Source organism: Agelaius tricolor, unplaced genomic scaffold (assembly GCF_023055355.1).
Source record: "Agelaius tricolor isolate 1412-34295 unplaced genomic scaffold, bAgeTri1.0.p SCAF_7, whole genome shotgun sequence".
Classification (NCBI taxonomy): Eukaryota; Metazoa; Chordata; class Aves; order Passeriformes; family Icteridae; genus Agelaius; species Agelaius tricolor.
The window spans coordinates 1,459,896-1,529,985 of NW_027269267.1; the positions used below are offsets into that span (position 1 = coordinate 1,459,896).

The 70,090-nt window shown below is 47.1% G+C and overlaps 3 protein-coding genes across 14 annotated transcripts; 2 read left to right on the top strand and 1 right to left on the bottom strand.

The window, feature by feature from the left end:
- The first annotated feature begins 7,666 nt into the window (after positions 1-7,666).
- On the top strand, positions 7,667-11,189 carry ATP5PO (ATP synthase peripheral stalk subunit OSCP). Its single transcript, XM_071430100.1, has 7 exons — positions 7,667-7,772; positions 7,927-7,977; positions 8,407-8,517; positions 9,020-9,149; positions 9,264-9,376; positions 10,607-10,693; positions 11,008-11,189. Exons 1-7 carry the CDS (start codon positions 7,743-7,745, stop codon positions 11,119-11,121), a joined length of 636 nt encoding a protein of 211 aa, XP_071286201.1. The 5' UTR covers positions 7,667-7,742; the 3' UTR covers positions 11,122-11,189.
- A 2,670-nt stretch (positions 11,190-13,859) lies between these two features.
- CBR1 (carbonyl reductase 1) lies at positions 13,860-20,712 on the bottom strand. The gene is made up of 4 exons (XM_071430112.1): positions 20,554-20,712; positions 18,601-18,920; positions 16,001-16,108; positions 13,860-14,824 (listed from the first exon to the last, which is right to left on the bottom strand). Exons 2-4 carry the CDS (start codon positions 18,884-18,886, stop codon positions 14,388-14,390), a joined length of 831 nt encoding a protein of 276 aa, XP_071286213.1. The 5' UTR covers positions 18,887-18,920; positions 20,554-20,712; the 3' UTR covers positions 13,860-14,387.
- SETD4 (SET domain containing 4) lies at positions 20,707-34,420 on the top strand. Of its 12 annotated transcripts, none has more exons than XM_071430101.1 (11): positions 20,707-20,768; positions 21,711-21,813; positions 22,312-22,407; positions 23,180-23,217; positions 23,438-23,526; positions 25,202-25,631; positions 26,476-26,650; positions 27,114-27,195; positions 27,496-27,576; positions 29,157-29,280; positions 29,540-30,511. In XM_071430101.1, the coding sequence occupies exons 2-11, from the start codon at positions 21,744-21,746 to the stop codon at positions 29,672-29,674; spliced, it is 1,320 nt and encodes a 439-aa protein (XP_071286202.1). In that variant the 5' UTR covers positions 20,707-20,768; positions 21,711-21,743; the 3' UTR covers positions 29,675-30,511. The 12 variants fall into 12 exon arrangements, 10 of the variants coding, with proteins under 10 accessions (XP_071286202.1, XP_071286204.1, XP_071286209.1 ...); XM_071430105.1 differs by having other exon boundaries at positions 20,728-20,768; positions 21,711-21,864; positions 23,089-23,217; XM_071430104.1 differs by having other exon boundaries at positions 20,728-20,768; positions 21,711-21,864.
- Positions 34,421-70,090: the final 35,670 nt, after the last annotated feature.

Consider the following 70,090-nt stretch of genomic DNA (forward strand, 5'->3'; position numbering starts at 1 on the left):
GAGCTGGAGCCCGGTCAGGCCTGTACAATTCCACTGGTGTCAGAGGCATTGCAGCAGGGACAAAACCCAGGCATTATTTTTAACCTGGCCATTTCCTGCCATGCCCTTCATTCAGGAGATCCCTATGCCAGGGCATGGCTGGAGTCATGTGAATCTGCCCAGTGTGACTGCTCACGTCCTCAGAGTTAAACACATCCAGGGGATTGGGGCCTGAAACAGCATCCCAGGGGAAGGGGAAGGGATGGGAGGGTGGGAATTCCTGAGCAGTGTGGGAGGGGGCAGCTGCCCACCTGGGCATGGGGAATATTTCTGCCTGTTTCCCTTTTTTAGCCTGACAGTTCCTCTGAGGAACTGAGGAGGAATTCCTCCTCAATTCAGAATCTTTAGGGCAGCAGTTTGAGTTCTGCCTGCTGTGAAGGGGAGGAGAAACAAAACATCCAAAATGTTCCTAAAGGATATTAAAAAAGAATTAACAAAGCAGCTTGTTATGCAAATGTCCTTTGGGGACTGCAATCCCTGTCTGTGACTTCCCCAACCTTGCCCTGATTCCCTCTCTGCCCTTGCAGGGAACATCCTCGGGGTCCTCACAGGAAACCTCACCCGAGGTGATGTTCTGCACTGCTTGGGCTTCCCTTTTCTGCCATTCCTCAAAAATCCTGACTTCCAAACACCAGGAATTATGATCTCTGAGCACTGCCAGCAGTCCCAGGATCACCAGGGTGGGAAGGGACCTGCAGGATCACCCAGTGCCACCCCAGCCCCACCAGCATCACCCCAATCCCTGTCCCCAAGGCCACATCCAGACTGCTCTGGGACAATTCCAGGGACTCCAAACCTCCCTGGGCAGCTCAGCCCAAGGCCTGACCACTCTGCCAGGGAAATTTTCTGTCCCCATCTCCAACCTGAGCCTGCCCTGGTGCCATTTGAGGCCATTTCCTCTCCTCCTTTCCCTGCCCCTCCTGTCAGGAGCTGTGCAGAGCACTGAGGTCCCCCCTGAGCCTCCTTTGCTCCAGGCTGAGCATCAGAGAGCTGTGACTGATCCAACCTGCCCTGAAGGTTGGATCTTCTCAGAATCCCAGGATCAAGGCTGGGAAAACCCTCCAGGATCACCCAGTGCCACCCCAGCCCCACCAGCATCACCCCAATCCCTGTCCCCAAGGCCACATCCAGACTGCTCTGGGACAATTCCAGGGACTCCAAACCTCCCTGGGCAGCTCAGCCCAAGGCCTGACCACTCTGAGAGGGACAAAAATGTCCCAGAGCTCTACAGAAACCTGAGCAGAGACTCTCAAATGTTCCCATCTCACAGAGATCCAGGGGACAGCCAGGAAAAGATCCACCAAAGGAATTTGGGAGATGGTTTTTTGTTCAGTTCCACAGGAAGTGTTTTAAAAACCTCTCCTTGCCCAAGCCCTGCTTTCAGCCCTTCCCAAAAGCCCGAGGTGGAGATGTGACAACAAATCCTGACCCACCAGGGTTATGCCACCAACGTGTGACCCCAGCCAGGGTGACTCTCACAGGTTCCTCCCTGCCCCAGAAATCCCCCAAATCTGCAGATCCCGTGGTCTCAGCAGGCAGTGAGAGCAGCTTTGCTGTAATGAATCCACAGAGAAGATGCTCACACACGTTGTGAACAAGAGTCAGAAGACCTCCTGAATTAATTTGTCACTGCTGTGGTGTAAAAACTCCTAAAAATACCTCTGCCTGTGATTAGTCTTTAGTTTCTCATGCTCACCCACAGAAGGGGAAACACCACCTTTGTTTTTTCAAGTCCCACATCCACCAAACTTCCCCTTACTTGTACGAGGCCTTTTTAAAAATTCACTCCAAGAGCAGCCGGCTCCGTTTCGTTCCCAACTTTCTGTTTCAGGTTTATGGCTTTGCCATTCAAACAGGCAAATCCATGAAATTCATTTCACAGGACATTGACCAAAGGGAATGTGGAATAATGTTCTATGGCTTTTGACATATGATCAAGTGCAAGTTTGCCACGAGGAAAGAGGACAAACAACAGCCTTGACATGGGTAAACCCCTCCACAATAAGCACGGTTAATGCACAAATAAAGTTATTTTATTAGTGTTGGCTTCCCTCTTGTGGCAATGAACAAACTGGAGCCCTAATATCTAACCAGGCCTGGTGCTCCTCCTCTGCTTTATTTCCTCCAGAGCCACTTGCACATTTCCATCATTTGAGTGACATTTGTGAATTTACAACGATTTTTTTTTTCCCCTCAGCAGCGTGTGTGAGAAGGTACCACTGCTATTAATAAACTGTGTTTCATCAACAGAATTGAGAGCTATTTATAAAGGATGCTGGTATCTTGCTTTTTTTTTGCAGATGGGGGAACTGAGGTGTGGAATAATTAGAAGCCAATCAGCAGGTCCAAAGCAGAGCTGAAAATAGATCCCAAATCTCCTGAGCCTCAGGGCCACGTTCTGCCTGCTCCCCTGCCAGGGTGGGAGATGGTGACACTCAGCTCCTGGCACCACCTACCCCGTGTCTGTTATCCTCAGAGCTTCCCAAAACAGTTCTTTTTACCTTTGACATTTCACGGCCAACCTCATAAAACAAATTAACAAATCAAATCATCTCTAAGAAAATCCAGGTGGACCCACATCACCTTTCCTAGTTAAAGATTTGCAGTCAGTGTTTATTCCCTCAGCCAGCTCACCCTTAAATTATTTTTTTTTTCAGGTGTCCTGCAGCATCTTAAAAGAATTTAGATTAGTGTTTAAAGTCCACAGGCACCTGGTTATGGCTTTCTCCCCCTCTTACAACGTTTGCATGGAAAATAACTGCAGCCACCACGAGCTCCCCCGGAAGCGTCGCGTGCACAACAAAATAATAATGATGAATCTTTTTCCTGTTGAAAGACACTAAGCTGACATCCCCCTGGGAGGGCAGGAAGATGTGGTTTGAGGTGCTCGATTTTGCAGCTTTTAGAGGAGAGTTGTGCTGCTGAGGGCAGAGAGTTCAGTCACCCACCCTGAGTGACATTGGCCCTGCCATTGGAATTCCCCTGACCATTTTTGTGCATTTTTAATCATTCTTTCCGGTTTGGAGGGGAGGAAAAAAAAATTTTAAAGGTTTTCTGTCCCTGCCAGTGAGCAAAAAAACTCTTTCTTAATGGGGAAATGAGTCAGGTTGTGCCTGGGCAGGGGATTTTGGAGGGTGGGCACAGGCTCCATCCCCTGGGAGCTCTTGATTTACCTGCCCAAGGGGAGCTGCTCGTGGAGCAGAGCTGTGGAAAACACCCAGCTGGGCTGGATCCAGCACAGCTGTGCCCCTGGAGCCCTTGGGAAAGAGGGACAAAGCCCAACAAAGGCCCTGCAAGCCCTCCTGCAGCTGCAGGAATGAGCCCATGGCTGTGGTGGGGGCGAGTTCAGTCCTGACCTTTTGGGGCCAGGTTCTCTGGGGTGAACTGGAGCACCAGGAGAGGAAAACTCCCCCACTGCTGGTAAACACCAAAGGTTTTTTCCTCCAGGTCAGGAGGAGGAGGTTTCCAGCTCCAGCCTGGCTCCTCTGGGACTCCCAGGTGCAATTACTGAATAACAGGTGGGGACCAGCAGAGCTCAGGTTTCAGGTGAGGCAGGGAGGGAAGCACTCGGCGTTCCCAGCGCTGCTCCAAACCTGGGCTCAGCAGCTCAATCATTACAGGGGATTTTGGGTTTCTTCCCAAAGGCCTGGTGCAGGTCTGGTGGCACTGTGAGGACCTCAGGTGGGCTGTTAAGAACCTCCTCCTTCCACCTCTCTGTGCCATCAGTTGGTGGTGGAGCTGGACAAGCCTTGCTGCTGTTTTTTGGATGCCTCCTGAAGCAGAGCCCTGAGGGAAGCTCCTCCCCAGCACCACCATGGCCTGAGAACTGTCCCCTTCCTTCTGGAGGGTTCTCAGTGAAAGGAAGATAACACACACACTTTGCATGGTTTCAGTGGTGCTCTGACTCAGCAGGAGACAAAAAAAGATGTTTTTTTTCTATTCCCTACATGACTAAAAGGAGCACTTCAAGGTCACAACCCCACAAGCACTAAAGGGACAGACCCACAAGGGAAGGTTCTTCCAGGTGTTTCTCCTGAGCTTGAAGATGTTCAAGTGCTCATTAAGTGACCAGACTGATACCAGGGACACAGGCAAATGGCAAAGGGGCAATATTTATTTAGAATATAATATTTAATTGCTTTGCAGGAGGAAAAACTCCTAAACCCTCCCATCTATGAAAATGGAGGAGTCCATTATTGTGACAGATGTCCAAATACAAGGACAGGTTTTAACTGGGCTTAAATTTTCCTTCCAGTGGAAGGCATCAAGGTACAAACTTTTTATCATCTGGGGGATGTTATTTGTCCAAAATTAACCTGTGAAAGGTGCTCTGATTTTAATTCTTGAAAGCATTATCAGGCTTTGACCCAATCCCCAGCTCAGTAAAGTGCCCTCAGCACTCAGTGACTTCCCTGGCCTCAAAAAACCAGATTTTCTGTCTATTAAAATGCTGCAAGATCACAGAATGTTCCAGAATAACAATAAAATTATTTGGGATATGAAACCATGCTTGAAATAAGTGCAATTGAAAACTTCAGTGCAGGCATACTATAAAAAAATAAATAAAATTATTAAAGAAAAGCAAGTATTTTTCTATATTTTAGACATAGTAGTGTATTTTAGACTCAGTAGTGTAGTTCTTCGAGTTGTTGAAAGCACAGTGATAGAATCACAGAATGGTTTGGGTTGGGAGGGACCCTAAATCCCACCCAGTGCCATCCCTGCCATGGCAGGGACACCTCCCACTGTCCCCAGTGTCCAGCCTGGCCTTGGGCACTGCCAGGGATGCAGGGATGGAATTCCATGCCAGCCCCTGCCCACCCTGCCAGGGAACAATTCCTCATTGCCAAGATCCCACCCAGCCCTACCCTCTGGCACTGGCAGCCATTCCCTGGGTGCTGTCCCTGCAGGCCTTGTCCCCAGTCCCTCTGCAGCTCTCCTGGAGCCCCTGCAGGCCCTGCCAGGGGCTCTGAGCTCTCCCTGGAGCTTCTCCTGTCCAGGTGAGCACCCCCAGCTCTCCCAGCCTGGCTCCAGCTGTGCCTCAGGCTCAAACCTGTCCTTGTGCCTTGCAGTGTCACCCCGGGACGCAGCCAGGGACAGAGGAGGGAATTAAACCCTGACAGCCAAAATAATTCGCGTTGGAGCCACTGCCTGGTTCCCGCTGGGACGCTGAGCCGCGTTTTCTAAAGAGCCTCGGTGGAACTGTCCTGGAACGATCCCAGCGCTCGGGACGCGCAGCGAGAGCGGCACCTAGTGCTGGGATCCTGCAGAGTTCCTGCAGCCATCCAGCCACACATCCATTTATATATCCGTCCATCCATCCATCCATCCATCCATCCATCCATCCATCCATCCATCCATCATCCATCCATCCATCCATCATCCATCCATCCATCCATCATCCATCCCTCCATCCATCCATCATCCATCCATCATCCATCCATCCATCCATCATCCATCCATCCATCATCCATCCCTGTCCATCCATCCCTCCATCCATCCATCATCCATCCATCCATCCATCCATCATCCATCCATCCATCCATCATCCATCCATCCATCCATCATCCATCCCTCCATCCATCCATCATCCATCCATCCATCCATCATCCATCCATCCATCCATCCATCCCTCCATCCCTCCATCATCCATCCATCATCCATCCATCCATCCCTCCATCCATCATCCATCCATCCCTCCATCCATCCATCCATCCATCCATCCATCATCCATCCATCATCCATCCATCATCCATCCATCCATCCATCCATCCATCCATCATCCATCCATCCATCCATCCATCATCCATCCATCATCCATCCATCCATCCATCCATCCATCCATCCATCCCTCCATCCATCCATCCATCCATCCATCATCCATCCATCCATCATCCATCCATCCATCCATCCATCCATCCATCATCCATCCATCCATCATCCATCCATCCATCCATCATCCGTCCATCCATCCATCCATCCATCCATCATCCATCCATCCATCCATCCATCTTCCGTCCATCCATCCATCCATCCATCCATCCATCATCCATCCATCCATCCATCCATCATCCATCCATCATCCATCCATCATCCATCCATCCATCATCCATCCATCATCCATCCATCCATCCATTTTCTGCGGGGGAAAAATAAAAAAAAAGATGGAAGAATTAGGGATAGGATGAGTGGAACCATCCCAGATAATTCAGGGATCTGAGCGAGCTGCTCAAGGTCACCAGAGAGAGGGACGGAGCTGCCTGTCCCACCTGGAAGATCCTTTGAATTGGGAGGTCTTGGGATGGAGTTCATCCATGGGGAGGAAATAAATCCCAGGTTTTGGAGGTGTCTGTGAGGGAAGCAGAGCTGGTGCTGAGTCTGGAAGAACTCGTGGGATGCTCCTCATGAATGGAGGGACAGGTGGGGCTGAGGCAGGGCTGCCTGGAGATCCATGGAGGAGCTGAGATCCACCTGCAGCCCCTGGAGATCCATGGAGCAGCTGAGATCCACCTGCAGCCCCTGGAGATCCATGGAGCAGCTGAGATCCACCTGCAGCCCCTGGAGATCCATGGAGGAGCTGAGATCCACCTGCAGCCCCTGGAGATCCATGGAGGAGCTGAGATCCACCTGCAGCCCCTGGAGGAGCCCACACCAGAGCAGGGGATGCACAAAAGGTGTGATCCCATGGGAATTCCACCCTGGAGCAGCTCTGGCAGGGATCTGAGCCCCTGTGGAGAGAGGAGCCCCCCTGGAGCAGCTTTGGTGGGAGGGCTTGGGATCCCATGGGAAAAGGGACCCACCCTGGGGCAGGTCCTGCAGGAATGACCCCATGGATAAATGACCCACCCTGGGGCAGGTCCTGCAGGACTCACCCCATGGGAAAAGGGACCCACACTGGGGCAGGTCCTGCAGGAATGACCCCATGGATAAAAGGGACCCACACTGGGGCAGGTCCTGCAGGAATGACCCCATGGATAAAGGACCCACCCTGGGGCAGGCTGATCCTGAAGAACCGATCCTGTGGGAAGTACCCGTGCTGGAGAAGTCCATGGAGGACACCAGTGCTCAGGGACACTGAGGGCACGGGGCCACCATGGGGACAGGAACACTAGGGGGATAGGGACACTGACAGTAACACTGAGGGCACAAGGACAGTGGGGGCAAAGGGACACCATGGGCACAGGGACAATGACAGTGACATTGTGGGCACAGGGATGCTGTGGGCACAGGGACACCGGGTACACAGGGACACCACAAGGACACTTGTGGCACAGGGACACCAGAGGGACAGTGGTGGCACAGAGACACCACAAGGGCACCACAGGGACACTGGGGACAGAGGAACACCACAGGGACACTGCAGGGACACCACAGGGACACCGGTGGCACAGGACACCACAGGGACACCAGAGGCACAGGGACACCGCAGGGACCCCACAGGGACAGTGGTGGCACAGGGGCCCCACAAGGACAGTGGTGGCACAGGGACAGTGGTGACCCAGGGACCCCACAGGGACCCCGTCTCGGCGCGGGGGCTGCGCTTCCCCAATATCCCGGCAGGAGGCACGCGGCCGGAAGGCGCCGCCCCGCGGAACTACAGCTCCCAGCGTACCCCGCGGCAGGAGCGGCCCTATCGGCGCTGGGTGGGCGGGGCCCCGGCGCGCCTGCGCAGTGCGCCGTGACCCTGGGGGCAGCCGGGAAAGATGGCGGCGGCAGCGGGGCTCGTCTTGAAGGTGAAACTGGGGGGCGGCGGGGCCTGGGCGGCTCTGGGGGGGAGCAGCGGCGTCTGCCGCCCTCCAGCCCTGCGCGGGGTCTCGGACCTTCCCCTCCCTCCCGATCCTCGAGGGCCGCGCCGACCCCGCCATTCTCCCCCTTATTCCCCCCCAGGTGCGGCAGCTGAGTACGACGGCGGCGAGACCGGTGACCAAGCTGGTCAAGGTGAGGGGGCAGGGGCGATGTCAGAGGGAAAGGGTGGGGAGGACTCCACGTTGGTGAAGATGAGGGGGCAGGAGTGTCCTGGAGGAGCCAGGAGGGGTCTCCAAGTTGGTGAAGATGAAGGGGCAGGGGTGTTCTGAAGGGGCTCAGAGGGGTCTCCAAGCTGGTGAAGATGAGGGGGCAGGGGTGTCCTGAAGGGGCCGGAAGGGGTCTCCAAGCTGGTCGATGTGAGGAGGTGGAGGTCATGAGGAGATCTAGGGTATCCCCAGGCTGGTCAAGGGGGGTGTCCAGGTGGGTCGTGAGGGGCTCAAGGCGCAGGGCCGAGATGGTCACGGTGAGGGGAGGGTGCAGGGGAGGCTCCCGGCTGGCCAAGGCCAGGGGCGGGGGTCTCTGCCCGGGTTCCCCGCTCAGCGCCTGCCCGTGCTCCCGCAGCCGCCCATCCAGGTGTACGGGCTGGAGGGGCGCTATGCCACCGCCCTCTACTCGGCAGCCAGCAAGCAGAAGAAGCTGGAGCAGGTGGAGAAGGAGCTGACCCGGGTTTGGGTAAGGTGTTCCCAGCCAGGGCTCCCAGGGGTGGAAGTGGGGAGGGTTCCTTGCTGTTCCTCAGTAGGGAGGGGGCTGAGCTCCTGTGACCTGTGAGACTCCCATCCTGCTGGCACCTGCACTGCCTGCTTGTGGCCCTGGTGTTTAAATGGGATATTGGGAAGGAATTGTTCCCTGGGAGGGTGGGTAGGCCCTGGGACAAGGTGCCCAGAGCAGCTGTGGCTGCTCCACCCCTGGAAGTGTCCAAGGACAGGTTGGATGGGGCTTGGAGCAGTCCGGGGTAGTGAAAGGTGTCCCTGTCCATCCAATCTTTAAGGTCCCTTCCAACCCAAACCATTCCCTGATTCTCTAGCTGGAGCTGCCATTTCATTTCCAATCAGCTCCAGAGCCCCTTTGTTCTCATTCCAGGAGTGCCCCTGTTGCCTGCCTTGGCTGCTCCAGGTGGGCCTTGTGACACCAGGAAAACCCCTGGCATTTGTCACATCTTTGTGTATCCCCTCAGAGCCTCCTGAAGGACCCCAAGCTGTCCAGTGTGGTGATGAACCCTCACACCAAGAGCTCCGTGAAACAAAAAGCCGTGAACGACGCCATGGCAAGAGAGAAGATGTCCCCAATCACCGTCAACCTGATGAGTGAGTGACCTCTGGGCTTCAGGAGAACATCCCAGCAGTGCCATCCATTGGAATGGATGCTGGGATGTGCCCCTGGTAGTGCTTGAAGCCCTCGGTTGTGTGGATGTTTTGCAGATCTGCTGGCTGAGAACGGCCGCCTGCGTTACACCCCGGGCATCGTCTCTGCCTTCGGGAAGATCATGAGCGCCGTCCGAGGGGAGGTGGTGTGCACGGTCACCACGGCCCAGGTGCGCTGGGAGCGGGGCAGCAGGGACTGGGAGCGGGGCAGCAGGGACTGGGAGCAAGGCCAGGGAGTGGGAGCGGGGCCAGGGACTGGGAGCAGGGCCAGGGAGTGGCAGTGTGGGGGTCCCAGTCATCGGTTTCTCTGGGTCTGCATTGAAGGTACTCCAGACAGTGTTTCATGTTCAGACTCAGGTGTTTATTATTTCATATCAGTAAAACAGTCTCACTATTGTGAGTTCTGCAGCTTTGCATTAGAAGGCACAAAATGGTCGACAATCTCTTGTTCCAAGGGCTTTTAAGACTGAACTATCCAATTAAGAACTGACACCTGGATTATTTTCCCTTTTACCCAATAACTGATCCCAAAGAGCTGCAATGGGGACTTTTCTGCCCAATTACAAAATGCCACCCAAACCCATGGAGAAGGAGGAAGAAGCATGAACAACAAACCCAGGATGACACCCTGTGCCCTCCATCTTGCTTCCATCCACAGCATACTAAAAACCCCAAAACCTCAATTTCTCACCCAGTGATACACCAACACTGCTCTCTATAAAAATCTATTTCACACTTTTGTGGATTCCAGTCTATGTTGAAGTCTGGGAAACTTTCTCCATGGATGAGGGTCAGAGTCAGTGCTGCCCTGGGGGTCAGGGCACCCCAGAGCAGACACAGAAATATTCCTGGTGCTCTGGGTTTCCACAGGGAGGAAAGACAGGGAGTGGGAGGAAAGACAAACCTCTGCCAGTTAAGGCTGCTCTCTGTGATTGAAGTGCTTGCTGTGAGAGCAGCGAGGACATGTCTCACCTCTGCCAAGCTGAACAAATTGCTGCAAAGAGAGGGCTGATACCCAGCAGTTCCTGGTGCACAATGAACACTCTTCATCTCATTACAGCTAAACAGCTCATGGTTTTCCTTCCTCTGTTGAGCCCAGGGGCTGACAAAAGTCAGGCTGGTCTGCACGTAGAGCTGCCCTGTTCTTTTTCCAAACAGGAAAATCTTTCATGAAATCAGGAGGGCACAAAGTGGTTGTTGTTCCTGTGCTGTCCTTGGGTTATCCCTGTTCCACAATGCTGCATTCCTGGTGGAAGTGTGTCATCAAAGGGACCTGAGAAGAAAATTTATATAATTTATACCATTTGAGTATATATTATTATTATATAATTTATTATCATTATATCATTTGAGTATTTTTAAGTCCTTCATTTTCCTGCTCTTCTGTTCTTTTTTTTCAGCCCTTGGATGAGGCTAACCTCACTGAACTGAAAAGTGCTCTGAATGGGTTCTTGGCCAAAGGAGAGGTGTTGAAACTGGAGACTAAGGTCTGGATTCTTGACTTGCAAATAAGTGTCACTAAGTTCATGCTAAAGGCTTCTGTGTCTGATTTTTATGAAAACAAAAATATTTTGTTGAATTCAGTTGCTTTGTTGCGTAGTTCTGTGCTTTTATAGACATTATGATGTTTTAATTTCTAAAATCTTCACTTTAGAACGCAATGACAGCAAAATCATCTCAAAAAAGGCTCTTTTGAAAAGCTTTTTTTCTTTCTTTCTTTCTTTCTTTACTACTGTAAAACTTGTGTCCTATGGTAACAAACTACTGCTAATCAACTTTCTGTTTAATGTTCCTTCCTTAGACTGACCCAGCGATCCTTGGTGGCATGATTGTCAATATTGGGGAGAAGTACGTGGACATGTCAACAAGGTCCAAGATCCAGAAACTCACCAAAATCATGAGAGAGACTGTCTAGAGAACTGTCTTCATGGTTCCCAGGGAAACCTGTCACATGGAAACAATAAATTTCTTCCTTCTCGTGGAGATGGTGCGAGTGTTTTGGCTGGGGAGGCACAGCCCTGAGGGAGGAAGATGCTGAAGCTGCCCTGAGTTTCTGTAGCTGTGGCTGAACATTTGTGGCACGGCTTGAAATAGGGGCTCACCCTGGGGAAGGTTGTTGGGAAGGACATGGGAAGAGCACTGGGGGAGCTGCTGAATGGGGTCAGTGCTGTGGAGAGTCTGCCAGGCTCCCCAGAAAACTCTGGGAGATAGTCTGGACTGCCCAGACAGAGGGCAGGGATGACAGGCGGGAGCCGCTCTCCCCTCAGAGCCCCTGAGGGCGGCAGCAATGGCGGCGCCGCTCCCTCAGCGCCCGGGCCCGGCCCCGGCGGGCGGAGAGCCCTCGGCAGCGCCCTGCGGGCAGCAGGGAGCGAGCGCCGGCCCGGCCTCTGTGCCCGTGGCGCCGCAGAGGCCAGGGCAGAGCTGCCGGAGTCGGGGCCTCAGGCACCGGCCCGAGGCAGCTGCAGCAGCCGGGCCCCGGCCTTGTGGCAGCGCAGGAGGCTCTCGTGGTGCTGCTTCTGCAGCCCGGCCGGGTGCCTGTGCATGGCCCCGGCCTTGCGCGCTGCCCCTGCCCCGCTCGGCTTCCCGTGCCCGGCAAAGGCGCCGAGGCCGCGCTCGGTGCCCCCGGCTGTCGCTGCTGAAGGCAGGGCCGAGCCCCGGTGCCCGGCAGAGCCCTGAGGGACACCCCTGCTCCCCGGGCTCCCGCCACTCCTGGAGCCGCTGCCCACGAGTGCCCGGCCCGTCCGTGCGGCCAATTCCTGGTGCCCTGGGCAGCGCAGCCGGCAAAGCCAGGGCTCTGCACTGTGGGGCTGGGGCTGTCCTGTGGCAGCGTGGCCAAAGCCTCTCAGGGCTCTGGGCACAGCAGGGGCCCAAGGCCACAAGTGCGGGGCTGCTCCCAGCCAGTTCCTGGCTGCTCCACTGATGTTGGGCTGCCGGGGGTGGCCCTTTGTGACACGGGCACACGGTGTCGGGGCCCTTTGTGATGTGGGACGTGCTGGTGGCCAGAGAGCCTTGTGACATCAGGGAGCCCGGCCCTGGCTGAGGGTGTCTAAGGGGCGCAGAGCCCTGCGGTGCCCAGTCACAGGAGAGCCGCTCTCTGTGCAGGAAGCAGCTCCCTGTGTCTGTCTGCGCTGGACGCCCATAGTGACAGAGGCCGACAGTGACAGACAAGGACAGCAACAAGGACAAAGGCAACTCCAACTCCCGGTCGCCAGCCCCTTGCCCAGCTGGCTGGAGGCCCCCAGCGGGCAGTGGTCGGGGGCAGTGGGCAGGTCAGTCCTGCCACTGTCACAGACTGAGGAGGAGGAGAGGCCCTTTGCCAACGAGGACCGCGAGCTTTCCCAGTGGGAAGCTTTGCAAGAGACGTACACAAGAGAAGTGCTGAGAGTCCAAGAAATGTCCCAGCAGAGATCCAGGAGCAGCCAAGAGCTGTACCAATGCCAGGTACGTGTGAGTGTTGGGGAAGTTTCCCTGTGCAGAGGTGGGACACACCAAGAGCTCTATGAACAAACTGTCACAGTCCGGGAGCTGTAGCAGTGGGGAGAGTCCTCAGTGAGATGTAGCAAGAGGTGTGCGAGTGGGAAGAATGTGTCACAAGCCAAGAGATATCCCAGTGGGGAATAGACATGAGAGGGCAGCAGGAGCTGGGATGGGGAGAAGACAAAAGATCCCATGAGCTGTCCCTGCAGAGAGATGTGAGTGTCTCTCTCCAAGGTCTTTTAAGGCTAAACTGTCCAATTAAGAAATGACACCTCAATTATTTTCACTTTTAACCCAATAACTGATCACTTGAATTCCACAATGGGGACTTTTTTATCCAATTACACAAAACCACCCAAACCCATGGAGAAGAAGGTGAAGAAGGAGCAGCCTCTGCCTAAAACCTCCAACTTGCTCTCTCTATATTTTTATTTCTAAACCCTTAAACTCTTGAGTTTCCCACCCTGTGATCTCACACACTTCTATTCAAACTCCACCCCCACAATCCCAGTTCTGCCATTCCATTCTGGAAGCTTCTCCATGGCCTCAGGTCAATGCAGTGTTCTCTGGGGGTCAGTGCCTGGCAGCACAGAAAGTTTAAAATTCTCAGGAGCCAGGGTTCCAACACTTTTGTAATTTTCCCCCTAAACCTAAGGCTTCCCACAGAAAAAATTTCCCTGAGAACTTTTGGCCTTCCCTTCCAGGAGCTCTGGGGCATGACTGATGAGGTAATTGCTCATAAAAACAATGCTCCTGTATGCTTAAAAAACCAATTTGTAACCAGCCCTTTGTTCTGTGCTGATAAGCAATTAATAATCCCCCCAAACATTGATTCCCAATTCCTCCCTCTCCAAGGCTTCCCAGCCCAAGCTGTTCTGGGGGAGGCCAATGTCAAAGCCACCAGCATCGCCTCCCTGACTCCTGATTAACAATTAACAAGCCCATTATTGATTTGTCACTCCTAACAACAGCTTTATGGGCAATTGTTTCCAGCTCCTTCAGCCTCAGAAGGGGCAATTTTTCAACTCTGAGACTTTGGAAGGCAATAAGCAATAATTCAACAAATGTAGAGCTCTCCATACCACTTACAGTTCTTGTTGCTGCTATGTGGAGAGCAGTTAATTCAGATTTTATTAAGGAAACTTCTGGCTGTGCAATAAAGGAACAGAGGAACACTTTGCTGTGCCAGGTCTGTAGTTTATTTTCTATTTCCAATGCACACATCACAAATTCCAGCCACCAACTCTGCTGTAGAGAATGAAAATATATTTTCTGACTTTTTAAGTTTTTAGTACCACAATAATTAAGTATCAGAATATAAATCAGTAATTATTTATTGATATATTAATAACACCAACTGATTATGTTTGGCTATAAATGATAGCTCAGTGCTATTTTTATTTTCACCTAATTCCATTTAGTTCTGATAGTAAGGAATGTCTGTCCAACAGTGATTCTAGTCTTGAGTCTCCCCCAGACAGATCACAGCAGCTCTAGAACAGCCCCATCATCTTTAGAAAACCCTGTGCAGCCTCCAGAACAGCTCTGGATCCTGGAAAATTCTACTGTGATGAGAGATAAGGCACCTGCTTCCTCATCCCAGCTCCACGAGACCCACCCAGGGCAGAGGGAAAAGGGAATGATGGAGTTAGGAATGAAATCAAGAAAATGAGCTCAGCCCTTTCCATCTCCACCTCCCTGAGCTCACCAGGGTTTGACAGTTTTGTCACTGACAAACTGGCCATGAGGAGCATCAGCGCTGGAAGGCAAAAGGGCCAAATAAACGGGGGTCTCAGCCCCCTCCTCGGGGGACTTGGTGGCCCTGGGACCTGCCATGTCCGTCCTCACCCAGCCAGGGCAGCAGGCATTGAGGAGGATGTGCTCGCCTTTCCTCTGCTCGGTCAGCAGCCGCGCGTGGATCCTGGACAGGACGGTGACCCCGATTTTGGACACCCCATAGGCGGTGTTTGGCCAGCCCTCCTCCTCGTGGACACCTCTCTTGGTGTCTTCCACAAACTTGGCCATGAGCTGCACCAGCTCCTCCTCGGTGATGGCGTCACTGCGGAATTTCTGCTGCAGCTCCTGGCTGCAGCCTCGCAGGGCTGAGCTGCTCACCATGCTGGACACATTCACCACCCGGCCTGAAAAGAGAATGAAAAGGGATTTCCTTCACACATTTTCTGTCACGGACATATTTAGTGAAAAATCCTTTGCTAGGAATTTTATTTTATCCTGAGAAGCTGAGAAGCCTCAGAGGAGAAGAAAAACAATGGTTATCTGCTGCTGTGGAATGCAACAGGTACATCTTTGATTGGTCTCATGTGGTTGTTTTTAATTAATGGCCAATCACAGTCCAGCTGGCTCAGACTCTCTGGTCAGTCACAATCCTTTGTTATCATTCCATTCCATTCCTTGCCAGCCTTCTGATGAAATCCTTTCTTATATTCTTTTAGTAGATAATTTTCTTTCAATATAATATATATCATAAAATAATAAATCAGCCTTCTGGAACATGGAGTCAAGATTCTCATCTCTTCCCTCATCCTGGGACCCCTGTGAACACCTCCACATTTTCAGCTCCCATTGAAGTGGGGCTGCTCTCCAGTTCTGCATTCACTCCTCAGGTGAATATCTGTAAAATATTTTAGGTGGGTTGTTTTGCAGAGCTCCTGGAAAATCAGATAACTCAATGCTCTGATTTCTAGTAAATGCCATGAGAGGTAATTTAAGGTGTGAATCTGCAAAGTTTCAGATAAACCTCCAGGAAACAACTTCACAATCAGCAGGTACACTCTTACTACAGCAGAAATATCACCTGGAGATTTACAAATTCCAGGATTTATCTCCCAGCACTTCAGTAAGAGGAACAAATCAGCTGAATCAGTAAATCACTCATCTCCAAAATTATATTTCACTGTTTCCCCTCTTACCTGCTACTTCACAGCCATTTTGGTGGTGAATTTGGGGATTTAATCTTAAAAGCCATGGAAATTAATGCTGTTAATGACTTTATTAACAGCCATCCTTCAATGTAGTACAAGAGCACTAGGCTGCAACCCTGGCACTGTTTCCTCAAAATTCACTCAACTCTGTTTATTCCTTCTCCCTCAGGAAATAAAAACCTGTTCTTCATCTGTTTGACTTCTTTTTTCCTTGAAAACCTTGATGCATTTAAATATTAGAAGAGACCACATTTCACTTACAGCAGCAAACACATCTGAAACACTGGTGCAATGCCTGAGACTGGAGAAGATTTCCCATTGAAAGGGGCCAAAATTCAAACAAAACTCTTTTTGCACTTGTTATGTTTCACTTACCATAAGGTTTCACAAGAGGCAGCAATTCTGTGCAAACATTCCTGGTTCCAAAAAAGTTTGTCTTCAGTGTAACCTCAGCCTGGACTGCAAATGGAGTGGTGTCATTAACTGGTCATAAGAAGTAGGAAGGGGAAAAAAAAAACACCAACAAAAATTAGAATTGTAACACTGTTTGAATAGAAGTTATCAAACCCCAAGAGTTTCTCTTAGCTGCTGTTTTTAATAATTAGAAAACTGGTATATGATCATAGACTGGGCAGGTGTTCATTGTCTCCAAATCCACGATAATTCAAAAGAGAAATTGTAACAGGTCATTATTTGATGTGGTTTTAATTGTCAAACATGTTTAATGACCCGCACTCATTTGCAAATCACTCACTTGCATTTAAATCTCACACATGAAGCCAGATTGTGACCCATGGCCAGAGTTATGGCAGGGGGAGAACTGAAATCCTACAGAACCCCAAATCCTGCTCCATGTCCTGCCTTCCTTGTGAGAGAGAACTTCCTGACACCCCAAATCCCACTCATGTGTCTCACAGGGTACATGGTAACACTCTGAAACTCCATGATTTAAGAAGCTTTATCAGAAAACTCTTCCCAGAGAGGCTCATCCAAAAGACAACCACAGCTCCAGCACCATTTGATACAGGAAGTTTTTGCTGGATTAAGGACTTTGCTGGACAAATGCAGCACAAAACCAAAATAACAAAACTTGATGGCAAATCTTTGACAGGCTGCAATAGCACATAATGCTACAACTAAGAAAGGAAAGCATAAATTCCGGGATGGCAGCAAAAACTTGGTGAAGCAAGAAGCAAATTGGGTAGAAATATCAATCTGGGAAGCAAAAATTGTAACCATGGGAGGAGCAGCACAGCAAGTTCTTACACAGATGTTACACCCTCTGTGCTTGATACTCACAGCAGCAGTTTCCTTTATCAGTTAAACAGTTTAACTGATAGTTAAACAGTTTTTAACAGTTTAACAGTTAAACTTCAGCAGTTCCTAAATTGTGACTTACTGCTGACTCAGCTGTCAGCTCGAGGAGAGTCAAGGCTGAACATCTGGAAGTTATATTTTAACTGCTGCTGGAATCTTTGCTGAGCACACCCTGAAGCTCAGACAATTCTATTAACAGCTGCCTCCCAAGAAGCTGATCTTAAGCAATTTTCCTATGAAGTAACAAGCAAAAGAGTCAGAAGATCATCACTGCACTCCCACTCCATAAGAAGTTCCCTACTCTCTTTCAGTGTGAAGCTGTTCCCCCTTGGAATGCCCCAGTTAGGCCAGCCCAAAGCTTCTCCTGTGCAGGTGAACAATCCCAGCTGTGCCAGCCTTTCCTCCCAGCAGAGCTGCTCCATCCCTCTGCCCATCCTGGAGCCTCCTCTGGGCTCTCTGCAGCAGCTCCAGCTCCTCCCTGGGCTGGGGCAGCTCTGCAGGTGGAGTCTCACCTGAGGGGGGAACAGGGCTACAATCCCCACCATAAAACCATCAGCCAGACTTCTGATTTGCTCTGTCTGGAGCAAATTCTGATTCTGGATTTCATACACACGACAAAAATTTGTCCTTCCACCTTGAAACTGCTGAGTCTCACTTTCCCTGCCTTTCTGCCCACTGGGAGGTGAAAGGGTTAAACTCTTGCCCAGCACAGCAGGATTTGAGTGGTTTAGAGGTGACTGAATGGCCTGAGAAAGTTCCAGACAGCAAAGCCCACAAAGGGACAATGAAGGTGCTTTTTCATCAGCTGGAATCCCTGAGCAGAGAGTGCACAGAACAGAGCAGGGGGTGGAAAAGAGAGAAGCACAGCAGCTCCCTGAGGCACAGGGAGACATTCCCAATGGAGATAGATGGGCACTGAGGCAATGAACCCAGCCCAGCTCACTGCCCTGTGTGCCTCAACACTTCCATGTGGTGCAAACACACCCCTCCAGGGATGCATGTTTACAGAAACATGGAATTGTTACAGCTGCAAAAGCCTTCCCAGCCCATGCAGTGCCTGCCCCATGGGCACCTTGTCCCCAGCCCAGAGCACTCAGTGCCACCTGCAGGGGACACCTGCAGGGCTGGGCACTGCAAAGCTCCCTGGGCAGCCCCTGCCAAGGCCTGAGCACCCTTTCCATGGAGAAATTCCTCCTGGTGTCCAAGCTGAGCCTGCCCTGGCACACTGTTCTCACATAATCCTTAGGATGAGAAATTTGCCCAAGCAAAAATGCAGCATGGCACTGACACAGAAGTGCTGGATGCACCCACTGCCCTCTCCACAGAACACAGAACTACCCCAGCAGAGCTCTTCCTCCTTTGAAAGCGATGCCAGCCTTGCTCACCAGCACGCTGAGCCCTCCATACTTCTCCCTGAGGAAGTCCAGGCCTTCCTTGGGCATCTCCAGGGATGGATGGGCACTCCAAACCTCCCTGGGCCACCCCTTCCAAGGCCCGAGCACCCTTTCCATGGAGAAATTCCTCCTGATGTTCAACCTGACCCTCCCTTGGCACATTATTCTCACATCATCCTTTAAGATGGGAAGTTTGCCCAAGCAGAAAGTGCTGGATGCACCCCCTGCCCTCTCCACAAAGTACCCCAAGAGAGCATTTCCCACCTTTGAAGGCAATACCAGCGTTGTTCACCAGCACGTCCAGCCCTCCATACTTGTCCTTGAGGAAGTCGCGCAGCGCTTGGATGCTCTGCAGGTCATCGATGTCCAGCTGGTGGAAGAGGGGGTGCAGCCCCTCCTGCTGGAGCTGTGCCACGGCGGCCTGGCCACGGCCGGCATCCCGCGACGTCAGGTACACATCCCCCGGGAACTGCCGGCACAGCGCCCGCACGATGGCCAGGCCAATGCCCTTGTTGGAGCCCGTCACCACAGCCACCTGCACGCTGGACATTGTCCCCTGGGAACGTGAGCCAAGGTCACAGGAACTGCCAACAGCAAAGAAAAGGCCAGTCAGACACGCAAAATGGCTGCTGGGAAAGGAATCAGAATCCTGGGATGGTTTGGGATGGAAGGGACTGTGGAAGCTCAGGGCACCGGGAATATTTCTGTGTCTGCTCTGGGGTGCACTGACTCTGACCCTCATCCATGGAGAAAGTTTCCCAGACTTCAACATAAACTAGAACCCACAAAAGTGTGAAATAGATTATAGAGAGTAGTGTAAGTGTATCATTGGGTGAGAAATTGAGGATTTTGGATTTTTAGCACGTTGTGGATGGAAGCAAGATGGAGGGCACAGGGTGTTGTACTGGGTTTGTTCTTCATGCTTCTTCCTCCTTCTTCCCCATGGGTTTGGGTGGCATTTTGTAACTGGGCGGAAAAGTCCCCATTGCAGCCCTTTAGGATCAGTTATTGGGGTAAAAGGGAAAATAATCTGGGTGTCAGTTCTTCATTGGATAGTTTAGGCTTTTGCGCCTTCTAATGAAAAGCTGCAGAACTCACAGTAGTGAGACTGTTTTACTGATAAGAAATAATAAACTCTTAAATCCAAAAATGAACTACTGTCTCAAGTGCCTTCAATTCAAACCCAGAGAAACCAACAACTAAAAGCCCCACAACCTTAAAGATTGTCTCGTTGTCATGGTCACCTTCCACTATCCCAGGTCACTCCCATCCAACCTGGCCTTGAACATTTCCAGCAGTGTGGAGCCTTCCTAGGTAAGTGTTTTCTCTTTAAAATATTATTTAAAATTCCAGCTCGGATTATGTGAAACTACATTCCTGTGCAAGCCGTGTAAATTCCTAAGGCAACAGGAGGTATTCACAGAGATATCTGGTGTTCAGTGTTCTGAAGAAAAGCCAAGCAGTGATGGGTAAAAAGAAGCAATGTCTCGACTAAAAATTACCAGTGACTAATCTTTCATACTAAATGAACTTTTTGTAGGAGTAAGCTCTTCTGCACTTGCACCTCACAGAAAGACTTTCCACCTTTTGGGAATATTCAATTGGGTCAGCTCAAGTTTTGCTGAAAACTTCAGGCTCAAAAACTGAGCAACCTGGTTTAGTGCAAGGTATCCCTGTCCATGGCAAGGGCTGGAACTGGATGATCTTTAAGTTCCCAAAGAATATTAAAAAAAGGATGGTGTATCTTTATCTTCCAGTACCAGGCAGGAGGAGCACTTACAGCCTTTTCCGGGAAAAACAGCAGAGCACAGGCTGACTACAATGGCTGGTTATGTAACACAGCATCCGAAACCTGCCTGCTGCTTTTCTAATCGATACAGTGCATTTAAAGAAGCTGCATTTCCCCCACAAAAACAAGTTTAAACGCTGGCTTTGCCCCCTTTTGACATCATTACCATCTCTTTCTTTGTAATTTACTGGTAACCCTAAGCAGGCATCCAGCGAGTATAAAACACTCCAGGAATCTCCAGAGTGACGGCCCAGCGTTAGGAACGCCATTCTCCCCTCACCACGAGCCTCCCTCTGGCCCCCCTTGTCTCGTCCCCCTCAGGGGAGGGAACCCGCGGGCCGCCATCAACCCCGACGCCCTCAGGGGGGACACGGGGGTGAAGGGTCCGGTGGAGGGGGGGACGGGACACCCAGCACCCCATCACCCACCTCCAGCACAGCAGGGACCCCTCCCTCGTCCCTCGGCTTCACACAGCGAAGACAGAGCACGTTATATCCAAAGCACAGACACCCGCAAACCGCGGGGAAGGGAGATGGGGACGCCCCTAAGATGGCGGAGCAGCCCCGCCTCAGGGGCGGGAGAGCGGGCGGGACTCGCGGAGAGGGACGGCGAGGGAATATCGGTGCTGGTGTCCCCTTTGCAGGTGGGTTTGGGGACACCGGGGAGCAATTCTAGCCCCAGGAGAGACTCGGGAATCACAGTCTGGGCTGGCAGGGGAGGACGCGCTTGGGGCTCCCAGGGGGCGTGCGCGGAGCATGGGCGGTCCCTCAGGAAGTTCCGCTCCCGCAGCGCTGCCGGGGCCGTTTCTCTCCCTCTCGTCCCAGGGGTTTGTGCCGAGCGGGGAATGGAGGTTGGTTAGCACAGGATTCCCAGTTCTGGGGTGGGATGGGATGATAGGGGATGGGGTTTGGACTCCATGATCTCTGAGGTCTTTTCAACCCAAAGGAACGGGCTGGGATGGAGGGCCGGCCTCTGAGGAGCCCGAGCGCCTGTGGGTGATCCCGGCTCCCTGCAGCCCTCCGTCCTGGCAGGGAAAAGCTGCGCTTCGAGCTTCAGTTCAGGGCAATTTTAGCAAAAGGAAAGAGATCAGGGCAAGGTTCTTGCCCAGAGGGTGCTGGCACTGCCCAGGCTGCCCAGGGAATGGGCACGGCCCCGAGGCTGCCACAGCTCCAGGAGCCTTTGGCCAGCGCTGCCAGGGATGCCCAGGCTGGGCTTGCTGGGCTCTGGGCAGGGCTGGGGTGGCACTGGATCATCCTTGTGGATCTTACCCACCTCAGGATATTCCATAAGTCCATGAAATCCCATCCCATCCCATCCCATCCCATCCCATCCCATCCCATCCCATCCCATCCCATCCCATCCCATCCCATCCCATCCCATGGCAGGGACACCTCCCACTGTCCCAGGCTGCTCCCAGCCCCAGTGTCCAGCCTGGCCTTGGGCACTGCCAGGGATCCAGGGGCAGCCCCAGCTGCTCTGGGCACCCTGTGCCAGGGCCTGCCCACCCTCACAGTAATAAATTAGAAAGTGGCTTTAAATGTTTCTAAATCAGTTCTTTTTAATTTATATATTTTTTTAAATTCAGGTTGTCTAAAAAAGGCAAAATCTGTTGCTTAATATGAAGAAAAGCAGAGGTCGGACAGGTCGAAAGAGAAGAAGAAAGCACTTGAAGGGTTTTATGGATGGAGGTATCATCATACCTGGAAGTTAAATAAGAAAATAACCAGTTGTTCCTCGAGGTGTCACTTTATTATTTATATTTTCAAAAGCCTTTGTGCTTGGAAAATTACATTCATAAATGTTACCTTTTTTTTATATGCAAATATCTGAGTATTAGTTTACAGTCCCAAGCAGAGCATGGTGAATTTTCTGAGCTCACTTTTCTGTCTAATGGCAAATATCACATTATTCTAAAATTCCTTGAACATGCTGAATAACTCACACATTTCTGAGACCTCCCAGTGCCCAGAGACTCCGAATTAGTTTATTATTTAGTTTACAAATAACTAAATAATAAGTTTAAACAAATTAGTTTATTTATTTAGTTCAATTCTTTCTTGCCATTCTGTTATGCTTTAAAATGTCCAAAATACAGTTTCTCTGACTGTGCAGTAAAATTTTTTATATTTCCTTTATTGTCCAACAGAATGCCCTTTAATAACATTAATTTGTTTTTCTGTTTTTAGTCAACTGCAGTCACAAGCTGGAATACATTAAACTTAAGAAGTGGCTAAAAGAGAGAGGATTTGAAGACAGTAATTTAAGGCCAGCAGAGTTCTGGGGTAATGCTTTAATTATTTCTTGATGGTACAAATTTCTGAATCTTCTAAGAATTTTAGATGCCAGCTTTCATTTTGAATTATGCCCCTGTCTGGCATCAGGAAAAAAACCAGTTACTGATACTCTTCCAAGGATCCTTGTAATGTCAATTTAACATGAAAAAATAGACATGGAGGCCTGAAAAAGCCAAAATTTGAAGTGTTAACAAAGCAGTTTTTGGAATTCAACCTTGTTATAATTTGTTTATCTTTTTATCCCCAAGCAAGTTCAGCAGAAAGCTGAGGTTCACTTAGTAATCTTTACTGTAAAGATTTATACTTATATTTTTTCCTCTCTCTGTAGGTTTTATTTTAAATATTTTGTAATATTATAGACAGAGCAGAAAGAACAGAATGGATCAGAGAAAAATATTGTGACTAGAAATGCTAAAGTTTAGTTAAAACTCTGAAACCAAGAGCTGCAGATGGTGATGAAAAATGTGTTTGAGGAAAAAATGGAGAAAAAGAAGGTGAATAATTGCTATAAGTGGGAGAAAAAAAAAAGCTGAACAATTGCTAGAATTAGACAGCAAATGCTGCAGAATATGCAGGGAAAAGATCCTGAAAAATAAAGAAAATTGGAGCAAAATAAATGAGGTCTATCTGGAGCAGTCCATAATTGAATTTATGTTTTGTTCCACATAGTGCCTGTTCTGTTAGAGCTTTTCCTTGCTGACCTGATCCCTGATTTTCCATCTCTCCATTTATTTACTCCTGCTCTCTGTTCCTTCTTCAGAGACAGGCAGAGGATTGATGACAACAAAAGCTCTCCAGGTGAGTGATGCTGTTTCTGATGCAGGAGCCTTTCAGCATTTTTTGACATTTAATGATTTTTGCAACAAGCAAAGCTCAGAAATCCATTTTGAATGTAATTTCTGCCTTTTGGACTGGTGCAGCCATGAAGTGAAACCAGCAGTCCCCACAGTAATTAAATGAGTCTCTACACTTGATTTTGCCTGGTTTTTGTGTGTATTTTTTCCCTCCTCCCTCCAAGGCAGGAGATGTGATAATTTCATTGCCTGAGAAGTGTTTGCTCACCACGAGCACCGTCCTCAGCAGCTGCCTGGGAGGACACATTGAGAAGTAAGTGACAAGTGACACTTGGTGGCCTTCAGTGGGGTTTTCCAGCAATAATGAATCCTCTGAAGGGGTGGTGGAGCTTTAAACTGAGTACCCTGAGTGGTGCCAGCATTTTGGGGATGTGGAATGCTCAGCTGAAGAACATTTTTGATACATACTGAACATCTGATGAATACTGAACATTTGCTAAATACTGAGCACCCCCTTTTAGCTTGGCACAGCTGGAGAGAGGGCACAGCTGCAGCTGGAGCTGCCTCAGAGCTTGCTTGGCCCTAAATGCCAATTAGGAATGGTTTTTTGGGAATTTGGGAGCCAGCTTCAATAGCAGAAGGAAGATAAAACTGGGCTGCAAAGCCAGGGCCCTTTAGAAAATTAGGAACAAATTGGAAATTTGGGAAATTTGGAACAAAGTCCCATGCTGGGCATTGAGTACTTGTGTATCCTGAAAAAAGCCAGCTCAAGGGGTGAGCCTGAAATTGGTATTAAATCCAGCTTTTATTGCCCCTTGGAAATCAGCCCCAGGACTTGGAGGTGAAATGCAAAGAAGTTTTAAAACTTCAAGAGAGCTCTGAGAGAGGTAAAACTCTGCTGTGTCCATTTCCCATCTCACCTCTGTGGGTCTGCTGCATTGGTATTTTTATTATTATTTTATTTCTATTTCTATTTTTATTTTATTTTATTTTATTTTTATTTTATTTTTTTATTTTATTTATATTTTATTTTTCGTTTTATTTTTTACTTTTTATTTTTATTTTATTTATTTGTATTTTGCTTTTTACTTTTATTTATTTTTCTTTCGATCTTATTTTTCTTTCTTTTTTATTTTTATTTTTATTCCTATTTTATTTTGACTTCTATTTATTTTCATTGGATTTAATTTTATTTTAACTTTTTATTTTTATCTATTTTTATTTTTACTTTATTTAAAATATTTATAAATAAATATTTATTTATATACATTACATATCACATATATTATATATATAATATATATAATATATTATATATATATTATATATATTTATATATAATAATCCTTATATATAATATTTATTTTATTTAAATTTATTTTAATTTTCCCTCCTATTTTGTTTTTATATTTTTATTTTTATTTTATTTCTATTCCTATTTCTATTTTATTTTTATTTTACCTTTAATTTTTTTCTTACTTTTTCTATTTTTATTTTTATTCCTATTTTATTTTTGCTTCTATTTATTTGCATTTGATTTAATTTTATTTTTATTCTACTTTTTCTTTTTATTTATTTTTATTTTTTACTTTATTTTATTTAAAATATTTATAAATAAATACTTATTTATATATATTATATAATATATAATACATATAAATATAACATATATAATATATATAATATATATAGAATATATAATATATATAGATACATATAATATATGTTATATATATTTATATATATTTATATATAATAATCCTTATATATAATATTTATTTTATTTTAATTTATTTTAATTTTCCCTCCCATTTTGTTTTTATTTTTTAATTTTTATTTTTATTTCTATTTTTATTTTTATTTCTATTTTATTTTTATTTTACCTTTAATTTTTTTTTACTTTTTTATTTTTATTTTTTATTTCTATTTTTTATTTAATTTCTATTTTAATTTTCATTTTATTTTGGTTTTATTTTTATTTTCAATAGCTGGAAGCCCCCCGTGTCTCCTTTGCTGGCCCTGTGCACGTTTTTGATAGCAGAGAAACACGCTGGGGAGAAATCTCCATGGAAGCCCTACCTGGATGTTCTACCCAAGACTTACACCTGCCCTGCTTGTATGGAACCTGATGTCATCAATCTGCTCCCAAAACCCTTAAAAGAGAAGGCTCAGGAGCAAAAAATGATGATCCAAGAGCTGTTCAGATCTTCCAAAGCTTTCTTCTCTTCCCTGCAGCCTTTATTTACTGAGAGCACAGGAACTATTTTTAATTTCAGTGCTTTGGAGTGGGCTTGGTGCACTATAAATACCAGGACAATCTACATGAAACATCCCCACAGGGACTGTTTCTCCCTGGAGCCAGATGTTTATGCATTGGCACCATATTTAGATTTGCTCAACCACAGCCCAAATGTTCAGGTAAGAAGTTCAAAATAGATCAGTAAATTTCTGTATTTTTCTAAAGTGCACTCTGTCAGTGCCATCTGCATTCATGTGATGGATGAGAGGAGTGTGGGGAGGGCAGGGATGGATCTCACAGGGGGAGGAATGGCTCAGCTCCTCAGGAACTGGAGTGCCAGGACACAGGGAATGGTTTCAGACTGCCAGAGGGCAGGGCTGGATGGGATATTGGGCAAAATCCTGTCCTGGCAGGGCTGGCATGGAATTCAGAGCAGCTGGGGCTGCCCCTGCATCCCTGGCAGTGCCCAAGGCCAGGCTGGACACTGGGGACACTGGGAGGTGTCCCTGCCATGGCAGGGGTGGCATGAGATATTTAAGGTCCCTCACAGCTCAAACATTCAGTAATTGTAGAATTCAAATATTTCAGTTTGTGCAGCAAAGCCAAGGTGCAGGGAGAGCCCACAGTGCCTGGGGGAGGTTGGCATCCAAACCAACTGTTGGGAAGAGCCACTTGTAAACACCCCCCTGATCTGCTCCTAAAAGCAGGACAAATTCCTTGTCCTGACACAAATTCCATGGTCCCTGTGTTGCTTCAGCTCTGGCTGAAGCCTCAGAGCAGCCTGAGGGGCGTGCAGAGGGAATTTCCACCTTCTGTCAGGCTCTGGGTGCCACCACTGGGCTGGGGCAGCACAGGAGGGGCCAAGCCTGTGTGGAGCCATCTGTGTTTGCAGATCTGGGGTCCCTCCAGGAGGTCCCAACAACTGAACAAGAATTTCAATCCTCTGAGGTTTCAAAATTCAAAGGTTTATTTCCTTTTTCACCCTACCAAGAATAAAATCCTCTTATTTTTCACTCCCTGAAGGTCAAGGCTGGGTTTAATGAGCAGACAAGGAGCTATGAAATTTGGACAAATTCACAATGCAAAAAATACCAGGAAGTTTTGATCTGCTATGGACCTCATGATAATCAGAGGCTGCTGCTGGAATATGGATTTGTTGCCATGGACAACCCTCAGAGCAGTGTTTATGTCTCAGCAGGTTGGATTTATGGATTGTCTGAGCATTGAAAGGCACAAAACCAGAGACCTGAGTGTGTGAATTCTCAAGGAGTGCAGAAGGGTTTGATCCCTCTTTGCATAGACTTTAATGATTTAATTTTTGCTTAATTTAAAATGGGTTTTGTGGCCATTTTTATTTTTAAAATTTGTTGTTGTTAACAACATCTGTGTAGAGATTCCAGCTGGATGTCTTAGATTGCAGCACTGAGGATTGAAATCCAGATCTCCACAAACTGAACTTGCTTGGAGTATTTCATAACTTCAGTCTGAGTCAGGATTTCTGTTAGAATCCTGGAGAGAATTCTGGAAAGTTCATCAAAAATTAACAGGTTTTGATCTTAGTCCTACATGAAAAAGATGGTTGAAATATTTTCTCAGAATTGATGATTGCAGTTTCTCATACATACAATTTGTTTAAATATGTAAACTGTATTTTTCTGCAGATACCCTCCTCAAATATTTCTCACCACTGGACAAGCAGAGAAAGGCCAAAGTTTCCATTCTAAAGGATCATGATTTCCTAGAGTAAGTATCTGGAGTTTTTTGTTTCCTGGTGAGATTTTAATTCAGTTTTTCTGGGAGTCAGATTTCGCTCCTAGTATCAAAATCCAACAAAAAAATAGAATTATTTGTTTTTTTACAAACTCACTGCTTGGGAGAGGTGGAGAAGTTATAAATACCAGTAATTTAAATAAATTAAACATAATGGTAAATATAAATACCAATAAATATCAAAGCTGGAGATCCACCATGGCTGATGTGTCTCAGGAAGAAAACTCACTCTAAAGCTCACCTTAACTTCATCTCATGCCTTGGACTGTGTAGGAACCTGACCTTTGGCTGGGAGGGACCATCCTGGAGACTCCTCACAGCCCTCAAGGTGCTGAGTCTGGCAGCAGAGGAATTGTGAGTTGGAGCAGCCTCAATATTTATGGGGTGGGTGTGCAGGAGCCTTTGGCTTTGATTGCATGGAATCACCAGGGTGGGAAGAGCCCCCAGGATCACCCAGTGCCACCCCAGCCCCACCAGCATCACCCCAATCCCTGTCCCCAAGGCCACATCCAGACTGCTCTGGGACAATTCCAGCGACTCCAAACCTCCCTGGGCAGCTCAGCCCAAGGCCTGACCACTTTACCAGGGAATTTTATTTCCTAATATCCAATTAGGAATGAAATTTGAGGCCATTTCCTCTCATTTTTTCCCTGCCCCTCCTGTCAGGAGCTGTGCAGAGCACTGAGGTCCCCCCTGAGCCCCCTTTGCTCCAGGCTGAGCCCCCCCAGTTCAGCTGCTCCCCCCAGGATTTGGTTTCCAGCCCTTTCCCAGTTATTTTTGCCCTCTCTGGCCAAGCTCCAAGCCCTCAATGTCATTTGTTGGGGAACACTGCACAAGCTGGGAGAGAATCCCACTCCCTGCCCTGCTCTGGCCCAGGTTTGCAGCACTCCAGGGCAGAAGCTGAGTTTATTCCCACTGGTGCTCACATTTGCAGCTTCAATCTGAAAGGGAATTTAGACCAAGAGGGAAATCAAGCTCTTCTCTTTTTTTCCCCACAGTAAGATCCCAGCTCAGCCCAAGGCCTGACCAGTCTGCCAGGGAAATTTTCTGTGCCAATCTCCACCCTGAGCCTGCCCTGGTGCCATTTGAGGCCATTTCCTCTCCTCCTTTCCCTGCCCCTCCTGTCAGGAGCTGTGCAGAGCACTGAGGTCCCCCCTGATCCCCCTTTTCTCCAGGCTGAGCCCCCCCAGCTCCTTCAGCTGCTCCTCCCAGGATTTGTTTTCCAGCCCCTTCAATATTTTCTGTTTTCCCCCACTCTTTCTTTGCTCTCTGCTGGCTGTGAGTGACACACTGGGACAATGTTTGGATCTCCTGTGTCTGATTTGTTGACCCCAGGTGAGAAATGAAAAGAGGAAAGTCAGAGAACACCAGTGGCTGTAAACTCCCTCCCCTTTTGCTGCTTTGGTGATTTCCTTTCCTGTATTATTTTCCCTTTCTATTTCAAACCTCTATTTCCTCTATTCCCTTCTATTTCAAGATGTTCCCTCAAGGTTCAGGCTCCTTTCAGGCCTTTTTCCTGTTGGTTTGATGAAATTTTAAATGCTTTTAACCTGGTTTGATTTCCTTGAGTCATGTGTTCCACAGGCTGGAATTCCAGGGCTGAGGAAGTTGCTGAAATTCATCTCCAGGGACTCTCAGTGCACTTGGAGCATTTATTCCAAATCAGCCTCAAACATCAGGGCTAGAAAATGATTACCTGCACTTTGCTTGGAATAAATGAAATGAGGCAATAAATTAATGAGAAAAGGCTTGTTCAGAGCTGTTTGTGCTTTGAAGATTCATTGCTGAGTGGAAAAAATTGATCTGAGAACTAAAAATAAATCCCTGGGCTGGGTTACAGGCCCAGGTGAGGGCCAGGGCAGCAGAGCCACGTTTGGCATCCAGCTGGGGAGTGCAGCAAATCATTCTGAACTCTTCCACCATTTTGGTTCCAGTGCCTGCTGGAGGAGGATCCTGCTTGGTGATGTCTCTTCAGCCAGGAATGAACAGCAGGCTTTGGCTACAGCAGCAAAAATTTGTCAGTTTTTAATAGAGGAGACCCAGCATGTCCTTCTCCAGGTAACTTGGGAAAACAAGGGAGCTCAGATTCCTTTCTCCATCAGGACTATGTCATTTTCTAAAGAAGAATTTTGATGATTTTTCCCTTTCCCTCTTTTTTCTTTTCCTTTTTACTATCAAAGTTTCTCTTGTGAAATTAAAAACCCCACTATTTTACCATAATCAATGAAATCCTTACGGATTTCCACAGATTTTCTCTTTGTGTCCTATTAAATAATCAGAATTTGGAATCATGTCATCCCATTTGTCTCAACTGCAGATTTCCCAGTTGAAAAGAGACAAAGAGAACCTCAAAACCCACCTGGCTTTGGTGGAAATGCTGCGCTCAGAAGACCTCAAGATCCTTCAAAAATCAGCTGAGATTCTTTGCAACTTGAATTCAGGAACAACTTGAGCCCCCTGGAGCTGTGACAGCTGTAATTGCTCAGGGATTATTGCCAGGTTATTACTCTTTTAATGGATTTGAGCAGCAAAGAATAATTTAAATTTCATCAGAATAATTTTGGTCTTTGCTGACCTTCACACAGAAGGTTCAGCTGAAGAGGAGAGCTCGAGCTCCTTGGTTTGGAGAAAAGAGAATTTTTTTAAAGGGCATTTCAGGGCAGGACCCTTATTTAAACTGCAGAAACTTCATTTGGAATTGGGATTCTCTTGTGATTGTTTTCCAGGATGTGATTTTAAAAAGTGTTTATTTTTGTAAATATATTACCTCATTTTCTACAAGACTTGTCTGCTTCATTTTTCTAAAATCCTTCCTGGAGCTGGAACTCCATTTCTTACATCCTTGAGGCCAATTCACCTTCAGATTTGCCTAAATTATATTTTTAAGTCACTTGCCACCATATTTTCCACTCTAATCAGTCCCATTAAACCCTGCTCAGTTTAGATTGGATATCAGGAATTTTTTTCCATGGGAAGGGTTGTAAAACATTGGAACAGGAAACCCAGGGCAGAGTCCCCCATCCCTGGGACTGTCCAAAAACGTGGATGTGGCACTTGAGGACTTGGTTTGATGGTGACCATGGGGTGATGGTTGAACTTTGAGCTTAAAGTCTTTTCCAGCCTTAAGGATTCAGGGATTTTCTGGCTCTGAGTGGCTCCTGAGGTTCCTTTGGATTTTGGGGGGAATTCTCACCTGTTTTTCTCCAGGTCCTTCTGTGCCACTGACTGGCTCAGCCCTGCCCCTGTGACTGTTTGACCTTCCTTTAATAAAGCCCTTTTCATTCTCTAACACCAGCTGTGTTTCTAATTTTATCATTTGATCCCAAAATGGTGCCAGAGTTAAAGGAGATAAGGCTCTTTGGCTGGTTTATTTCTCTTTTATTTTTTTCCTGAGGATGGTTATTTTAAGAACAGCTCCTGTACAATGTGTCTGGCCTGGTGAATAGGAGTTTGACAGAAGCTGATTTGCTTTTGTTCCACATTTATTCCAGGTGCTTTGGACATGAGCTCTGTTCCTGGAACTCCTGCACACCCTCCAGGGAGAGCAGGAAAGGGAGTCTGGAAATGCAGGAAAGAAGGCAGAGCACAGCAGTTTATGTGTATATATAAAAATAGAACTTAAATTTAAGCTTGAACTTTTTTGATTCAACCTAAACTGTGTGCAAGACAGGGCTGAGAGCTGAGGTGCCTGAGGAAGCAGCAGCCCTGGAAGTGCTCTGTACCTGTTTTACAGAATAAATCAAATTTTCAGAGTGAAAATTCTCCCTCTCAGCCTCTACTTTGAGCTGCAAACAGCATCTCCTCAGTGATGGGCTGGTAACATTTCACTCTGGCTCTCTGTTCCCTGAAAAGGGATTGAGCTGTGGGGAAAGAAAAGAAAAGCTTGATTCCCTCTTGGTCTAAATTCCCTTTCAGATTGAAGCTGCAAATGTGAGCACCAGTGGGAATAAACTCAGCTTCTGCCCTGGAGCGCTGCAAACCTGGGCCAGAGCAGGGCAGGGAGTGGGATTCTCTCCCAGCTTGTGCAGTGTTCCCCAACAAATGACATTGAGGGCTTGGAGCTTGGCCAGAGAGGGCAAAAATAACTGGGAAAGGGCTGGAAACCAAATCCTGGGGGGAGCAGCTGAACTGGGGGGGCTCAGCCTGGAGCAAAGGGGGATCAGGGGGGACCTCAGTGCTCTGCACAGCTCCTGACAGGAGGGGCAGGGAAAGGAGGAGAGGAATTGGCCTCAAATTTCTTTCCTAATTGGATATTAGGAAATAAAATTCCCTGGTAAAGTGGTCAGGCCTTGGGCTGAGCTGCCCAGGGAGGTTTGGAGTCGCTGGAATTGTCCCAGAGCAGTCTGGATGTGGCCCTGGGGACAGGGATTGGGGTGATGCTGGTGGGGCTGGGGTGGCACTGGGTGATCCTGGGGGCTCTTCCCACCCTGGTGATTCCATGCAATCAAAGCCAAAGGCTCCTGCACACCCACCCCATAAATATTGAGGCTGCTCCAACTCACAATTCCTCTGCTGCCAGACTCAGCACCTTGAGGGCTGTGAGGAGTCTCCAGGATGGTCCCTCCCAGCCAAAGGTCAGGTTCCTACACAGTCCAAGGCATGAGATGAAGTTCAGGTGAGCTTTGGATGTGGTCCTTGGGGACAGGGACAGATTTTGGGGTGCTGCTGGTGCTGCTGGGGTGGTACTGGGTGATCCTGGGGTGCTCTTCCCACCTTGGTGATCCTGGGATTCAAGGAGAGCTGAAGTGGGAAGGCACTCAAACACTCAAACACAAACTGGGTTTGTTTAGGTAGTAAGAGCCACCAGATTTCATGTGTAAAGAGCACGAGGCCAAAATAGCACAGTTGATTTTTTTTTTTAATTTTTTAAGAGAGGTGTTGATTTAGTGCAGTCACTGAAGTCACTGAAAAATTACAAACATGAAACCTCCTGACAAAATCTTTGCTGTGTCAGTTTATGTCAATAAAACCTGGATTTCCTTTGATCTCCTGCAGAAAGTGGCTCCCAGTTGAGAGTTTCCTCCTGTAATGTGTGCAGCTCATCCATCACTGCTGAGTGCCCTCAGGCCTGTCTGGTCTGGGACAAGATAAGGGAGTATCAACTTCACAGCCTGATAATTGAAGCTTTTAAATAAGCTATGAAAACACTGCCGATGACATTTCCAAAGGAAAGAGCTTTTAAAAATGGTGTTGTCCAAAAAGTGCCACACTTGGGCAGAATTTGCAATGTTTGTTGGCAGTCAGTGATTCAAGTGATGGATTTAATGTTCTCTGGAGCACAGGAAAATATCCCAAAAAACTTTATGGGTTTCTTTAAACAGTAGCAGGGTCAGGAGGCTGCTCCTGGATCCCTGGAAGTGTCCAAGGCCAGGCTGGGTGGGATTTGGAGTAACCTGACAGGGGCTGAAATAATTTGTAATGTCCCTCCCACCCCAAACCATTCCAGAAATGGAAAGAAAAAATTCCATTTCCAGCTCATTTTCCTGCAGGTTCTAGGGGATATCTACAATCCCAGAACTCAGGTTTAGGAAGCACTGCACTGAAGCGTATTCAGGGAAAAACCAAAGACAATTAATCCCACATCAATTGTATAAAACATAAACCAAATGCAATCTCTGTGCTGTCCACTAGATGATGCAGCTGTACTGCAGAGAAAAAGGAATTACAGTAAATCCACAGCCAATTATAATCCTATTTACTGTATTATATTTATAACAGAAAAAAGCATTGTCTCCAGTGAGATACCATTACTGTATTTAGATAAATAGTTCAAAATGTAATTTTCTTTTTGCTCTGAAAGTGAAACATGAATGTTTATAGTCTTTTATCTTCTCAGTTTTATTGGGATTTAACTCTCTTGTTGTGCCTCTCACAAGTTTCCTCATGGCATTCCTCTTGGATCTGTCACTCAAGACTGAGCTCAAATCATTGCCTGGATGATCTTGAAGGTCTCTTCCAACCCTGGTGATTTCAAGAACTCCCCTCTGATGGATTAATGAGTGGGATTGCAGTGCAGAAATGTCTGTTCCTGTGGTTTATTCCTTCAGAATGAGGGGCCTGATGGATCTCTGGCACAGACACCTCTCCATAATGTCCTTGGATGGAGCAGATTGAAACATTGCCACTGACTGGGGGGAATTTGGAGGAGAGAAACTTCAGGGTGACCTCATTGTGGCCTTGCAGGACCTGAAGGAGCAGAAAAAAAAACATGGAAAGAGGCAATTTCCAAGGGCTGGAGGGACAGGACACAGGGAATGGCTTCAAACTGCCAGAGGGCAGGGCTGGAATTTTCATGGGAGCTTTCAGTCACCCGGATTTAAAGAGATGAATAATGATGCAATGAGTTGTTCCATGGGGCTGGGAGGGAAAATTACCCATAAAATAGAAAATAATGGGATTAAATGTTCACCTGTTGAGACTCCTGGAGCATCACTTGGGGAAATCAGGGCTTCACCCTTGGTGGATGGAGGGGATTTGGAAGCAGGATGGGCAGAGGGATGGAGCAGCTCTGCTGGGAGGAAAGGCTGGCACAGCTGGGATTGTTCACCTGCACAGGAGAAGCTTTGGGCTGAGCTTAGAGCCCCTTCCAGTGTCCAAAGAAGGTTTTAAAAAGGAGGAAGAGGGACTTTTTATATGGACAAACAGTGACAGGACAAGGGGGGAATGGTTTTAAACTGCCAGAGGGCAGGGCTGGATGGGATCTTGGCAATGAGGAATTGTTCCCTGGCAGGGTGGGCAGGGCTGGCATGGAATTCCATCCCTGGATCCCTGGCAGTGCCCAGGGCCAGGCTGGACACTGGGGACAGTGGGAGGTGTCCCTGCCATGGCAGGGCTGGCACTGGGTGGGCTCTGAGGTCCCTCCCAACCCAAACCATTCCATGGTGGGAGGAATCCCAGCTGAGCTCTGCATCCCTTGCAGACATTCCAGAGGCTCTGGCTGTGCCCCTTTAGAGCTCCCTCCTCCTGGGGCTGCTGTGGCAGGGCCAGCTGGGCCCTTGTGACCCCTGGCAGGCAGCGAGGAGGGGACAAGGGACACTCTCAGCAGGAGGATGGTGCCACCCCTGGCTGCACCAGCCTGCCCGGGCTGGCCTCCAGAGCTTGTGCAGAATAAACCAACAAGGAATTGTGTGGGAAATGGATTTGTAGAAAATTTTTAATGTTTAATAGAAGGTTTATATAGTGTGTCTACAAAATAAGTCTGTTACACAAAGTATAGTGTGTTTCAACTTAAGTTTATACAATTAATATAATGTAATATAATATAATATAATATAATATAATATAATATAATATAATGTTATATTATATTATATTACATAATATTATATTTTATATAATTATTATAATGTAATTAATATAGTAATATAGTAATATAATATAATATAATTTTACATAATTATAACATAGTATTATAATTAAGTTTATGTACATTAATTATTAAAGTAACAATATTAGTAATAGTGCCTTGTGTTCTTCACTGTGCACAACAATCAATGAGCCACAAACTTATAGTGTATTGTAATTAGGAAATAATTGGCTTCTGATTGTGATGGTGTGAATTATAACATCTGTATTGTCTCACCCTTCTCATGGCACTGAAAATGGAATAAAAGTTTTTTAAAATACCCCATCCCTGGGTCAGGAAAAGGCTTAATCCAACAGAATTGCAGGGAATTTGTGTGTCCTTCCCATGAGATGAACTCTGAAAGGACAGGGATGGAATTTGGGGGAATTTGGGTGTCCCAGGGAAGGCATTTCAGGGAATTTGGTTGTTCTTCCCATGAGATGATCTCTGCAAGGACAGAGATGCTCGCTGGGGCTGGTCTGGCCTGCAGAGGATGTTGGGGAGGGATCAAGAGGGATCTTTTGGGATTTTTTTGGCAGTGCTGGGGCCTTTTTGTTGTACTGGTCACTGCTCCTTGCACAGAGGGATATGGACACAGATCCCAGGTGGGAAATCTCTCATTTTCTGTTATATCAGTGTATCCCAGAATTCCAGAATTTTTTGGCTTGGAAGGAACCTTAAAGACCATTCAGTTCCACTCCTGGCAAGGGCAGGAACACCTTCCACTGGAAAAATCAGGTGTTCCTTCCAGGGCAGGAATACCTTCCACTAGAAAAATCAGTCAGGGAGTTGTGGAGAGCAAGAAGAAAAAAAGGAAGAGAGAAACAACACTGAAAAAATCGGAATGGTAAAACATTCCTAATTTCCAAGTAAAACGTTTTCCTTAGAGAAAATGGGCAGAGGATTGTGAAACAAAGAAACCCCGGACCCCTGCAAGATGAAACAGCGTGAAAAATGTTCTTAATGCACCCACATTCTCTGGAGCTTCCCCCTGCTTCCCCCTCTGGGTCAAGATTTGGATCTAAGTCAATAACAAAATGCAACTGTTGAATGTCAAGGAGGGGGAAATGGGAGCGTTCCTTGGGTAATTCACAAAGCAGCTGCTGCTGCTGCTGCTGGGTTGTGTTACTCAGGAAGAGATGCTGCTCCCCTTGGGAGGGAGAGACAAATTTCTGCTAATTTGGTGTTGTAGGGGCAGCATTTGTGAGCCCAGCAGACAGCAAAGAGGACACGAGGACTGAGGCAAACACTCCTGACAGTTTAGATATAAATGTGCAGCTAAATGGACCCAAATCCTCTGTCTAAAAGGAGGAAAGTCAAGAGAGAGCTAACAGTGAGTTATTTAAATCATTCTTTAAACACAGTTGGAGGGCCTGAGCTATTTTTACCTGTCTTGAAGCTCTCCAAGATTAATAAATAATTAAAAATTGTTGCAGACATCTTTTCATGAAAAATCCTCTCTTTAGGATTTTTCCTCTTGAGAAGCTGAGAGGCCTCAGGAACAAAATGTAAACAATGGTTATCTGCTGCTGTGGAATGCAACAAGTAGATCTTTGATTAGCCCATCTGAAATGTTTATAATTAATAACCAATCACAGCCCAGCTGGCTCAGACAGAGAGTCCAAGACAGCTGCCTTTGTTATCATTCCTTCCTATTCTATTCTTAGCCAGCCTTCTGATGAAACCTTTTCTTCCATTCTTTTAGTATAGTTTCAATGTAATATATATCATAAAATAATAAATCAAACCTTCTGAAACATGGAGTCAGATTCTTCATCTCTTCCCTCATCCAAGAACCCCCTGTGAACACCGTCACAAAAAAATAAATATAAATAATATAAAATAAATACTAATAAATAATTTAAAAAGATGGACTATCCTGGTTCTTTATGGTTGCAGCTGATTCATAAATCAAGTGCTGGTGGCAGAAAGCTCCAGCCTCTTTTGCCCTCTGCCCACTTCAACGCTGGGGAGTCATCCCCTCCATTAACGCCCTGAAATTTCTGAGGAATGATGTGGAACAGGAGTCCCAGCAACTCCTCCTTTGTTTATGGCCAGAAACTCTCTGGCTGCTGAACAGAACATGAAAAGCAGCTCCTTTCCTATTACTGTCAAACAAACCTCACCTCCCCGCTGGCACCCCGTGGGATTTGTCACCGGCAGGAAGCTCAAAGCCTGCCCTGTGAGCACAGAACCTCCAGTCACTTCAGGGGGAGGAACAGAACCCTTTCATCATGCTCCGTTTTCTCCACTGCTTTATTTCACTTAAAACATCACTCACTACCAAATGGTCTTTGTCAGGAGGAGCTGGCGAAACGCTGGAGGCGCTTTTCGAGGCCGCCTGGATGGGAAATCTCAAAGCTGTTGTCTGCACTGAAAGAAAATATTGCATTTGATCTTTTTATGATTGCTGCAGACATGATGTATGTCTGCATTCCTCAGCCTGAGGAATTCTCCCTGTTTGGGTTTCTCTGCCTTTCAGTGACAGGAAGTAGCACTTCAGCCTCATTTTGCAGGATTGTCTGGGAATTAACCACAACATAACAGTAATGTACATTTTCTTTCTGTGCTTCACAGAGGTCGGTTTTTATCAGCCATTTCTTGTGGTTTTCTCGTTGGCAAGTGGCAGATTGTCTCAGTGATAGCTGTGGCTATTGCATTTCAGCTGGGTTTGTATTTAAAAGTGGATTTCTTCTGGTGGCTCCTTCCTAAGGGATGTCCTGCTCTGAGATTCCCGTGCCATAAATCAGCATTTCCCTCCTGCAGCTGTACAAAGGTGGCACTGCCCTGGTCACCTCTGCCCTGCCCCTGAGATTTTGTGTCACTCAGAGAGAAAGGACAGACAGAATGTTACATTAACCCTGTGGATTCCTGGTGTGGAATTGTGGAATCATGGAATGGTTTGGGCTGGAAGGAACCTTAAAGGTCCTCCAGTTCCATGGGCAGGGAAGGTTGGACACCACTGTCCCCAGTGCCCAGCCTGGCCTTGGGCACTGCCAGGGATGCAGGGGCAGCCCCAGCTGCTCTGGGAATTCCATCCCAGCCCTGCCCACCCTGCCAGGGAACCATTCCTCATTCCCAAGATCCCATCTAATCCTACTTTGAAGCCATTCCCTGGGTGCTGTCCCTGCAGGCCTTGTCCCCAGTCCCTCTGCAGCTCTCCTGGAGCCCCTGCAGGCCCTGCCAGGGCCTCTGAGCTCTCCCTGCAGCTTCTCCTCTCCAGACTCTTGGGAATGGCACAGAATGACCAGGGTGGGAAGAGCCCCCAGGGTCACCCAGTGCCACCCCAGCCCCACCAGCATCCCCCAATCCCTGTCCCCAAGGCCACATCCAGACTGCTCTGGGACAATTCCAGGGACTCCAAACCTCCCTGGGCAGCTCAGCCCAAGGCCTGACCACTCTGCCAGGGAAATTTTCTGTCCCAATCTCCAACCTGAGCCTGCCCTGGTGCCATTTGAGGCCATTTCCTGTCCTCCTTTCCCTTGGGACAGGGCGGGAGACACCAAACCCCATCTCAGTGGATCTGCCAGATCTTTCCCCTTGGAAAAGGGGATTTATTGATTCTGCTGCCTGTGGAATAACTTGGTGCAATAACACACAGTGCAGAATTCAACAATATGAGTATTTTTTGTGGCTGTTGGGCCACATCTGCTATGACTCTGTTGATTGTCACTTTTTCACAGTTCCCAAATTAATGCCACATCAGAGACTCCAAAGTCAACAGCACAATTATTGAACAAAACCATGTGAGATTGTGAGGAAAATTAAAGGCAAACTCTGGCAGTCAGAAGTTTTGTGTTTTTGTGATTATCCTCCAACAGTTACTGTTGTCTTCTTGTAAATCTTATTAAGAATATTCAGGGATGTTTTGCTTTATTTTTGTCACTAAAAAGCAGCACATTAAATGCACAAAGAACCCTTAGTTTTTCTCCCTTCTGCTGACACGAGGAGCTCAGGACTTGGTGATGTGGGTGAGAAATTATCAGGATTTTATTTTAAAAGTGTTTCCACCAGAAGGACAGAGTGGAATGCCAGACCCCACTGAATGTCACTTAATTCTGAATTTGTGCAGGGCTGTGTGGTCAGAGAAAAGGCAAGAGAAACTCAGAGACCCACGGAGAGGTTGGAGCATCCAGCAGATCAGAGAATCCCAGAATCTCTGATGTTGGGAAAGATTTCCAATGTCACAGAGCACCAGCTGTGCCCACGGGCACCTTGTCCCCAGCCCAGAGCACTCAGTGCCACCTGCAGGGGACACCTGCAGGGCTGGGCACTGCAAAGCTCCCTGGGCAGCCCCTGCCAAGGCCTGAGCTCCCTTGCCATGGGCAAATTGCTGTTGCTGTCCAAGCTGAGCCTGCCCTGGCCCAGCCTGAGGCCGTTCCCTCTGCTCCTGTCCCTGTGCCCTGGGAGCAGAGCCCGACCCCCCCGGCTGTGCCCTCCTGGCAGGGACTTGTGCAGAGCCACAAGGGCCCCTGAGCCTCCTTTGCTCCAGCCCCAGCCCCTGCCCAGCTCCCTCAGGGATTCTGCAGCCCCTGCCCAGCTCCCTCAGGGATTCTCCAGCCCCTGCCCAGCTCCCTCAGGGATTCTGCAGCCCCTGCCCAGCTCCCTCAGGGATTCTCCAGCCCCTGCCCAGCTCCGTTCCCTGCCCTGGACACGCTCCAGCCCCTCCAGGGCTCTCCTGCAGGAGCAGAACTGGGCCCAGCCCTCAGGGGTCTCTCAGAGCCAGCACAGAGGGACAATCCTATTGTGGTTATGGTCCCCTGAATGGGGAATAATTGGTATTGACTCTGTGATTGCAAAAGGCTGGTCAATTGTTTCATTAAGTTATATTATTCTACTATATTACACTATCTCACTAAGAAGTTTATTACCCTTACTGGCAGTCTGATACAGCTCTGACCTAACTGGCCAATCCCTCTAAACACCATCCAGTGTCTAATTAAGAAATCACTCTTTGGTAAATAATCTCCATAACACATTCTACATGTACACAACAACAGGTGTAACAAATGGAGATAAGAATTGTTTCTCATTCTCTTCTCTGAACTTTCTCACAGCTTCCCAGGAAAATCCTGGCAGAGAACTGTGTCTCTGTCTGTTCAGAGGATCTGTGATCACCACACAATCCCTGCCCTGCTCCTGCTGCACACACAATTCCTCATCCAGCCCAGCTGCCAGGGGCCTCTTGTCCCCCTGGGCACCCCTGGGCTCGTGTCCAGCCCCTGTCCCCAGCACCCCCAGGGCCTTTCCCAGCCCCTCTGCCCAGCCTGGAGCTCCCTGGGGTTGTGGTGGCCTCACCCCATGGGTCCAGCCTGTCCTGGTCCATCCCAGATGCCCTGGCCATATTCCAGCCTTTTCTTCAGGAATGGATTTACCCCCTTACAGATTTTATTTTTCACCTGAGGCACTTTGAATGTCGCTGGCAAATTTAATGGGGGGATTTGGCTGCCTGCAGGGTACAGGTGTCACCTTGGGACAGTTGGGTTGTGGTGGGTGAAAATGCTGGCTCAGTGCTCAGCAAGAGCCAAAAATTCATGAACAGAGCATTTTTTGTACCCTTTATAACTCATGGACGTACATCCTTATAGACAGGAAGAATAGAATAATAGAATAGAATAGAATAGAATAGAATAGAATATGATAGAATAGAATATATAAGTGATATAATATAAATAAATTATGCTATAATATAGAAATAGAATATAATTGAATTGAATTTGATAGAATATGATAGAATATGTAACTGATACAATATAAATAAATGTAATTTATTTAAATTATATTTAAATAAATACAAATATATATATTTATTTATATATATATAAATAATTTATATTTATATACATATAGAAATAAAATAGACGAGACTAGACTAGAATAGAATATAAAAATAATATAATATGCTATAACATAATATAGGAATATAATATAATAGTATAATATAATATAATATGATATAATATAATATTATATTATATTATATTATATTATATTATATTAACAATAAATATAGCAGACACTGCTTTGGGCATCACTTCTCGAATCCAGCAGAATTAAAGGAAAGAGCAGAGACTGAAGTGATCCCTGCAGAAATGAAGATTAAGATAGAAATTTCCCTAAGTTTGGGAAAATGGACAAATGGGGTAGGGAAGGGTCACGAAGGGTGCCTATAAAATCCTGAATAGCACGGAGAAGGCAGATAGGGAAAGCTGAAATCTTCTTTCCCAAAACACAAGCAGTGGGGGGTGCCTGGTGGGATTATAAAGCCAAAAAACCAAAGGAAAGAGCTTTTCCCAGCAGTAGGGAATTGGTTCCTGGAGCTTTATTGCCTCAAGATGTCCTGGAGGCCAAAAGGAGAAACGTTTTCCAGAAGGGTTGGGACAGGGATAGCCCCAGTGGATGCAAACTGGGACAAGAGCATCACTTTGTTCTCTGCTTTTGGCTTTTCCCCGGAGTCTCTGTCCTGGCGGGACACTGGGATGGATTCTGTCCCTTCCCATAGCGAATTGCTGCTCCTCTCTGCTTTGGGAAGCTGCCAGATGATGTTTCCTCGGCCCTGATGCTTCTGCTGCTCTCTCTCTCTCTCTTCAAGCTCTGTCCCCACCAAAGGTGTGGGATGTGCCTGGCAGCCACAAACTGGGACTGGGTGGGAGTTCCACTTCCTGAATGGAGAGGATCGTGAATGTGTGAAAAACAGCTTCAGTCTCCTGTGAAAATGTAAAAAGTTTAATAAAGGACAACGGGAGACAAGGACCACAGAGCAAAGGTTGTTCCTCAGCCAAGAGCACCCTGTTATCCTTGGGGATGCCCCTTAAATACCTTTTCATTACATCAGCCCTTTGCATATTCACAGACCCTTTAATTACATCATCCCTTTGTATATTCACAGACCCTTATGCACAGTAAACTTTTCCCCAAACCAGTTTACATGTTCCAAGAACTATTTAGCTTCTCTTCTTCTTGGGCTCACTTTTTTAGAGCATGTGTATTCCTTGGGAGTGGTTTTAGTCCTTTTTTATCATCATCATCTTCAGTCTTTGGGCCCTGGCCCACGCTGCCTTCAGAGGGTGAATGCTGCTGGCTGGCAGATCTGTCCAGGTGTGCTCATCCTGTGTTCATTGGGTGTTATCCCACCCAAGCAGGCATTTTAACACAAGCACACTGATATCAGCTGTTTCACTAAGCTTAATTAACAACAGAAATAAAAACATATCTTTATAACAAAGTTACTTTAACACCACACTATAAAATCCATTTTAATATTTGCAAAAAGCCAATATTATAATCTGTATCTATAAGAAATGGTTTGGGTTGGAAGGGACATTAAAATCATCTCATTGCCATGGGCAGGGACACCTTCTGCTATCACAGGTTGCTCCAAGCCCCATCCAGCCTGGCCTTGGACTCTTCCAGGGAGGGAATATCCATGATTTCTCTGGGAATCCTGTGCCAGAGCCTGCCCACCCTCACAGGAATTACCCTGTACAAATCCCCAGCTCTGCTCTAAGCTCTCTGACCCTGTGACTTAAGGCCAGGCTTAACAACTGCTCAACACTTTTATTATTTCAGTCTTAAGGAGCCTTTCTGGGGCAAATCCTTTCTGGGTCTGCAAGTTTGACTAAGCCATGATGAGTTTTTAAGGGAAAAGGACTGCCACTGTGTCATACTCCTTCAACTGCACATAATTTAAAATCCAATGGGGTTTAAAAGAAAAACATGACCTGTTTAGTGGATTTTAGTGGCATTTCAGGACCTTAAGATCTTGATCATCCATCTTAAAACCAAGTAGTGTTTTATTTCTCCCTTATAATCCTCCAGATGTGGCTCAGTGTGCATCTTACACAGATTTTTTAACTCCTTAATTTAATTTTTTTTTTTAAAGAGTAAAGACAAATGAATATTTGGGTTAAAATTCTTGGTGTGCACGGCTTGGATTTGGTGCTTCACCACTTCTCTGCAGCCAAGAAAATTTTTAAGAAGCTCTTGTAAGGCTTGCAGGAAATGTATGTGATCTTTAAATGTCAGGTCTGGAGGGAGTTGAGAAATATTGCAATTGTTTTTGGGTTTGGACTTGTGTGATTCATGACGTGAATGGGGGTTTGTGCCTTTTCCTGCTCTTCCCAGGATCCTTTTGCAATTTCTCTGCAATAAAATTCTCCTCTTTGGATCATCCTGGTGTTGTTTTAAGGCAAAACCAAATCATTAAATACAGGATTGTAACTGAGGAGACAGAGAGGAAGCTAAGCAGGGAATAGGAGCAGAAAAGCTGATTTTTCCCAGGTTTTTCATGAGGAATTCACTGTGAGAATTGGAGCAAAGCCAGTACAGGATCCTCTGGATGCTCTTATGGCTGTAGGGAGAGCAGATCCCAAAATCAATGGGAGAGCCCTTCAGCACCATCCAGTGCCACCATCATCATCATCATCACCCCAAACCCTGTCCCCAAGGGCACATCCAGACACCTCTGGGACACTCCCAGGGACACCAAGGCAACTCCAGTGGTGCCTTGTGCAGGCTGGCCCAGAGCAGAGGCTGGGCAGAGCTACAGAATAAAGCAGGGATTGATTCAAAGCATCTCCTCCATGGATGCACCTTGGGCAGCACCAGAGCCCAGCCAGGGCTGCACCCAAGATGAACCAAAATGGCCCCAAAATGCACGGCCGGGCACGGGCTCTGTCCCTGGGATCAGTTCTGCTCCATTTGCATCTTGCAGTTCATTGTCCCATCCCAGCTTTAGCCCCTGCAGTCCCACCCTGCTTGTTTTTCTCTCTCCAGCCCACGGGGTTTGTGCTCTGGGGCTGAGATTTGGATCATTTGTCCTTGGTGCCCAGCTGGAGCAGGAATTGTTTTGTCTCCCTGCTCTGTGCACAGAGCTCAGCATCCCAGAATGTGAACCCAGACCCACACACTAAAGCAGCACAGAATCCAAAAAAATCATAAAATCTAAACCTGAGGCATCACCACCACCTCCCTGAGCAGCTTCCAGTGCCCTTTGGGGAGGAACAAGAGCCCTTGGAACACCTTTTGTGGTGCAGCAGCGTGGTGTGAATCACCCATTACACATCGCTGTTTGCTCCCATCAAATATCCATGATGCAAGAAGGGTCACAGCCGATATTTCCTTATCTTTGGGTTTGTTTGAAGACCAAACCACAGCCGTGTTGGGATAAAACAACTGAGGTTTGATAGCGCTGTTAACTCCTCTCCCAGCTCACCACGAAAACCTCAGGGCTGATACACTCCTGCAGAGGAATTAAAACAATTCCTTGGCTCTCACTGAGAGGTGGAAAGGAGCTGCAAAGCCACGCTGGAAGATTTTCCCAGGGGGTTGAATCTGCTTGGAAGAAAACCCAGCTGCAGTTTTCAAACGTGTGCCCAAAGAAAATCAACATTTCAAGTGCCTGATTGCCTTGGGCACCTTGGAGAACCCAAACCAAAGGTGATATCATGGGTAATTCTCCCAACATCACTGCAGAGCCAAAGAAATGTCTTAAAGGCAGGAGTTTTACAGCTTTTCCCCTGTAAGGATAATTTTTATTACGCTTCTGACTGATTTATAGAGAATTGTATCAAGGGAATAAGACAGGGGATGTGTGTTGAGACTTTACTGCAAATTCACCTGGATATTAGATGAAATATATCTGGGACATCCTGCAGCACTGCTCTGGGATGCTGCTCCTTCCCAGATATTTGGGACATTCAAGGGCTCATGGATTTGCAGGAGATGGTGCCTTGAGCCTCTCACTGCCCAACCTGGGCAGGGCTCAGTGCCAGGTGAGGAAGGGTTTTCCAGCCCAGGGAAGTGGTGGAATCGCCATCCCTGGGTGTCAGGAAAATTCATCCACACACACCAAAGGTTTATGGCCAAAAAGGAGACAGAGGAGTCCTTTGGCTTTATTCCAATAAAGGGAGAGGCCATGGGCCATTCCCCTGGGATCTCTCCAGTTTTTGGAGGATGCAGCCTCCTTTTTATCCCAATTTCCCAGCCACATTTCCCTTCTCTCTTTCCCCATTCCTGAGGCACTTGAGAGGTTCAGACTTCCCAAAACACCTGATACCAGAGATTCCCCTCTAATGTACAACCCTCCCTTTTCATTTTGAATTCTTATGGAATTTAGGGGTTTTTCTTCCCCATTGTTTCTTTCATCTCTCAGTGTCTAATTTCATTTATCAGCAAACCCAAAGTTCATTAGTAAAAGCAAATCTCTTTTTCCATTCATCAATCAGTGGAATCCTTCCCATTGTTTCTTTTATCTCCCAGTACTGGTTTTATTTACCAGCAGACCCACAGCTTGTTGGGAAAGACAAATCTGCCATTCCTCTCATATAAATACATGTATATGTTTATAGAAATGTATATATACACACATATATATATGCATGTGTATATATACATATGTATTTTTATATATAAATACAAAAATATATTTAGTAGACCCACAGCTTGTTTGTAAAGACAAATCCACTATTCCTCTCATGGGGGGATTTAAGGCCATGCAGATGTGGCACTTGGGGACAGGGGTTAGTGGTGGCCTGGCAGTGCTGGAGAATGGTTGGACTTGATGATCTTGGAGGGTTTTTCCAATGAAATCATTCCAGGATTCCATTGCATTTCCATGGTGCACATGCCTAGAGCTCTGCATGAATCACAAATCAACCACTTAAGGGGTTTTTGCTTTTCATTCTGTGAGAGGTTTTAGTGTGAGTTCTGGAGGATTTGGGCACTCTGGATGTTCACCTGGCATTGAGCACTGCAGGCTTTGTCCAGCTGGGCTGGATGAGGAATTGTGTGTGCAGCAGGAGCAGGGCAGGGATTGTCCCTCTGTGCTGGGGTCCCTCCAGGGCTGGGCCCAGTTCTGGCCCTGCAGGAGAGCCCTGGAGGGGCTGGAGCGTGTCCAGGGCAGGGAACGGAGCTGGGCAGGGGCTGGAGAATCCCTGAGGGAGCTGGGCAGGGGCTGGAGAATCCCTGAGGGAGCTGGGCAGGGGCTGCAGAATCCCTGAGGGAGCTGGGCAGGGGCTGGAGAATCCCTGAGGGAGCTGGGCAGGGGCTGGAGAATCCCTGAGGGAGCTGGGCAGGGGCTGCAGAATCCCTGAGGGAGCTGGGCAGGGGCTGCAGAATCCCTGAGGGAGCTGGGCAGGGGCTGAGGCTGGAGCAAAGGAGGCTCAGGGGCCCTTGTGGCTCTGCACAAGTCCCTGCCAGGAGGGCACAGCCGGGGGGGTCGGGCTCTGCTCCCAGGGCACAGGGACAGGAGCAGAGGGAACGGCCTCAGGCTGGGCCAGGGCAGGCTCAGGTTGGAGATTGGGACAGAAAATTTCCCTGGCAGAGTGGTCAGGCCTTGGGCTGAGCTGCCCAGGGAGGTTTGGAGTCCCTGGAATTGTCCCAGAGCAGTCTGGATGTGGCCTTGGGGACAGGGACTGGGCTGATGCTGGTGGGGCTGGGTGATCCTAAAGGGCTCTTCCAACCCCAATAACTCTGTAATTCTCTGCTTTCAACATCTCCCAGGGCTCTGTTGCCCTTTTCTGTCCTGTCAGATGGTGCTGTGCTTTTCAGGCTATCACTGGCAGCAGCTCTGACCTTGAGACTGTAAAACCTGAACTTCTTCAGCCTGAGCTGAAAGAAATAAAAGCCCTGACCAACTTTTGAAGTAGCAGCAGCCACTCCTTTGGCCCACCCAGTGTTTCAAGCCTGCAGAGCACCACGCTGAACATGTGTCAGGATGAGGAAAAGCCACTCTGGCCTGAGCTCCTCTTCCTGTGCTGAGGTTTCCATCTGTTTCCACTCCTTCTGCAGGAATGTGGGCACCACGCCTTCTGAATGTTTGAAGACAACTGCAGGCTTCCACTCTGAAGAGTAAAAACCTCCTTGATGCGAAGATCTTTGATGACATGTGAAGGTTTTCTGTGTCCTCTGCTATCAGCTCTGCACATGGATTTAGCTGCCACCTGTGGTGGCGTTCACAGGGGTCCCAGGACAAGGGAAGAGATGAGAATCTTGACTCCATGCTTCAGAAGGCTGATTTATTATTTTATAATATATATTATATGAAAAGAAAATGGCCTATTAAAACTATACTAAAAGAATAGAAGAAAGGATTTCATCAGAAGGCTTGAAAGGAATAGAATGGAATGATAACAAAATCTTGTGACTGAGCAGAGCGTCCAAGCCAGCTGGACTGTGACTGGCCATTAATTAAAAACAACCACATGAGACCAATCCCAGATGCACCTGTTGCAGGATAATTATTGCTATAATTATCCTGCTACAGGATAATGATAACAATGATTATCCTGTTATATAATAATTATATAATACATAGTATAATAATTATATTCATAATATAATTGTATAATAATTGTATAATAATTGTATAATAATTGTATAATAATTTATTAGGCACAGCAGCAGATAATCATTGTTTACATTTTGTTCCTGAGGCCTCCTGGCTTCTCAGGAGAAAAAATCCTGGCAAAGGGATTTTTCAGAAAATATCATGGCTACAGCCACCCTGACTGGGGCATCCTCCTTCCCAGGGCAGCTGTGCAGAGCTCTGCATCCCAGAGCTGAGGGGAACAGCAGGAAGGGGCAGGGAATGGGGTCAGGACCACACCTGCAGTCCTGGTGTTGAGCTGACAGCAAGAAACCCACGAGGAGATGTTGTCTCACATATCAAGAGTTCTGTTATAATTATGGGGCAAGGATTCCATATCAGCAGAGTTTTGTACCTCCTTGATGTTTCTCACAGGCAGTTCCTCTAAGCACTGACTGTTCCTGGTCAGCAGCCATCTGGCCCCAGTGCCCACCAATCCACTCTTTTACACCACTGTTCTATTGGCTACAGGTGTGGCCTGTTAACATCAGGCCTGCTCCTCATCTTTAGTAATTGGCTCAGCTGCAGTTCTTTGGGGGATAAGATTACATTCTGTACCACCTTCACTTACCCATCCTGTATCCCCCTACAAGGAGATGGCAAAGGGGCAGCAGGATTTGTGTTTGGGCAGCAGGAGCTGGGCTGGTTTAGGGAGGTGGATCTCTGACTCGTCAGGATGGGGATTAATTTGTGTTTGCAAGTGAGATTGTCCTGGGAGAATCACACAGAATTATAGAGACATCAAGGGGGGAGAGCCCTTCAGGACCATCCAGTGCCATCACCCCAATCCCTGTCCCCAAGGCCACATCCAGACTGCTCTGGGACAATTCCAGGGACTCCAAACCTCCCTGGGCAGCTCAGCCCAAGGCCTGACCACTCTGCCAGGGAAATTTTGCTTCCAATCTCTATTCTGAACCTTTAGAAGATTATCTGGTTACCTGTTACCTCTTAAATAAAGACCAGAAACTCAAAGAAAACTTGAGCAGCACAGCAGCAGCTCTCACCTCAAGCCCAGCACTGATTTAGCCCAGGATCTGCTCCAGCCAATTTTTTATCCTGTTTTATGTCCCAGCAGGTACAGAGAACTGGGCTGACAAAGGAGGGAAGGTGTGTTTGTTTTAGAAGTGCTCTGGTAAATACCACATTTAACATGACAATAAAAAAGGGATGCACTGCCCCTCTGAGGGAATAGGAACAAAATATGGGTAGGAACTCCTGACAGGGGGGGCAGTGAGGGGGGTCAGGCTCTGCTCCCCTGTCCCAAGGGAAAGGAGGAGAGGAAATGGCCTCAAATGGCACCAGGGGAGGCTCAGGGTGGAGACTGGGACAGAAAATTTCCCTGGCAGAGTGGTCAGGCCTTGGGCTGAGCTGCCCAGGAAGGTTTGGAGGCCCTGGAATTGTCCCAGAGCAGTCTGGATGTGGCCTTGGGGACAGGGATTGGGGTGATGCTGGTGGGGCTGGGGTGGCACTGGGTGATCCTGGGGCTCTTCCCACCCTGGTGATTCCATGCAATCAAAGCCAAAGGCTCCTGCACACCCACCCCATAAATATTGAGGCTGCTCCAACTCACAATTCCTCTGCTGCCAGACTCAGCACCTTGAGGGCTGTGAGGAGTCTCCAGGATGGTCCCTCCCAGCCAAAGGTCAGGGTCCTACACAGTCCAAGGGATGAGGTGAAGTTCAGGTGAGCTTTGGAGCTGGATGTGGCCCTTGGGGACAGATTTCGGGGTGATGCTGGTGGCACTGGGGTGGCACTGGGTGATCCTGGAGGGCTCTTCCCATCTTGGTGATTCCAGAATCCTGGGATTCCCTGTTCCACAATGGCTGCTGTGGCTCCCAAACCACAGCACTTCCAGAGTTCAAAGGCAGGGAGTCTCCTTTCCATGCTCCCTTTGCTTTTCCCTAAGCTTCAGGGCAGAGGCAGAAACCAGCCAGGCCCATTCCCATTCCCATACTTGGGAAGGAGCTGTGGTTGTTGGGCAACAAAAGCTGGAAACACAAAAGATAGGGAGGGCTCCCAGCCCGCTTGGTAAACCCAGCACAGGTGGTGGAAATCAAACCTGAGCAAACATCCCCAGTCAGTGCTGAGGATTCCATTGTAGGAACATTTGCTGTAGGTGGTTCACACAGCTCCTGGCGTTTGCTTGGCAAACAACCCGCTCTGGAACAAAAGGAAAAGGCTGCCCACGAATGATTGGGCATTAATTAACCTCACAGATAATGTTATCAGCCTTACTTTTTCTGCCATTATGAACTTTCATGCCTTTCTCAGTTTTAATCTCAACGTTGACACTGCTTCAGGAGCTCCAGGGTTTCAAGGTGGGATTTTCTCAGCCTGCAGGGTTTTGGAGACTCCTCAGCAGCTTCCCTTTGTCCCCAAGGCTGCATTTTGCAAAGGAGGAAGAGTTTAGTTGGTCAGGTTGATGCCTCAGGTTTGAGCTTTTCTATTTTTCAGGTTCTGTGCTACTTTAGTCTGTGGGTCTGGGCTTCATATTCTGGGATGGTGAGCTCTGTGCACAGAGCAGGGAGACAAAACAATTCCTGCTCCAGCTGGGCACCAAGGACAAATGATCCAAATCTCAGCCCCAGAGCACAAACCCCGTGGGCTGGAGAGAGAAAAACAAGCAGGGTGGGACTGCAGGGGCTAAAGCTGGAATGGGACAATGAACTGCAAGATGCAAATGGAGCAGAACTGATCCCAGGGACAGAGCCCATGCCCGGCCGTGCATTTTGGGGCCATTTTGGTTCATCTTGGGTGCAGCCCTGGCTGGGCTCTGGTGCTGCCCAAGGTGCATCCATGGAGGAGATGCTTTGAATCAATCCCTGCTTTATTCTGTAGCTCTGCCCAGCCTCTGCTCTGGGGCAGCCTGCACAAGGCATCAAGGCAGCAAACTGGGCACTCCCTGATTTTTCTTCATGGATTTTGTGCAGCCTTTTAGTATTTGTATGTCTCAGCTTTCCTTTGGAATACTGGAAAACTCCATTCTGAGGACTGTAGAATTACCCACAGGGAAATAAATGTATTGCAGATGGATATTTCTTTCTGTGAGTAGGTTTTATTCAAGGAAGGAATACAAATTTTGCAAGATCCCACCAGCATCACCCCAATCCCTGTCCCCAAGGCCACATCCAGACTGCTCTGGGACAATTCCAGGGACTCCAAACCTCCCTGGGCAGCTCAGCCCAAGGCCTGACCACTCTGAGAGGGATTTTTTTCTTATTTTATCTAATCCATTCTAATCTGAATCCCCCTGATGCTGTCACCTCTTTAGTAAAAAGAAGATGGTTTGAAATACGCCATTATTTTAGTAAAGGTACAGCAGATGTTTCAGAACATTTTAAAATCATAAACATCTTTTCCTACCCTTGGAGGTGCTGCAGTTTTGGACCTGCCTGAGGTGACAAGGTCCCCTGTAGGATCAAAACTCCAAGTCCCCCCTCCCTCTTTGCCTCCCACATCACAGGGAAGGTGCCACCCATGCCTTGGGTGCCTCCTGCTCTGACTTGTGCCACACAGTGATCCCAAAACCCACTGGATCCCACAAAATGATGCTCTGCCTTTCCAGGAACTTTGTTATCCATCTGTCAAACAGCCCAAGCTCGTGCTCACAGGGGTGAAAAGCAAGAATATTTTAATAGGAGAAACAGAGCTCCCCTGGGGATAATTCCAAGGGAATTATCAAGGGAATTATCAAGGGAAATACAGGTTGGGTATTAAGATAAAGTTATTTCCAGCAAGGGTGAGAAAGTTCTGGAATGGCTGCCCGGGGAGGTGGTGGAGTCCCCATGCCTGGGTGTGTTTAACAAAGCCTGGATGTGGCACTGGGTGCCAGGGTTCAGTTGAGGGGTTGGGGCTGGGCTGGACTCAATGGCCTTGAAGGTCTCTTCCAACCCAGGGATTCTGGGAATTCTTTGGATAATTCCTTGGGCAGTGGAACTGTCTGCCCAGGGAGGTGCTGGAGACACCACCCCTGGATGTGTCTAAAGGAAGCCTGGATGTGGCACTGAATTTAGTTGATGAGGAGGTGTTGGGTTAGGCCATAGGTTGGACTTGATGGCCTCAGAGGTCTTTTCCAATCTATTTCATTCTGGGATTCTGTGAATTCCACCTCTGCTGGCTGAGGCACTGCTGGAGCCAGAGTCTGGAGATGCCCTCACACCCTTTTATAGATGGAGAAAAACTCAGGCTCCTCAAGGCTCTTCCCCAAAGCACTTGGGCCCCCAGGCTCTGCTCCTCTCACCGATTCCTATTGTCAGGTTTGAGCTTTCTCCTGACAACACATTCACAGGAGCAAGGGTGGACACCCAAGCACAGTGGATCTCATTTTGGAGGCAGGTTCCTGCTCTGCTCCAGGGCTTGGTGCTCTGGGATTACTGAGAGCCCAAAGTGACACTGTGACACTGTGACACTGCTGGTGGCACTGCCAGTCCCGTGTCCTTGGTGTGCAGCACAAGTGCCTCAACAAATCAGTCTAGCAGCAACAACAGCCCCAAGAACCAGAACATCCACAGGGTTCCAGGAAGGTGTTGACCACCCCTGAACTCCTTAGTGGAATAAAATCCTTTTCTTTGGAAGACTTTGCTGCCACATCAGCTTTTCCTAGAAATGACATCTTAATAGTCACAAAGGGAATTTTTTGGGTGGAAATCATTATCTGACCTCACTGTTATTTCTAGAGATAACAAAAGATAAGAGAAAAGGAGGGGGGAAGAGAGCAAAGGAGGCTCAGGGGCCCTTGTGGCTCTGCACAAGTCCCTGCCAGGAGGGCACAGCCGGGGGGGTCGGGCTCTGCTCCCAGGGCACAGGGACAGGAGCAGAGGGAACGGCCTCAGGCTGGGCCAGGGCAGGCTCAGCTTGGACAGCAGCAGCAATTTGCCCATGGCAAGGGAGCTCAGGCCTTGGCAGGGGCTGCCCAGGGAGCTTTGCAGTGCCCAGCCCTGCAGGTGTCCCCTGCAGGTGGCACTGAGTGCTCTGGGCTGGGGACAAGGTGCCCATGGGGTACAGCTGGCACTGCATGGGCTGGCAGGGCTTTTCCAACCTCAATGCAAATTATTTTAGTGAATTCTTTGCATTCTGTGAATTCCCTTTTCCTGATGCTTTTCCTCTGATCCCCTGTGTGGAGAGGGCCGGGTTTGCCACAATGATCCCAAAGACATCACAGCAAACCCCGAGCCAGGAATTCCTCCAGCACTGGAACTCAGCCCTGCAGATCCCACAGGTCCTTCCTCCCTGACCCCACCCCAAACCCCCTCCCTCCAGCAGAGGTGGGGTTTGTACCCTGCACTGTTCCCTATTTTTGCCCTATTTGCCCAGCTGGTGTCAGCTCCGAGCTCTGTTTGGATTGCTCCGCAGCAAGATTTGCCTGAAAGGTTTGCATATTCCAAGAAACCACAATGATTAAGTAGACATGAAAGAAAGCATTATGATGAATAATCAGGGCATAATCAATGATCCTTTTTTGCATTATAAATGATGACGCTTGTACTCCACAGCTTTTAGGCAGAGCGTGGGTGTGACAGCTTGAAAAACAGTGTCGAGCCTGACATGAGACCTGTCAGCTCTTAAATGAGGTAATTAATGACCTGCTAAGCATGCAGATTTTAAATGTCAGGGTTTTTTTTTTTTTTCCTTTGGAAATATCTCGGGAGTAAAAAATTATTTGCAATTTATCATTCCGGGAGGAAAAACTCGGAGCGAGGACGCACGAGCACGGTGAGAAATAACAGAGTTATGGCAAAAATGCTTTGTGCTTTTAATAGAAAAATAAAAATCAAACCTCCCTCTGAGATTCCTCTCGCCCCACATCCTCTTCACATCACTTTAGAGGCTGACAACTTTATTTTTGTATACAAGGACTCGCTGGATTTTAGGATCTTGTCCTCCAGGCCAGGACCAGCTGCTTAAAACTGAGGCTCAGAAGAAAAGCAGGAATTAATTTATTCTGCCAGATGTCAGTTGCTACTCCTGCAATATCTGAATTTGTGTAGCCCCTCTCCCAGGGCTTTTGGTATGAAAAAAAGGGCAGGTTTTAGTTTTAAAGGAAGTTTTTGAGGCATAAGTTTTCAGGTGTTTGCCAACTGAGACACTGAGCTGGGCCTCACTCCCTATTGCAGCTCTGAGATGTTTTTAGCTTTTTATTTTCTTTGATACAAGATGAAAAATGGATGATTTTTTTTCTCCACAAAAAGACTTTTTAATATCTTCTTTAACTTCATGGATTAAACCCAACCCAATTCTGTAATTTTATGATTTTTATGACGTTGTGTCTGAGTGAGCAGCTGAAACTCTGACCCTGCACACCCCAAAAAAAGAAAGGCAAAAACTAAACAACAACTGAACTGTGCCAGCTCTTGGAAATCTGTACATTTAGGCTTCAGATGGCTGAAATAACCCCTGGAATAACTCCAAATTAGGGTTAATGTGTCACTGGCAGAGTGCACAAAGGCTCCCTGCATTGTGTCCGTCAAACAGCCCTGAGCTGGTGTTTGGTACAGTAAATCTCACCTTTGGGATGGGTTTGGAGCCTGAATGTTGGGAACAAACAGGGCACAGAAAAGGAACACCTCAATCTCCCTAAGGACAGCCAGGACAGAGCCAGAAGCTCAGGAGATTAGAACTGAACAAAGGCTGGGTCCCAAGTGCTGTCCCAAGGTTTTGTTTACCCCGTGCTCACATGATGAAATCTCATTTTAATGCCTTGAGAAATGAAAAGGAAGGAAAAATGTCTGAGGTGGTGTTTGGAGCACTCTGTGCCAAGAGTCCTGATCACTGAAAACCGACTTTAATCCTGGTTTAAAAATCAAAATGTTCAGTTTTGTTTACATGTCAGTCTTGTGTTGTTCATGTCACCAATAATAGCAGCTTTGCCAGCTCATTATAATCTGATTTTCATAAGGGTTGACACCCACTTCTTGCAAGGCTCCAGGGATATTTTCTCCTCAGGGAAGAAGAAAGGATGGGAATGTGCTTCTTTCATCTTTTCCCATAAGTTCTGTCTGGGAGGCAGAGCTGCCCTGGTCCATCAGGACAGTGGGATTCCTCCAGCCCAAAGCTTTTAGCACCAGCATGGAGTCAGTTTATTGGTTTGAGTCATAGAGCACAAAAAAACCCCAGCAGTAAAATAAATCACAAAAACTACGAAAGTAGAGGTGTCCCAGAAGAGACTTGATTGGCTAAAAACATTTCAGGGGAGTTGGCTTGGCTGCTAATTGTGGAAATACAGGAATTTTCAGCTGTGCCAATGCATGATATTAATTCAGTGTGAATTCCTGTCAGCTGCAGACACTTCCAAAGCTCCACTGAGGTGAATAAGAACATTCCCACTTCCTACTGCATCCAAACCTGGCATCCCAGCCCAGGGAGGAGCTGGAGCTGCTGCAGAGAGCCCAGAGGAGGCTCCAGGATGGGCAGAGGGATGGAGCAGCTCTGCTGGGAGGAAAGGCTGGCACAGCTGGGATTGTTCACCTGCACAGGAGAAGCTTTGGGCTGAGCTCAGGGTGGCCTTGCAGGGCCTGCAGGAGCCCCAGGAAAGCTGGAGAGAGACAATTTCCAGGGGATGCAGGGACAGCACCCAGGGAATGGCTGCCAGTGCCAGAGGGCAGGGCTGGGTGGGATCTTGGCAATGAGGAATTGTTCCCTGGCAGGGTGGGCAGGGCTGGCATGGAATTCCATCCCTGGATCCCTGGCAGTGCCCAAGGCTATTGGAACCCTGGTTACTGAGAATTCCAGACTTTCTGTGCTGCCAGGCACTGACCCCAAGAGAACACTGCACTGACCTGAGGGCCTGGAGAAGCTTCCAGAATTCAATAATAAAACTGAGATTAAAGGTGTGGAGTTTGGATAGAAGTGTGTGATATCACAGGGTGGGAAACTCAGAGTTTAAGGGTTTAGAATACAGGGATAGATAGAAAGCAAGATGGAGGTTTTAGGGTGGAGGCTGCTCCTTCTTCTTCTCCTTCTTCTCCATGGGTTTGGGTGGTTTTGTGTCATTGGATAAAAAATGCCCCATCCATTGTGGGCATGGATGGTTGGGTATTGGGTTAAAAGTGAAAATAATTGAGGTGTCATTTGTTAATTGGACAGTTTATCCTTCAAAGGCCTTGGAGAGAGAGACAGGGCTCCATTTTTAGTTTGTTGGAGTGAAGTGCTGCAGAACTCAGGGTCTGTGAGACTGTGACAGAGATAAGAACTGATAAACATCTGAGTGCCAACAAGAAATACCCTCTCACACATTTAATCCTGACCCTGGCAGAAAAGAAGCAAAAGAATCGACACAAGGCCGTTAAAAAACTTTTGCCCTTTGTCCTGTCTCTCTCTGTCCCTATAAAAAACCCCTCTCCCTCATTTTTACAGCAAGGCTGCAGTGAGGACGCCCTGAAACTTCCCCTTCTTCCCCAGGTCCTTCCAAGCTGAATTATTTGACATTTCTTTCCCCCCTGCCATCAGCAGCAATCCAGCAGATCATCATTAACAGCATAATTAGCTATAAAATGTGGCAGCATCACCAGACAAATCCTTTATCCCATTCCAGGCTAAAAGGACTCAGCCCAGCCAAGGTTGTGTCATCCAGAAGTGGGGGAGCTTTGAGGAAGAACCAGTGACTTTGGCCCAGTGGGTTCCTCCTGCTTTTTGGTGAGGAAAAAATGAAATTAAATATTTTTTACTTTGCAAATTTTGTCGATGACCCATTGAACTGTGACCACTGTGGTGTAAAAAAGGGACATTATGGACTGAGGCTCTGCTGAGCTCATTTAGAGCCTGGCAGGCCCCAGGGACAGCACCAAGGGTGACTCCCTGACCACCTTTGTCACCTAAATCAGCTCTACCTATTTATTACAACACCTAAAGCAATAGAAAATTGCTTTAAATGATGAAATAATTAAAAGATAATAATGCTCTGGAGCATCTCCCAAAAGTGGGTTAGAACCCCTTGTTGTCCCCTTTTCAGCCTCAAGCATTTGGGCAGAAGTTTGAGCTCCACCAGGTGTTTCCAGTTTGAACCAGAGGCTTGGATCAATGTCTGATGTCTTTGGATAAAGCAGGAGAAGCATCTTTGCAACAGATTCCAGGCTTTTCTGACAGTGCTGGCATTAAAAATTCACTCTCTCAGCTTTTTCTCTGCCTCACCCTGCCACAGCTTCTGTTTGGTGCTTCCTTGCTGCTTCCTTTGTTAGTTTTTCTGATTTTCTCTGCTATAATTCCTAATAAAACAGCAGAAGCAAAGCCAGATCTGTTGATCAGTAGCCCAAGTTATCTTTTTTTTCCCCCCCATATTGAAACCAAATGCTTTTAAACCAGATGGTTTCTCCTCAGGATTAGCTCTGTGCTGATGCTTTGATCAACAGTGGGGGCTTCATTTTTTAGTCACCTGGTTCCCTAAAAAAGTTGAATTTCTTCTTTACACACGTCTGGTGAAACCTGGGCATTAACTCCACTTAGCACAGAATGAATCTCTAACACCATTTGCTGGCATGTCAGGGATTTCAACCAGAGAACATTTCCTCCTGCACTTGTTGCTGTTCCTGAGGCACAAATTGTCTGGGAGCCATTTCCCAGCCAGGTTTCCTCCACACAAATCCTGATTCTGTTCAGGCAGAGATCCCAGGCCTGGGGCTTGTGCTGCTATCAAAGCCAGAATCATAAAATCATGGGAAAGTCTAGGTTGGAAAGGACAATAAAGATCATCCAGTGCCATGGCAGGGCCACCTCCCACTGTCCCCAGTGTCCAACCTGGCCTTGGGCACTGCCAGGGATCCACTGATGGAATTCCATCCCAGCCCCTGCCCACCCTGCCAGGGAACAATTCCTCATTGCCAAGATCCCACCCAGCCCTGCCCTCTGGCACTGGCAGCCATTCCCAGCTGGGTTTGGGCAGGGATCACCTTCCAGGGATGGCTCTGGAAGGAACCTGGACACAGGGAGTGAGTCCTGAGGGGATGGAACTCAAATCACAAGGGGAAGGCAGAGGGAATCAGACCAGGAATAATGAAATCTGGATTTGGGTTGGGAGGGAACTTAAAGCTCATCCCAATCTACCCCAGCCATGGCAGGGACACCTCCCACTGTCCCCAGTGTCCAGCCTGGCCTTGGGCACTGCCAGGGATGCAGGGGCAGCCCCAGCTGCTCTGGGCACCCTGTGCCAGGGCCTGCCCACCCTGCCAGGGAACAATTCCTCATGGCCAAGATCCCATCCAGCCCTGCCCTCTGGCACTGGCAGCCATTCCCTGGGTGCTGTCCCTGCAGGCCTTGTCCCCAGTCCCTCTGCAGCTCTCCTGGAGCCCCTGCAGGCCCTGCCAGGGCCTCTGAGCTCTCCCTGCAGCTTCTCCTCTCCAGGGTGGACAATCCCAGCTCTCCCAGCCTGGCTCCAGAGCTCTCAAGCCCTGGGATCAATTGATGGCCTCCTCTGGACCTGTTCCAGCAGCTGCACAACTTCCTCGTGTCGAGGACCCCAGACCTGAATTTTGGATGTGAGGTTTCCCCTCAGCACTGAGGTGGAAATCCCAGTGAGAGCCTGGTGCTGAATCCCCTGGCTGGTCCCAGTTTGGGCCACTCCCTGAAGAGCTGGACTCAATGATCCTCACAGATCCTGAGATAATTCACTTGTGGGGAATTTTGGAAGGAATTTGAGACGGGACCTCTGAATTGTTTTTGATGATGTGATTTATTTTCTTATCTTCTGCATAGGCAGGAAGGGTGAGTTCGGCTCACATCTTCACTGCATGGTCACAAGACCCTTAGTTACAAAACTCTTTAAGGATTTATTAACCAATAAAACACTGCCAACATGGATATTTATGTTTTTAACCCAACCCTTAAATATTTCATCTCATGGACCCATGTTACAGTGTGAGCTTTCTTAGCCAGTCATGTTCTGACACACAAACCTACAGTGCTGCACTCTGAGCTCCTTGTTTACCTTTGTAACTACTTTCATTTTTATATCTTAAACTCTAAACTTTCCTTTCCTTAGCTTAACCTGTCTCTGCTTTAACCCATAAATCCCCATTCTCCCTTCCAGCCCCTCAGTTTGGGAGCCTTTCCCAAGGTCTCCGATCAAATCCTGGGTTTCATTCTAAGCTTTGGCTTCCAGGCCCAAAGTTCTGAGAGTTCCCTGCATTTCAGATTCCATCAGATCCCTTCCAACCCCTCATAATCTGAGACCCTGTGCCTCAGTTTACCAAAGTTATTCCATTTTTCATCCTCTGGAAGAAAGAGCACCCCCAGAGTGGCAAAATCACAACGAGGCCTCTGGCTGCTGAGGATGACAGCAGAATGTATTTTTTTTCCTGTCTTTTAAGGCAGCCAAATCGTTGTCTAATCCTTACCTGAGGGCTAAAAGCCTCTCAGGAGAACAAACACGTGTGAAATCAAACGGGGGAGGGCTGTGCTGCAGCAAACTCCTCCGAGGCTGCTCTCAGATGAGCAAATGTGACACAAGTGTGTGCAGCAATAACAATATCCTCAATCAAAGGCATCAGCTGCACTCATGTGTGCTAAACCTGACTTCTGAAGGCTTTCAAAGAACCAAAATTGGCACATGTGGACACAAAACGGCTCTTGCAAGGGTGGGGGTATCCTCACGTTGTCAGGAGAGCATCTGGCTGGGAAAACTTGAGATGTTTCACCTTCCTGCCCTCAAAAATCACAATAATTAACTCTTTTTTTTTGCTTTTCTGGGTGGAGGATTATGCCTTTTTGTGGCAGATATATTATTTAAAGAGGTGGACTAACAGAGAGGTTTATAATAATAGATTCATAGATCTCAGGTGTTTCTTTTAACTGAATTCTTAATTAATTTTTTTTTTTTTTTTCCCTGAGCCCACTTTTTTCTAGTTCAGCTACTCAGGGGAATCTTTCCACTCCCAAAATTGAAGTTTTCTGTTCTGGCAGACAGATCAGCCTTTGGATTTGAGTGATTTTCAGGCAAAATAAAATCATATCAGAAATGCCTCTAAACAGCTCCTTTCCCATGTTTAGGAATTTCTGTAGACTGGGGGAACCTGGATCCCCAAAATGTCATTCATTTAAAATGAATTCCTTTAAATAATCAGATGAATTTTCATGGGAGCTTTCAGTCACCTGGAATTAAAGAGATGAACAATGATGCAATGAGTTGTTCCATGGGGCTCTGAGGGAAAATTACCCATAAAATAGAAAATAATGGGATGAAACATTCACCTGTTGAGACTCCTGCAGCATCACTTGGGGAAATCAGGGAGGATGATGGGCATGAAGCCCTTGGTGGATGGAGGGGATTTGGAAGCAGGATGGGCAGAGGGATGGAGCAGCTCTGCTGGGAGGAAAGGCTGGCACAGCTGGGATTGTTCACCTGCACAGGAGAAGCTTTGGGCTGAGCTCAGGGTGGCCTTGCAGGGCCTGCAGGAGCCCCAGGAAAGCTGGAGAGAGACAATTTCCAGGGCATGCAGGGACAGCACCCAGGGAATGGCTTCAAAGTGAACATTTTGCAGGTTCAGATCAATATTAGGAAGGAATTGTTCCCTGGGAAGGTGGGGAGAGGCTGGAATAGAATTCCCAGAGCAGCTGGGGCTGCCCCTGCATCCCTGGCAGTGCCCAAGGCCAGGCTGGACACTGGGGACAGTGGGAGGTGTCCCTGCCAGGGCTGGGGTAGATTGGGATGAGCTTTAAGTTCCCTCCCAGCCCAAATCCAGATTTCATCATTCCTGGTCTGATTCCCTCTGCCTTCCCCTTGTGATTTGAATTCCATCCCCTCAGGACTCACTCCCTGTGTCCAGGTTCCTTCCAGAGCCATCCCTGGAAGGTGATCCCTGCCCAAACCCAGCTGATGCAGAGAATCACAGAACCACTAAAGTTGGGGAAGACCCCTAAAATCACTGAGCATGAAGAAAACTGCCAGCCCCAGCACCAAAACCTCCCCCTAAGCCCCAAATCCACCAATTCCTGCAGAATTCCTCCCTGAGCTCCCAGCTCTACACATGGAGTGGGATCCAAGAAGGACAACTCTGCTTCCAGCTTCCCTCCAATCACAGCTGGGATGAGTTTTTCCAAGATTTGTGGATCATATTCCAAATTAGCCCCCAGGGGTTTAGATCTGAATTTGCTGATGTCCCCAACCACAATTTTGACACTTTGGTTTCTTTGCCTGTAATTTGTTTACCCATGGAATTGTGAATTTTGCCCTGTGGGTCAATGATAAAAATCATCTGGGGAGCAGCTGGAGCATGGAAGTGGTTAAAAAAAGCAGATGGAAATGTTCTGCCTCTGTTGGCTTTTTCCACAAAATAAAAGCAATATTTAAAAGTGAAAAAATAAGGAAAAATTAATTCTGCCGAAGTAGAATTTCATCCATTCAGGCGGGGTAGACACCAATTATTAAATATAATTATTAATTAAAATATGTAATTTCCTGGGTTTTAATAGGTTTTTAGACTAATTTCTGAACCCTTAAATAAAGACACAGATAATTCTCACTCTGTACCATGGAGATCTCAATGATTTTACACCTGCTTAAAAGCAGGGTGTGAAATTAAATTTTTTTTTATTAAACAGCAATAATTTCCAATAATTTCACATTCCTTTTTTGATCATTTTTGTTGTGTGGGATCTGGGAAACTTTTCTTTTTTAAATGTTTTTTTTAGGGAGAGAGATTTTCCATTTAGTGGCTTTTTGTAGGAACCTGGTAATTTTAAGCTGGAACAAAACCTTGATGAAACAAGGGAATAAAATCCAGTTTTTTATCTCATCCTCAGCCCTAAATGTGAGTATTGGAGCTCATTCCCAAATTTTTCCTGCCTTATCCTGCTGTGGTCACTAGATGATGCTGCATGTCTGTGTTAGCAGTGCCTTTGAGGATTTTTTAGGTGTAAGAAAAGAACATTTCTCTATAACCACACAAAGAGAGATTTACCCAATTTATAAATTCCATGAATAAACAAGCTCCCAGTTCCTTCATTTCAGGATAAACCCTTCCCTATTCATGGACTCTACGGAGGAAAGCAGGTTTTTCTCTTGCCCCAGACTTGATATTTATTATTTTTAGCACTTCAGATATTTAGGAAAACCCCATTTTCCATGTAAAAAACAAGGATTTAGGCACAATCTTGCCCTGGTTCTGCAGAGGGACCAAGGGAATTCTCCCCTTCCCCCCAGACTCTTGGAGAGTCAATTTTTCCTCCTGGGATTCTTCCTCAGTGGCTTCCCAAAAAAAACATGTTTAATATTCCCAGGATGGGAACTGCTGGATAAAAGAAGAGGAAAATTATTAATTATATTAATTAATCAATATTAAATATATATTCATATCAAAATAGAATAATATAATATAATATAATATACATTGTATATAAGAATATACTATTATTATTATAATATAATTATATTTTAATATAGTCTATATTATATGTGATAATATACACTAAACATTATATAATTTAATATATAGTTTTATCTATATAATATAATATAATATAATATAATATAATAATATTAAACATATATTAATTAAATATACTGAGCAGTCTCTTTAAGTCCTGATTGCTGCTGTTAAGAAAAAGGGGGATTTTATAGGAATGCTGTGGGTTTTGGGAGAATTTAGGGATAATGAGGGATTAAAAAAAATCATCTTTCATCTGACTATTCCTTAGGGAAAGCAAAAAGATGATCACCTTTCCCTGACCAGACACCTGTGGGGACAAAATTCAGTTATTCCCAGAAAAAATCCTTCAATCTCATTCAAAGCTCAGGATCTCAGTCAATGTTTGAGCAAAGCTCAGTCTCCTGTTTGGTAACTCCCCTAATATTGAATTTAGAGGTGACAAACAGCTTGGATTTAATTCCTGGATGTGCCTTTTTCTTGGAATATTTCCCAAATCCTCACTTGGTAGATGAGTGACACACCTTGGAATCCATGGAGGGTTTCAGTGGATAATAATTAATCAACAGCACTGTGCAAAAGAGAATTTAATTTCACCCCAAATGTTGAACTTTCAGCCTTAAATTTAATTTCAAAATGGAGATGAAGACAAAAAAAAATCAGGAAAATATCAGAACAATTTTTAAAAATTAGTCAGGGCAGATTAGAGAATTTCTGGAAGTAGTTTTGGATTACAGGAGCAAAGATTGAATGCCCACATCCTTTGCTTAAATGTTGAATGCTTTGAGTCAAACCCAGGGATATTTTACATCATGTGAGTGTTCACTGGGGGTGAAAATCCTCCTGAAAATCTTTGGTTGCCTCGAGGTTCACTAATGGATTCTTTGCTTCTTTTCTGCTAAGGCTGGGATTAAATCATGAGATGGAATTTCTTGATTGGACTCAGATGTTTATTAGTCCTTATCTCTGTTACAGTCTCACAAACCCCGAGTTCTGCAGTATTTTACTCTTACAAGGTAAAAAAAAAAAAAAGGTGATGCATTTATCTCTCCAAGGTCTTTTAAGGATGAACTGTCCAATTAACAAATTGGACAATTTTCACTTTTAACCCAATACCCAACCACCCATGCCTGCAATGGGGACTTTTTATCCAATGACACAAAACCACCCAAACCCATGGAAGAGAAGGAGAAGGAGAAGGAGAATAAGGAGAAGAAGCAGGAGAAGCAGAAGGAGAAGAGGAAGGAGAAGGAGAAGGAGAAGGAGGAAGAGGAGAAGGTGAAGAAGAAGAAGAAGGTGAAGAAGAAGGAGCAGCCTCCACCCTAAACCCTCCATCTTGCTTTCTCTCTATTCCTGTATTCTAAACCCTTAAACTCTGAGTTTCCCACCCTGTGATATCACACACTTCTATTCCAACTCCACACCTTTAATCTCAGTTTTATTCTTGAATTTTGGAAGCTTCTCCAGGCCCTCAGGTCAGTGCAGTGTTCTCTGGGGGTCAGTGCCTGGCAGCACAGAAAGTCTGGAATTCCCAGCACCCAGTTCAGGCCTTAATCTAAGGCAGCAGTTCAGGACTGATCCCATTCCATGAGAGGTGAGTGGGATTGGGAGGGTGAATCCCCCTGGGACCTGCCTGTCCTTATTGATTACAGAGGAATCCCAAATGGCTGCCTCATGTCCAACTCTGGAGGGATGGAATTGAGGTTTTTTCTTCTTTCCTACACTAGAAATGTGTTTATTTAAACCACTCTGAAGAGCAAAAAGCTCTGAAACTACATTCTTTTATTTTTTTTTTCTAAAGTCTGTGATTTACAGAAGTGCTAAAAACCAGGAAATGAGAAAATTTCAATATTATAGAGCTGATAATTACAGCATCCATAGGTGAGCCCAGCATCCCAAACCCAATACTCCTTCCCAACACTTGATAATTCCCCCTCACCCTGTTCCCCTTTTCTAAAGGGTCTGTAAATAAATCAGCTTTGCATCCCTGCTGGGAATCTCAGGCTGTCTCTTGTCATTTGGTCTGAGACTCTATCCAGCAAAAGACACATTAAAAATACATTTGTCCCCAGGTTTTAATCTGGAAGCAAATGTTCCATTGCTGGGAGCAGGGAAAATCAATGTGGATGGGTGTTGTGGGCACCTGTGGCTTTCTGGTCTTTATTTAAGAGGTAACAGGTGACCAGATAAATCCTCTAATTAGGTTCAGATTAGAGATTAAAAGTGATTTTTCCCTGCAAGGGTGGTCACACCTCGGGAAGAGTTGCCCAGGGAGGTTTGGAGTCTGGGAGTGTTCAGGAGGAATCTGGATGTGGCCCTTGGGGACAGGGTTTGGGGTGGTGCTGACCCCAAATGTCTTTTCCAGCCTTTCCTTCAAGAGTTTCCTTCTCAAAATTCTCGACCATCCCATTTTTCCTTGACTCTTTTCAGCACTGACCTTTGCAAACCCTTTCCTGCAGCCAGTGCTGTGTCCATGCTACTGGCTCTACCCTTTTTCCTGCTTAGAAACCCACAGAGGGGAAGGAGAAAAAAAAAGAAGAAAACTCCAATTTCTAACTAAATTTTGCACCTAGGGAGTGAATCCCACGGACTGAAATGTGTTAAGTCCTCACACAGTTAACAACATGTCACTTGGTGAGAGAATTTTCATAATTAATGAACTGGTTCAATTTGCTCTGCCGCTTGACTTTGATTAATACATTTTTGAGTGTTCCCACTGGGACTCTGTCCAGTTTGTTTAGTAAGCTCTTATGTCTATATCCAGTTCATGTGGATGGATCAAAGTGTTGGCACCAAATGCTGGCAACATTTGGGCTTTGGTGCAGCCATTCTGACTCCACTTAAAAAGGAGATAGCAATATATCTTAAACACAGTTCTTTGTGACTCATTTCTAGAGGAAATAAAAAAAAAAAGGGAGGAAAGAAATTTCACACTGCATTGTGTGGAAATGCTGTGATTTAAAAGTTCATCTCACGCAAGCTTGGCCAATTAAAGGGATATTTATCAAGGCAGACAGTAATTGTGCAGAGCCAAACTGGCAATTTGGTCAATATGAAGCATTGAGCTGCAAAACTTCCATAATTAACAAATTAGTGAACATTACCCTTCGTTACCCAGCTGCTGGGGGGGTGTTGCACATTTACCTCACTCCTGGTGCTCAGTCACCTCCTCAGATTCTCTGTACAGCTCAAGGAGGTGCACAAGGCTTTAAAAAGGGGTCAAATTCTGTTTCATGGGCAGCCTCATGGGACCTGGGGATGAGGGGCTCTTGTTTCTAAACAGGATGGTCCAAGGAAGGAAAAACAGCTCACAAAATTCTGGAATAATTGAAGCTGGAAAAACCCTCCCAGCCCATGGAGTCCCAGCTGTGCCCCATGGGCACCTTGTGCCCAGCACATTCACCTCACTCCTGGTGCTCAATCACCTCCTCAAATTCTCTGTACAGCTCAAGGAAGTGCACAAGGCTTTAAAAAGGGGTCAAATTCTGTTTCCTGGACACCTCTGGGCAGCCCTGTGGGACCTGGGGATGAGGGGCTCTTGTTTCCAAGCAGGATGGTTCAAGGAAGGAGAAGCAGCTCACAGAATTCTGGAATAATTGAGGCTGGCCCAGCCCTGCCAGCCCATGCAGTGCCAGCTGTGCCCCATGGGCACCTTGTCCCCAGCCCAGAGCACTCAGTGCCACCTGCAGGGGACACCTGCAGGGCTGGGCACTGCAAAGCTCCCTGGGCAGCCCCTTCTGATGTTCCAGCTCATGGTTTTAGGGCAAAAATTGCAGGTGTGACAGTTTATTTTTGGAGAAGCTGCAAGGTTCACTGGGACGTGATCCCTTCATTTGGTTTCTATCTTCAGGGAGCTTGCTGAACATTATTGGCCTCCAAAATGTCACGGGGCAAATTCTGTTCTTGGTGTAGATGTCCAAAGGCTGGATTGGCATTAATGAACATGGCAGGGAAAAGGGAGGAATTCAGAAGGAATTTCTCCATGGAAAAGGTTGTTAAACATTGGCAGGGGCTGCCCAGGGAGCTTTGCAGTGCCCAGCCCTGCAGGTGTCCCCTGCAGGTGGCACTGAGTGCTCTGGGCTGGGGACAAGGTGCCCATGGGGTACAGCTGGCACTGCATGGGCTGGCAGGGCTGGGCCAGCCTCAATTATTCCAGAATTCTGTGAGCTGCTTCTCCTTCCTTGAACCATCCTGCTTGGAAACAAGAGCCCCTCATTCCCAGGTCCCACAGGGCTGCCCAGAGGTGTCCAGGAAACAGAATTTGACCCCTTTTTAAAGCCTGGTGCACCTCCTTGAGCTGTACAGAGAATTTGAGGAGGTGACTGAGCACCAGGAGTGAGGTGAATGTGCTGGGGACAAGGTGCCCATGGGGCACAGCTGGCACTCCATGGGCTGGGAGGGCTTTTCCAGCCTCAGGAATTCTGGAATTCTCTTTTGCCATCCCAGTCAGGGCCATCCAGGCATGATTTTGAGGCTGCCATGTAGTGCTGAGGTGCTTCTCTGGCTATTTCCTGGCTGGAATCTCATCCCCAGAGAGCTGGAGGCACAAAGAAGGTCAATGCCTGTGCCAGAAACTCCCTTGAGAAACAGGAAAAGGCCCCAAGAAGTTTCCAGTCAATGTGTGCCCATATACAAATATATAAATTTATTTCTCCACATCAACCCTTGGCTCCCAGCTCTGCCCTTCCAAACCACGGCACTTGGAGATGCAGATCTGAAGGCAGTGAGGTTGAAATTAATTAAAGAAATTCCCTGAGCTCAATCTCTGCTTTCCCTGGGGGGACAAGGCCTGGGGCAGTAAATCACCAGTCACTCCTGCTGCCCTGGTTTTGTTCAGATGTTATAAGGCTGAATGACACTGGAGAATGGACAATGGGACACGAGCTGATGGAAACACAGTGAGCACTGGCAGATTTAAGTGCACATTGTTCAGCCACCAGCAGCAGATCAGCCAGGAAAAAGAAAACAAAGTGGTTTTTTTAAACTTTTCCCATGGGGTTCCTGCTCCCAGAGCACTCCAGTGGGGTTTGTGGGGGTTTATTCTCCTTGGAGCCAGGCTGGGAGAGCTGGGGGTGCTCACCTGGAGATGAGAAGGCTCTGGGGAGAGCTCAGAGCCCCTGCCAGGGCCTGAAGGGATCATAAAAAGGAGGGAGAGGGACTTTATATAGGGGCAGAGAGTGATAAAGAGGGGGAATGGTCTTAAACTGCCAGAGGGCAGGGACAGGTGGGATATTGGGAATGAGGAATTGTTCCCTAGGAGGGTGAGGAGCCCTGGAATAGAATTCCTAGAGAAAATTTGGATCCCTGGCAGTGCCCAAGGCCAGGTTGGACACTGGGTACAGTGGAAGGTGTCCCTGACCTGGCAGGGGTAGAATGAGATGGTTTTAAGGTCCCTCCCAACCCAAACCATTCTGTGATTCTACCTAAAAAAGCCTTTTTTAGCCTGTGCTGAATTTTAAATGTAGTGTACATGAGAAGTGAATCAGAGAGCAGAAGTCCTTTCCCTTTTGCACTTTATTTGATGTCTGTTTGGAAGATGTTTTTTCAGGGCTCTGTTTTACTCTTTGCACTATTCAGTCCCTTGGTTTCTCTTCTTCTGGGCCCAACTTTCAGTAACAGCAACAGAGGATGTGTAAAAATGAAAAAAAACCAAACCTGAGAAATGTAGGGCATTGACAGGAGGACTCATAGTCAGGTGTGAGGGGCAGAAGAAGTTAAAAATTGGGTTCTTTTTAACCTGACAGGAGGGGGCAGGGAGGGGAGGTCAGGTCCCTTTTCTCAAGGGAAAGGATGAGAGGAAATGGCCTCAAATTGCACCAGGGGAGGTTCAGGTTGGACACTGAGGCTGTTGACACCAGGAAACATTCCCAACCCTCTTTTGCCCTTCTGGGAATGGAAATGCTGAAAGAAGCCTCAAGCTGGGAAAATGATTTGCAAAATTTTGCCTTTCAGAAATATCTGATGTTGGTTTCAGTGGTTTTGTCACATTTTCTTTAGGCTCTTTTTCCAGCAGGAATGAGAGGTCGGAGGAGATAAGGTTTTAAGAGGGGGTAAATGCAAAGATATTGAAGAGAAGAGGAAAATTGGCATCACTGAGTGGAAAAGCCAATGAAGTCCTGGAAAGGGAATTACTGAGGCTGTTTTCTGTTCTGGTACAAGAAGCAGGGAGGGAGGAATGGGACACAAATGAAAGGAGGATTTGCAGTCACCACAAACATCCCAGTGCAGTGTGGGGGGAGCTCAAAGTGTCCCTGTCCCAGCAGTGGGGACACAGGGATTCCCTGTGCTCAGAGAGACAAATGGGATGGGCAGGAACCACCTCCAGACCATGGAATCCCAGAGCCCCTGAGGTTGGAAAAGCCCTCCAAGGTCATGGAGTCCAACTTCTGACTGATCCCCACGTTGTCACCCAGTCCAGAGCCATGCCCAGTGTTCCTTGGACACCTCAAGGATGGGGAATCCATGGATCAGACCTTTCTCACCGCCTTAAGCTGGAAACGGGGCTGTGTGTTCTGTTCCCATCTGTCAGAGCTGGGGCAGCTCTCTGCTGTTCTTGGGGCAGTTTTTCCTTTCTCTCTCCCACAGCCAATCCTCCCTGCAGGAGATCTCTGCTGTCCATGGCCCCTGAGTGTCCCTGCAGGGCTGATCCAATCCCAGCATCCCATGGGGAGATGCTGCATTGCCCAGGGGAGGAGCCAAGCATTCCTACCTGGATCCAATCTGAGGTGCTGGGACAGCCCAGCAGCCTTTGCCCAGTGCATTGCCAGAGGAGCAGCTTCTGCTGCCCTGCATGGCCAGAGGGAGCCCAGGCCCATCTGCAGCAGCCCTGGAGCTGCAGAGGAAAACTCCCCCCTTGTGCAGGATCCCTGCTCCAGCAGAGCCACAGCTGGCACTGCAGGAGGGCTGAGCCCCCATGGGATGGGGCTGTGCCACCCCCTGACACACAGGGGAACAGGGACTGCTCTCACTCTGGCAGTGGTTTGTTTTCTTTTTTTGTACTATTGCATTTGCATTTTTAATTTTCTTTCTGTTATTCCTATTCCCATATTTTTGCCCGAGAGTCCCTTAATTTCAAAATTATAATAATCTAGAGGGAGGGGGTTTTCATTTTCCATTTCAAAAGAGGCTCCTTCCTTCCTTAGCAGACACCTGGCTTTTCAAACCAAGACACCCACCCACTAGAAACAACCATTCCTTGAGGAAAAAAAAGGGTTTTCCCCTAACTAATTCCCTAACTAATTCAAATTCTTCTATGTCCATCTCAGCTGTGAGGCAAACTAAGTAATTCTGACAATGATTCCTTTTTTTGTAATTCATTTAAATATTCATGTTGTGCCATTGCTCATACCACAACACCACTCTCATGGATTTGTCACCCCCCCAATGGATTGGGCAATGTAAAAACAAGGAAAACCTCTCAAAACCACAATTTCCAATTCTATTTAATTAAAATATCCTACTCCAGGGAAAGCAAAGCGTTAAGCTGGAAAATGTTGTTTGCAAAAAAAAAGAAAAAAATTTTAAAAATCTTGATCAAAAGAGGCCTCGTCAGTGTCACCCGAAACACTGCCGTTGTCACCCCGAGGTTCCAAGAGAAAAGGAGGAGCTCCAGGAGCTGTTTCCCTGCTCTTTCCAGCACACAAAGGTCAGTGACACACAGAAAATGCCCTTTCATTAACCAGACATTTGTATTATAAACATTATTCCCAGACGAGCAGGAAAGTCCCAAAAATCTGAGTCACTGGTGGGTGAATGGCTGTTTTGTGAGGCCTTTATAAATAAGGCATTGAGGGAATAAACAGTCACTTTGTATCAAAAATGGGAAAATTTGCTGTGTACACACAGAGTTTTCATAAAAGAGTGCTATGATTTAGAAGTTCTGCTTTAAAAAGGTGAAATTGTGGCGTTATCAGATTTATTCTCTCTGAACAACATCTGAACTGGCTACAAGTCTAAGATTTTTTTTTTTAATTAAGAATAAATCTGCCTCAAATCATCTTTTTGCCTAATTTTTAACTTTTTCGTTTTCCTTCCTCCTGACCTTAGTGATGATCATGACCCTTAAATGAGAATGGAAATTCAGCTGTATAAAGGAAATGTAGATGAATCTCAGGGTTTTAAACCTGAAACTGGTTTTGTTTCTTGGAAAGTCTCCTCTCCCTGGCCCCTCAAAATCCAGGGAAATGCTCTCCTTGTGGACATGAAAAAATGAGCTTTGATGGCAACAGGACTTTTGATTTCAGCAAGGGTAGGGATTTCTACCTCCCTCTGCAAAAATTGGCCAAAATTTTGGTATTTTATTTGATATTTGATTTTATATTTTGTTATTGTGGTATTTCCTGGAGGGTAGGAGAATGCTTCTCCCACTGGGATTGCAAGGAATAAGGAGTTCCATCCTGCTTCCATTTGAGACTGAGATCAGGATGAAAAGGAAGAAGCAGCAGTGCTGGGAATGAAAGCTCTTTGCCACTGTAAAATGTAGAAAATTAAGTTATAAAATCCAGATTTATTCTATATTTCTTTGTTTTCATTCATGTACCCCAGCAGAGCAGAACAATTTGTTTCTTTGGAAAATCAGAGCAATTTCCAAATTTGTTGAGGAAAAAAGAGCAGGGAAAGCAGGAGGAGATGTGCACAGCAGATTGCTGTGCTGGGATTTTAAACACCAGGAGATTGCCAGGACAACATCAGGAGGTTCGAGGGAAACATCCCAAGAAGAATCAGGGTGTTCTTCTCTCTCTGTGTCTTCTTTCCTGTTTCATTAATTAATCTTTAATGAGAGCAGATGTTTTGCTTTTGTATCTA

Excerpts from the sequence above, each read along its gene's own strand:
- ATP5PO (XM_071430100.1), top strand. The coding sequence starts at position 7,743 with ATGGCGGCGGCAGCGGGGCTCGTCTTGAAG. Across the intron at positions 8,518-9,019 it reads AGGAGCTGACCCGGGTTTGG|AGCCTCCTGAAGGACCCCAA; the intron begins GTAAGGTGTTCC and ends GTATCCCCTCAG. Across the intron at positions 9,150-9,263 it reads AATCACCGTCAACCTGATGA|ATCTGCTGGCTGAGAACGGC; the intron begins GTGAGTGACCTC and ends GATGTTTTGCAG.
- CBR1 (XM_071430112.1), bottom strand. The coding sequence starts at position 18,886 with ATGTCCAGCGTGCAGGTGGCTGTGGTGACGGGCTCCAACAAGGGCATT. Across the intron at positions 16,109-18,600 it reads CGCTGGTATTGCCTTCAAAG|TTAATGACACCACTCCATTT; the intron begins GTGGGAAATGCT and ends TCTTATGACCAG. Across the intron at positions 14,825-16,000 it reads GCCTCTTGTGAAACCTTATG|GCCGGGTGGTGAATGTGTCC; the intron begins GTAAGTGAAACA and ends TTCTCTTTTCAG.
- SETD4 (XM_071430101.1), top strand. The coding sequence starts at position 21,744 with ATGAAGAAAAGCAGAGGTCGGACAGGTCGAAAGAGAAGAAGAAAGCAC. Across the intron at positions 26,651-27,113 it reads CAGTGTTTATGTCTCAGCAG|ATACCCTCCTCAAATATTTC; the intron begins GTTGGATTTATG and ends ATTTTTCTGCAG. Across the intron at positions 27,196-27,495 it reads AAGGATCATGATTTCCTAGA|GAACCTGACCTTTGGCTGGG; the intron begins GTAAGTATCTGG and ends TGGACTGTGTAG.